The following is a 72,089-nucleotide window of genomic DNA, read 5'->3' as shown; positions in this document are numbered from 1 at the left end:
CTCTTCAGTCTATCTGTTCTCTTCTATGCATGTCACAGTGCAGTTTTCGCTCCTCATGTAGACACCTTTGCTTGCAAATACTCCGAAATTTATTTTGGTTTTTCTATATTCTGAATCTGACCTTTCGATGAACATTTAGCTTCATATTTTTCTATAATATTTACGATTGAGTCTCCTTGGGCTTGCTGTGTAGTTAAATTTTAAGGGAATAACTGAGCTGGTTAGTTAGTTGGATTCATGATCAATGGACACTTGTACTATAAATCGTAATACTGTGAAACGAGTCATTTTACATTCACATCACAGATTAATTTGTAAATAGAGCTACATGTTGATCATAACAGAAATTCTTCTACAGAGTAGGAGAAGTTGTCAAGAATGGACATTTTCAGTTTGTTTTCCAACTGTGCTTTACTGTTTTTCTCACATTATATTTTACGAGATAAGTAATCAAAACTTTTCTTACAACAAACTTCAACATAAAATACATGTAATATGAAGCAGAAGTCGGAATGCCGAACTGTTTAAAGAGATGTCTACAAGATGGTCATGAGTGAGCGTCACACATTACTGTTACAGCACTTTTCTGAGTACTTAAGATCACAGTTTAACATGATTTACTCCAGAACATTACTCCAAATGACATTATTGAGCGAAAATATACAAAGTATGTGGACTTACTGATTTGTCTCTCGTCAAGATTTTTGGTGACCGTAAGTACAAATGTGGCTGAACTAAGTTGTCTTAGGAGATCGAAAATGTGGTTTTTCCAGTTTCCACCTTATTCATCATATCTTTACCATGTGCACTTACCATTAATGTCTAGATGTGCAGAATTGAATATGATGTGGCTTTTGAAAACTGAGAATGAGACCATTCACAAAAAACCAATTAACGCTTACTTTTGTTTTCCTGATAAACCTGTTTATCTTTCTTTCGAAGCAAAATTGAGTGTCTCTTTTATTGCAAAATCAGCATAATTATAATACGAACATTTTATGTGTCAAATTTCAGTGATTACAAATTTTATGAGATTTTCGTTCCTTCTGAATTCAATTTCCTACTTTGATAATCATTGACACAGTATGTATCAAGTCAGAAAAGGGGGCAGTTGATTAGGATTCTCCATAACATTGTTAATTTTTTGTCCTTGTAAATTCAATCGTTTTGTCAATTCTCTTTAAAAGTCTGTTGTTTAGTGTTACTGACACCTCTTATTCTCTTCCTGGGTATGCTTTGAAATCCTACTTTTGATTTTCCAATCTCTACCACGCCATGGTTTAATCCATCTTCTGTCTTCAAATGCTTTCTTATATGTTTAAGTTTTGCTATGACTTCTTGTGTTTTTCCAGTAGCATTTTACTGCTGCTAGGAGAAACTTATCTCAGAATTCAAGAAGTCCCTTTTTCTTATCACACAGATTACCAAATTAGTATCGTCCTGGTAGCTCGACCTTCTGTAAATTCCCTTACTAAAGCATATCAGTCCCCCTTGGTAATAACACATCCTATCTCCTTAGATACTGTTGTCATTTATAGTGTAAGTACAGGATAATTATAGTTAAACTTTCTCTATTTGAGTAGGCCCCCATGAAAAACAAGAAACCGCAGGGTAATGAAACATTGTGGCAACATTTATCAGGACGTGAGGCACAGAAATAAAGAATAACCACTTGGAAGGAATACATTTAATATCTTACGTGACAGGGTAACATTAGTTAATTTCGTCCCATGGTTATGTTACAATGTTACTCAGTTACAAATGTTGCTCATTGTGATTATCATCTAAATTCGTGAATAATGCGAAGTTCGGATGGGTACAATCTCAGAATTGTTCAACGCTAGACCATAGAATGTTCAGTTACCGAAATATAACTTGCACACTACTTGAAGATAACACATTGGATAAAGTACTCTGAGCCATGGCAACAATAACTTCTTCAATAACTTGTGCTGCAATTTTTTGTTGGTCTCCCCCAGGAGCGATTCTTAGTACAGCATCTAATTATAACCTCTGAATCTTGCCCTTCATCCCAGTGCAGAAAGGTAACCTCTCCATCTTCTCTGATACATCGATACTCGCGAAGATCAGCAGTACCACTGCCGTTGCTTTAATGAAACAGCTTCAAGTTTGCAGCCCTGTCCACCTTGCCAAGACTCATGTTTTCTGTCTGCAGCTCGAATACAACTGATCTTGTGTTGCACCACTACATTACTGTATCATTACTGGCGTGTAACGGCCAGCCACAATACTAACTCTAGTAACAACACAACTCCTGCTCCACACAGTCTGGTGATCAGTCCTGTAAAGTTGAGTGCCCATAAGATAAATAGTTTTCCGCCTACACTGGGTCAAGGACCGAAAGTTTAAATATAAACATCCAGTAGACCTTTTTTCAAGATGAAATCAGAAAATAGGTTCCCCTGCATAAAGAATAGAATCGTTAGTTTAGTACTTCCATGGTTATACCCTATGCAGGACATGGTAAAGTAACCACAGGTCATAAAGAAAAAGAATTCAGTGGGAAAAAGAAACCTGGGACATTTTTCAGTCTTAGCATTCCTTCATTGCAACTTAAAATCAAAAAATATACATCAATGTCATTTACGCTTGGGTCTTCGAACACATCTGTAGCTTTTATCACTGAGTGCTGATAAATAGATACATAAATCAGATTAGGTTATATTAGATTAGATTAATAGTAGTTCCATGGATCATGAGTACGATATTTCGTAATGATGCGGAACAAGTCAAATTTTCCAGTGCATGACATAATTAAATTAACTTAACAACATAATTAAGTAAATATAACAACTTTTTTCTTAATTTATATCTAAAGATTCCTCTATGGAGTAGAAGGAGTTGTCATTCAGAAATTCTTTTAATATCTTCTTAAATACTTGTTGGTTATCTGTCAGACTTTTGATACTATTTGGTAAGTGACGAAAGACTTTAGTGGCAGTATAATTCACCCCTTTCTGTGCCAAAGTTAGATTTAATCTTGAATAGTGAAGATCATCCTTTCTCCTAGTATTGTGGTTATGCACACTGCTATTACTTTTGGATAGGGTTTGGCTGATAATAACCAATTTCATAAGAGGGTATATATACTGAGAAGCTACTGTGAATATCCCTAGATCCTTAAATAAATGTCTGCAGGATGATCTTGGGTGGACTCCGGCTATTATTCTGATTACACGCTTTTGTGCAATAAATACTCAGTGATGAATTACCCCAAAATATGATGCCATATGCAAGCAATGAGTGAAAATAGGTGTAGTAAACTAATTTACTAAGATGTTTATCACCAAAATTTGCAATTACCCTTATTGAATAAGTAGCTGAACTCAAACGTTTCAGCAGATCATCAATGTGTTTCTTCCTATTTCATCTCTCATCAATGGGCACACCTAAAAATTTTTAATATTCTACCTTAGCTATATGCTTCTGATTAATGTCTACATTTATTAAAGGCATTATACCATTTACTGTATGGAACTGTATGTACTGTGTCTTATCAAAATTCAGTGAGAGACCGTTTACAAAGAACCACTTAGTAATTTTCTGATAGACAGTATTGACAATTTCATCAGTTAATTCTTGTTTGTCAGGTGTGATTACTATACTTGTGTCATCAGCAAAGAGAACTAACTTTGCCTCTTCATGAATATAGAATGGCAAGTCATTAATATACATATATTAAGGACAACAAAGGATCGAAGACAGACCCTTGTGGAGGCCCATTCTTGATAGTTCCCCAGTTTGAGGAGTGTGCTGATCTCTGCATATTATGAGAACTGCTTATTTCAACTTTCTGCACTCTTCAAGTTAGGTATGAATTAAACCATTTGTGCACTGTTCTACTCATGCCACAATACTTGAGCTTGTCTAGCAGGATTTCATGATTTACGCAATCAAAAGCCTTTTAGAGATCACAAAAAATCCCAATGGGTGGTGTTCGGTTATTCAGATCATTCAAAATTTGATCGGTGAAAGCATATACGGCATTTTCTGTTGAAAAACCTTTCTGGAAACCAAACTGACATTTTGTTAGTACTTCATTTTTACAGATATGTGAAGCTACTCTTGAGTACATTACTTTTTCAAAAATTTTGGATAAAGCTGTTAAAAGGGAGAGTGGATGGTAATTATTGACATCAGATCTACCCCCCTTTTTATGCAAAGGTATAATTACAGCATATTTCAGTCTATCAGAGAAAATGCCCTGCTCCAGAGAGTTGTTACACAGGTTGCTGAGAATCTTACATATCTGTTGAGAACAAGCTTTTAGTATTTTGCTGGAAATGCCATCAATTCCATGTGAGTTTTGGCTTTTAAGCACGTTTATTATTTTACAAATCTCAGAGGGAGAAGTGGGTGAGATTTCAATTGTATCAAATTGTATAGGTATGGCCTCTTCCATTGACAGCCTAGTATCTTCTAATGAACACCTGGATCATACTATATCCACAACATTTAGAAAATGATTATTAAAAATTTTTTCAACTTCTGACTATTTGTTCGTTAAGTTTTCATTCAATTAGATGGTAATACTGTCTTCCTGTGCTCTTGGTTGACCTGTTTCTCTTTTAATAATATTCCAAATTGTTTTAATTTTATTATCATAGTTGTTGATTTCAGACATGCTACACATACATCTGGATTTTTTAATAACTTTTCTTAATATAGCACAGTAGTTTTTATAATGTTTGATAGTTTCTGGTTCACTACTCTTTCTTGCTGTCAGATACATTTCCCTTTTCCGGTTACAAGATATTTATATACCATTAGTAAGCCATGGTTGGTTACATGGTTTCTTATGACTATATTTAACTATTTTCTTGGGGAGGCAGTTTTCAAATGCATTTACAAAAGTGTCATGAAATAAATTATATTTTATATTTGCATCAGGTTCACGTTACACCTCATCCCAGTCTAACTGCTGTAGGCTTTCCCTGAAATTTGCAATTGTTAAATCACTGACTGAATGTACTACTTTGGATGACTGTTTAGTACTGCTGAATGGAGCTATGTCATATATTGTAACCAGCTGTGCACCATGATCAGAAAGACCATTCTCAACAGGCTGAGCATTTATCTGGTTAAACTTATCTTGGTCTATAAAGAAGTTATCTATCATTGAGCTCCTATCCTTTACCACCCGAGTAGGAAAATCAATAACAGGTGTCAAATTGAAACAACTGAGTAATACTTCAAGGTCATTTTTCCTGTTACCCTCTTTCAGAGAATCTACATTGAAGTCCCCACAAATAATAATATGCTTCGCCCTGTCTGACAGATAGCACAACAAGGAGTCCAATTTTTTTTAGAAATAGATGAAAATTTCCTGATGGGGACCTATACAGAGGTACAATTGTAAATGTGCCTTTATTTAATTTAAGCTCACAGGCACATGCTTCTATCTGTTTCTCTACACAAAACTTTTTTGTTTCTATACTTTTTTCACAATGATAACTTTTGATATATATGGTAACTCCTCCTTTCTCCATATGTTCTCTAATTACATGTGCAGAGAGCTTATATCCACTTACATATACCTTATACATATCAGTAACAATATGATGCTCAGACAGGCATAGTATATCTGTTTCATTCTCAGCTTCTAAATCTTCTAAACAAACCAGAAGCTCATCTATTTTATTCTTTAAATTCCAAATATTTTGATGAAATACACTTACATTATTTTAAATTATGCTTTTATGAGAAACTTTCCTTATTCTAACATTTGTAGTACTCTCCTGTCTGATTTTCTCATTGTGCTTAGGCCTAGTTCCTATACCAGTGGTCACATTGTGTTCAGAGGGGCAGATTATGTCAACTGGGTTAGGTGACTTTAATTCATCAATTCAATTACCTAGGACTGAGATACAACTTGGTGGAGATAAAATATCTGGTGATTGGTGAAAATTTATAATTGACTGCTGTGATTGGTGATCCAATGTGCTAGACTTGTGCTGTTTCATTTGTTTCCTAAACTGAAGATTTGTTTCAATCCTGACCTCTCGTAGAACTTGACATCTTTCTGTCTTACCTATCCTAAGAAAGGTGCTGCTGCAACACCTGTAACCATTGATATTTTACCATTCATGGCAGTGCCTCTCCCCCATAAATTTGCTGCTATTACCCCAGCCAGTTACACCTTCCCTTTCCTATAGAAAGGACAAACTATTACTGTAAGACGAATTCAATGACTGGGTGGTCATTCAGTTAGACAGGAAATACAGGTTAAAGCAAAGTATGATACTTGTATAGCAGGTTATGATAAAATCTTTTGAAATATCACTCGCTGAACTAAGAGAGCTTGGCGTCAATAAGAGATTAATCACTTTTTATGTGTATCAATCATTTGGTAGTATCATGAACAATTACTTCAATAATTACACTGAAGTTGTCTATAAAACCATAACTGCAAATGTTAACATAACTTTGTGTGGGGACATAAACATAATAACAAAATTCAAACTATCAATATTCTCATACATATCTTTCAATGTTTCAATATGTTGTACATTGGCTGATACTGCAACAAGATTTATTGTAACGAATGTATCATAAATTGACTACGTAATCACAGTTATCAAAGGGAGAAATGTGATGCAAGTGTTATAGATCTTGGACTCTCTGGATACTTTTCCCGAACATTGACAGTAAAGTGCGGTACAGCGTAAACAAAAAGCTGCAGAACTCCATTACACATTTTTCAGAAATGAAAAACAATATATTTCAACATAACTTACAAACCAAAATTTTGATACTAGGAATACATAAACCAAAGTAAACGCGAAATTCTTAAAGTTCTCTGCATTATTTAAGGGGAACTGTTAAAAGCCATTTGGACATGTACTCATATCATTAGCAATGTTCTGCGAAAACTAATGTACAATAATAGGTATCAGGAAGTCCTCCCTGATCTTCAACTATGTCAGCTCCAAGAAAAAGAGTCATAATGAACATGAGTACTTAAACTTCCATTATATGTTCACAAAAATGTTCAGAATAGCTCTGATAAGCACCAAACAATCATTTATTAACGAAAAAGCAGGGAACAAAAGCTAAGGAGTCTGGGGTGTCATCAAACAAGTAACAGAGACAGACAGACAAAATCTGTGAACGTGATGAAGTGAAAAATGATATACACAACCTAGCAAACAAAGCGAATGAGAATTCCCTGATGATTACGGAGATATTAGAACAACAATTTCCAAAAGAAGCACACACAAAAAATGTAAATAAGTGTACACTACATATAATGATGATATTGCCAACTACAGGGCATGAAGTCGGTTTACTGTACAGACTCCAGAAAATGTGGAATATCAAAGCTTAGATAACGTACTAATACGTTTGCGGAAAGAATACATTCAAAGTAGGCATTCACCTTGAAGAGACATAATATATGTGTCATTTACAGCATGGAAATTTATATTATATTAGATTAGATTAATACTTGTTCCATAGATCATGAATACGACACTTCGTAATGATGTGCAATGTGTCGGTTAATAAAGATGTCTGTACAAGATATTACATTACACAAAATATTGCATGACACTAATGTTTAAGTTTTTTTTGCCCCCCTTAATTTATATTTAAAATTCAGCCAATGAGTAGAAGGAGTTGTCATATAGAAATTCTTTTAACTTATTTATAAATGTTAGTTGGCTATCTGTCAGGCTTTAGATGCTGTTTGGTAGGTGACCAAAGACTTCTGTGGCAGCTTAATTTACCCCTTTCTGTGCCATAGTCAGATTCAACCCTGCATAGTGAAGATCATCCTTTCTCCTGGTGTTATAGCTATGAACACTGCTATTACTTTTGAACTGGGCTGGATTATTAACAACAAATTTCATAAGTGAATATATAAATTGTGAGGTTACTGTGAGGGTCCCTAGATCCTTAAATAGATGTCTGCAGGATGACCGTGGGTGGGCTCCAGCAATTATTCTGATTACACGTTTTTGAGCAATGAATACTTTTCTACTCAACGATGAATTACCCCAGAATATGATGCCATACGAAAGCAGTGACTGAAAGTAGGCATAGTAAGATAATTTACTGAGATTCTTATCACCAAAATTTGCAATAACCCTAATAGCATACGTAGCTGAACTCAGACGTTTCAGCGGACCATCAATGTGTTGTTTCCAGTTTAAGCTCTCATCAATGGACATACCGAAAAATTTTGAAAATTCTACCTTAGCTACAGACTTCTATATTTATTACTGGAGTTGTGACATTTACTGTACAGAACTGTATATAATGTGTTTTATCAAAATTTAAAGAGAGTCCGTTTGCTCAGAACCACTGAATAATTTTGTGTAAAATATCATTTACAATTACATCACTTAGTTCTTGGTTTTTGGATGTTATTACTATACTTGTATCATCAGCAAAAAGAACTAACTTTGCATCCTCATCAATGTGGAATGGTAAGTCATTAATGTATATCAAGAACAGTAAAGGAGCTAAGACCAAACCCTGTGGGATCCAGTACTTGATTAGCCCCCCCCCCCCAGTTTGAGGAATCATCTGTTGTTTTAACATTACATGAACCACTTACTTCAACTTTCTGCATTCTTTCAGTTAAGTATGAAGTAAACCATTTGTGCACTGCCCCCCTCAAACCATAATGATTTAGCTTATCTAAAAGAATTCCATGATTTGCACAATCAAGGGCCTTTGAGAGATCACAAAAAATTCCAATGGGTGATGTCCGGTTATTCAGAGCATTTAATATTTGATCAGTGAAAGCGTATATAGCATTTTCTGTTGAAAAGCCTTTCTGAAAACCGAACTGACATTTTGTTAGTACTTTATTTTTACAAATATGGAGGCTACTTTTGGATATATTACTTTCTCAAAAATTTTTGATAGAACTGTCAGAAGAGAGATTGGGCAGTAGTTGTTCACATCCGATGTATCCCCCTTTTTATGCAATGGTTTTAAAATGGCATATTTCAGTCTGTCGGGGAAAACACCCTGCTCCAAAGAGCTATTACATACGTGGCTGAGAATCCTACTTATCTGTGGGGAACAAGCTTTAAGTATCTTGCTGGAAATGTCATCAATTCTGTAAGAGGTTTTACTTTCCAGTGAGTTTATTATTTTACTGATTTCAGAGGGAGAGGTTGATGGAATTACAGTTGTTTCAAACTGCCCAGGAATGGCCTCTTCTATTAGTAGCCTTGCCTCTTCTAGTGAAGATCTAGATCCTATTTTCTCCATAACATTTAAAAAAGGATTATTGAAAATATTTTCAATTTCTGATTGTTTGTTAGTACACTTGTCATTCAGTTTTATGGCACTAAAGTCTTCCTGTGCTCTTGCTTGCCCTGTTTCCCTTTCAATAATATTCCAAATTGCTTTAATTTTATTACCAGAGTTACTGATCTCAGGCATGATACATATTCTTCAGGACTTTTTAATAACTTTTCTTAGTACCACACAATAGTTTTTATAATATTGAACAATTTTGGGGTCAGTACTCCCTCTTGCTGTTAGATGCAGTTCTCATTTATGGTTGCAAGATATTCTTATTCCTTTAGTTAGCCATGGTTTTTTATATGTTTTCTTGGAATAATGTTTAACTATTTTCTTGGGAAAACAATTTTCAAATACCCTTAAAAATGTATCGCGAAATAAGTTATATTTCAAGTTTGCATCAGGTTCCTTATACATTAATCCCAGTCTAGTTGCTGTAGGCTTTCACTAAAGTGTGCAATACTTATATTGTTAATTGAACGCACTGCTTTGAAAGTCTGATTTAATATACTGCATGGAGCTATGTCATGTACTCTAACTAGCTGTGCACCATGATCTAAAAGACCATTCTCAACAGGATAAGCATTTATGTCCTTAAACTTATCTTGGTCTATAAAAAAGTTATCTATTAATGTACTGCTGTTATTTGTTATCCGAGTAGGAAAATCAATCACGGAGCTCAAATTGAAAGAACTGAGTAATACTACAAGGTCATTCTTCCTATTACACTCTTTCAGGGAGTCAACATTGAAATCGCCACAAATGATAATTTGCTTAAACAGTTATAAAAGGCATCTTAATAATTACTTGAAAAATATAACATTCAAAGGGAATCTCAGTTAGCATTAAGAAGTGGTAGAACTAAAGAATCAGGAATAGCATGATTCAGAATTGTACTTGATGCTCCTGGCGAGATTGTGTGTGTCACAGTCCATTTACAAGATCTAAGACTTTTTATGTACTTAACTATAAGATACTACTAATTTGGCAAGAATAACTTGCTACAAGGTGTGTAGTTAATGAATGGTTCCAAACATACCTGACACATAGGTTACAAAGAGTAAAGGTAAAAATACACATCTAAAGAGGGAAAATGGTAGTGTAATGGTAGTGTAAATGATAGGTACAAACAAAATGTTTAGAAATAAGTATATTGATTCTCAGTTGAAGTGATATGAATGCTGAATAGAACAAACAGAATGTCATCAATGTTATGCCTTTTCACCTTCTGTCATCAGGGTTCAATAATGTCTTTAGATTCACACTGTTCTCACATACATGCAATTCTAAGGTGTGGAATTCTTTTCGGGGAGGGGGGACAAACTTACCAAATATGAATTTATAAAGTACACATTCCTCTCAATGTGAACAGATGCTAATTAAATAATTCACACTGGCAAATGTGTTGTTGCAATACACCACAATGATGGCACTTATTAGTGTGTGTACCGTAGCATTATAAAATATCATGTGTATAGCGTGCAATGTGCACAGCAGGTAATTGTTGACCATGAACAAACAGTGTAGCACTAAATTTTACATTATTAAAGGTTTTCTTTGTGAAACATGTTGTGCAACAGCGCTAAGTCGAATCAGGTATCACCGTTTAAGGGTGCTAGCCATGTGTTCAGACGGATGGAGGTAACACTCTTCATCCAGTGATCCTTATTTAGGTTCTCTGTGGTTTCCCTACATTACTTCATATTGCGCCTTTATGGTTACTACTATGGGGCTACAGCCAAAATCTGTCCCATTCTTTTCGAAATAGACTTGAAAATGTATATTTATGTGTATTAAAATTATGTTCTTATTGTTGTTCTTAAATTTTAATACAATGACATGTCCTATATTCTTGAAAATATTATCCTCACATGAGTAAAACTGTGGCTACTACTACTACTACCAACATTACACTACTGTTATTCATTCAGCTTACTTTTATACTCTGCATATGTGTCGTGACAGTAGTTTGCATTTATAAACTGTTTCTATTATGTTTCCTGTCAGAAATTAAATAAGATAGAATATATGTTTGCTGTAATGAAGAACCTTAGTCATATTCATGTGTAAACTGATGGTGAAACTATTGTAATCTTAATACCTTTGCCCCAAATCTCAGAATAAGACTGGTTGCTGCACATTTAACTAAAAATGCTACAACGGCATACAGGTGTTTGGTAACAGACTTAACAAGTGAAATGATTATAGATTTCATAATTAATAAAATATTCCAGTCTATTAAGCTGTGATGGAATTCATCTTTGCAAAATCTTTAAGTGCCTGTTCCTCGAATTACAAGTGTGACAAGCTGTAACATTTGTTAAGAAAAACCCTCAAGACCACAAACATTGTTTACACTGCCATGTCCCATATCAAAGACTCCCATAAACCAGCCATTAACATGAGATAACGTATCATTAACATCCAAAGTAAAATTCAAATTACATCCTACAAAAACAGATGGTCTATCAAGTACAACATGAATAGTCACTGATTTAACAGGTACTTTATTTTTCCTGTCACCAGATGTAGTAAGCAGCTCAATACTGTCTATTGACTTATACCCTGTATACTTGATGGTCCTTAACTTTTTGTAGGATTTAATTTGAATTTCAATTTGGATGTTAATGATACTTTTCCGCGTGGTAATGCTTGATTAACATAGCTTTTGTCAGGAGTCATAATGTAAGTAATTTTACTGCTCCTGAGAGCTTTTCTGAACGTGATGTTACAACTTATCGTAGTTAGCATGTTGTGGAACAGGCTAACAGTGGTTCTGAAAAGTCGAATTATCTCCAACGCTTTTAATTCGTATACTTGTAATGAATATAACGTAAATTCTGATCAAAGTGTTCATGTTTGGGTTACAGGTAAAGGTATCTGGGAAAATGTGAAAATTACTAGTGATAGTATTGTATATAACGATATACTGTACATTATTGGAACTGGGTTTTAAGGAGAAATCCATTCGACCACAGCTTAATAGCCTGGAACATTTTATTAACTGTGACATTCTGGCCATTAAGGCTTTAATTTTATGATCTTGTATCTAAAACATTATGATCAGACAACAAAACTTTCTCAGGGGAACTGATATACAACGAAACTTAATTCTCACATCAAACTAGAGTTATTGGTATTTTACCAGATTCCTCCTTTCTTTTATTGATTTTAGTGCTGTTCTTTTAATTCTGGTATTCAAAATCATTTTTCATTTTTGTGACCATGTAGTCTCTCTTCCTCTGGTTGAGGGATGAGAAACACCATAAACGAATTTGCACTGTCGACTGTAGCAGACTTGGAACCTAAATCTCACTATCGATTAACAGTGTACTGAGGAAACTGATTAGATTTCAGCCATTATCTTTCATTTATTATATGTATTTTCTCATAGGTATATGACTCCATCTAAATAATTTAATCAGAAAATGTATGTTTAATGAACCCTAATAGGTTGTAAATTCATATATAATTGTAGATTACAGTTTATAATCAATAAATTGCGGTTAATGTGGGATAAATACACAAAAAAGGGCCTGTGTATTTGAACAGCATAATAGAGCTATCTCAATTATTGTCACTGTCTCGTAGAAGAGGTAGACGATAACACCAATCCTAGAAATGAATAATATCATTGCTGTTATTTTTATTAATATCATTATAATTATTAGTATAATGACCTAAGTCTTATGTAAAGGTAGGTTGTATCTACTCATCGCTAATACATTTATTTATTTCAAAATTAGTAATTTGATTCGTAGCGACATTGGAGACTGAAAATAAGATGTTGCAGTTGTCACAGTGAAGATGTTACTAGTCACCTTCGTTACCTTGTGGAGTTCTTAGTTACCTTGCAGAGTCAGAATGACATCCATCAGTCCTTCATGCTGATCGAACTCTATTTACAGCTACACTTCTCACCAGATTCATTCGTGTTACTAATCTGAAACTGAAAAATTATGACGATATAGGAGATAGCAGCTGCTGCCATTGTCGAGAGAATTGAGAGATCGATGGTGAAGAGCCCACAGGCCGTGAAACGTAGCCGGCGGTGCTGCACCTGTTGGAGGAACAGTTGCAGCTGATTCCTCAACTGGTTCGCCCTGGAATCGCCGCTTACGGGAGCAAGCAGCGCCTTGAGCAGCAGGTCTGCAGAGCGGGAGGCTTCATCGACAGTGGCGGTGCATGACCACGTGGTAACCATCACGCATCCAGCACCGAAGACCATTGAGAGAGCCAGCAGCATCGCCAAGGGTGCCACTCCCACATATGGATACATCTGCTGAAGATACTAGTTTAAATCCATGTACCCTAGGGATGTCACAATTTCTTTCCAGAAAAGACTAAATTATTTTTGTTTAATAAACAGTGTTAATTATTTTTAATAACAAAGTGTTTCAAAACCTACAGTGATGGAAGAGGAACTCTGAACACTAAGAACGAATTGACATAAATGAAAGTTCGTAGGCTTATTTCTATATATGAAAGACGATGTCTAGTCAGATTTTGGGCCAGTCACGTAGGGGTCGTGATTGTAGCGCCACTAACAGGATGCTAATCGGGTTTGCTTTAGATACCAGCTGTAGCAGTTGTGGGCGTTAGTTACCTTTGAGAGTGGACATGGTGAGTTGACGATAGTCAGGAACGCCTTTAAGTGGACATAGATACCAGTGCCAACACCTCACAGAGTTCAATGGGGCTACAAGAAACTGGATCTTCCTGGTGCAGCAATACAGCCACTGTAAATGACTGTTGGCTGCAGTGGTCAGAAGAATGTACAGTCGTCAGAAGATCGGGCTCCAGACGACCATGTGCCACTACTAAGAGTGGAGACCCTTGCTTTCGGAGTATGAATCTGTCGCATGGTACTGCATTACAGCGACAACATGAGCAGCAGTTGTCACCGTGATGACACGACGAAATGTTACAAACCAGATACTTCAAGGACGGCTCCGAGGTACTGACCCCAATACCCCGCTATTTGCGACTTCAGTGATGTCAAGCGAGAACTCATTGGAGGGAAATATGATGAAATCTGGATCTGTCTCTCAGGCAGAGGTGGTCGTTTGTTTGTTAGAAGGAAGCTAGTTGCGAGCCTGCATCCAAGCCGTCTGCATAGGGACACACTGGACCTACACCTGGAGTTATGATCTGGTATGGGATTTAGTATGACAGCAGAAGCTCTCTCGTGTTTATCACTCGCACCATGACTGCAAATTTGTACATCAGTCGACCTATTGTGCTTCCATTCGTGGACAGCATTCCAGGGGAGTTTTCCAAAAGGATAACGCAAGATGCTGTACATTTAGCCGACACGTTGTCATATCCTGGTCGATTACTAGATCTGTCTGCAATAGAGCACACATGGCACACCATCAGACCACAACTCCAGTATCATCGACAAACAGCATTAACCATCACTGGAACGACCAGCCAAGTGTAACAAGCGTGGAACTACATCCCTTAAACTGACATCAGCTCCTGTACAACACGATGCACGCTCTTTTACTTCCTTAGACTCAATATAACCCTGGTTACAAGGGTAAATAATGTACCAGCATTTCATATTTTCAACGACTCATATTAACTTGTAATCTACCAATGTTAATCACCTAAATGTGTTGCCTAGAGAAATGTATATCCGAAATGCCGTTAGTCTACTTTAATAACTTTTTGGTGTTGAGATTGTTACCGTCTGTGTATTTCAGTGATTTGGTGGCAAGAATAATGCACCATCAGCAGACTGAAGACAAGGTACTCTCTTACATGCATTATAAATAAATGAGAATCTTTGCTAACTAGACTCATTGGAATAAATGGAGAACCAACCGCAAACCTTTGGATCTCTGGTTTTGCAAAGTCACGGACACATCCACTTTATGTTCACATTAGAATGTGTGATGTACACATTAACAAATAATGTAATATTGTTCACTTTATATGTTACACCAATTTTATAATATTGTTTATGCTAGTGTGGCACTTGATGTCTAGTCTGCGGGGTAGAGAACATGATGCTACAACTTGGATGTTTACTAAAATCGTTGATTCTGAGGGTCACTGCCGCTGAAGATGAAATTCCATGGCAAAGCAGCCCAAAGAGACAACTACAGATACGATCTTCGGGCACATCACTAGCCGATCTACTTGTAGCCTCTCGAGAACAGCGTGATCGCTTCTGCAGTCCCGATAACCTATCACTGACCTGTAACGTCATGGTTTTCAGTACCCCAGTTCATAGACTGTCTGCCTATGTACCACGGAATTCGGTCACGGCCCTGATAGATTTTAATTAATCAGATAGGTATACAGTTCTTTTTTCATTTTAACTGTAGGGCTGTATATACATGCGCATTTTCTGGAACAGGATTTTCCGTAAGTTCATTGACATCAGTAGCAAGTACCCAACGCTTTTTCTTTAGATAAATGACAGTAGTGTAATCTACCAACTTTTTTCAGTTTGATACATTTAAGTTTCATTTATTATTAACTGGCTAACAGCACATCGAAGTCAATTTTTATAAATATAAAAAGTGTGTTACATGACAAAATTAGTAACGAAACATGAGATTAATTTTTTTCTTAGGTTCGAACAGCCAGCGTTACTGAATTACGCGGACGTGTCGCCAACTGCCAGATGGGTAGCGTAAACATTTGAACAACGTTATTGGGTGAGGAAGGTAGCCACCTCGACACTCTTAAGCGAGACTCTGAGAAACTCAGGAGAAAATGATTAGAACAGTTAGAACACTGCCGACTGAACCGCCTTCCTTAGTCCTGTAAGATTATATAAGAAGAACTGGGTAAAATACAAAAACGTCTATCACGAGTTTCACTAAACAGAAAAGATGTAGCGGAGTTTAATACCGCTGCCGACTTAGGAAGATCAAACTCAATTCCATCATTACAAATTACGTCGTAGAGCAGAACCTCTCCTCGACAACATAAATACTCCACTCCCCAATATCTTTTGGCACTCGATTAATAGGATTGATGAGGTTCACATCATTCGCACTCCATTTTTCTGGTTACAGTATGGTAACATCTTGTTTTTGCGGTTGTTCTCATGTTGGTCTTCCAGTTGCTGTTTTACGAGGTGATCAGCGATCCTAAGTCGTGACTGACGCTGTCCAGCATCCAACACTCACCTAAACGCTGTACTCAACGCTGATTTTTAGTTCTAGTGTCTACCAACACGAATCTCATCCAGGGCAGAAGCTGCCCTAAACTCTAATGTTACATAGGTGTGAAGGACTACCGTACCGGCGGGTCAGGTTCAGCATTCAGCACGACACGCGGCATCCGACATCGCAGTTCACCTGAGGGGTCAGCGCAGGCAGTGGTCTCACAGTGACTGAGTGCTTCCGGAAACGTCGTGTGAATGAAAACACACGTGATCACCACCACCTCCAAGCAGTGCTACCGACAGCGTCGCCTACCTCACCAGCAGGTGGAAAAACCGCTACATCAGTACGTTGTCGACGTTCACTCGAGCTGATGCAGGGTACCCGACATCCACTAGTCCGATTCAGCGGATTCTTCCATGGATTGCGTACCCGGCATTAGACAGAGAAGAAGCGGCAGCGACTTGTGTGTTCAGTAATAAATAGAATAATTTTGAATACTGCCTTACTGCGTCTAACGACACCGCAGAGTTCCTGCATCTGCGTCCTCATGGCTCTGAGCACTATGGGACTTAACAGCTGTGCTCATCAGTCCCTTAGAACTTTGAACTACATAAACCTAACTAACTTAAGGACATAACACACATCCATGCCCGAGGCAGGATTCGAACCTGCGACCGTAGCGATCACGCGGATTCAGACTGAAGCGCCTAGAACCGCAAGGCCACTCCGGCCGGCTTGCATCCTCATGAATTGTTAGTGGTTTCCAGCCTGTCAGAGGGCGGCCGCTACAAATTGGTGAAGAGAAGTGCTCCAGCCTAGCAGCAGTAAGAGTTGGCTGCCTGCCAATGATCCAGCACACTGGGAAAGGGTGAGTCAAGGAGAAGACTTTACTATTTATTCACAAAAAAACATTATTTTGTGCTATGTCCAGGTTAGAACGTAAAGAAATTGGAGTGACCTTGTATAGACCGAGACAACCGGCAGATTTATCGCAGTGAAAGCGTAACAATGGGCAAGAATAGTTTTATTTTTGTAAATGGGCCAACTGAGTTATTGCTGGAGTTGGTAGTAGTTGGTTCGTATAAAACAGGAAGGTAAACTACACAAACATGGCGCACACACACACAAACACACACACACCAGCAGCTAGTGTTAATGAGGTGACAGGCGATCTTACAGACCGCTTTCCTGGACTGTGGGGGGATAATGAGCTGCAGAAAAATCTTAACAAACAGCTAATGTACCAAGTACACTCGTCATTCTCACAACAACAGCCACAATTGGATTTGTGTGACAGTAAAACCATAGTAAGTGTGGCTTCACCTCTGAGTGATCCTTTAGTCTGACGTCTAATAACTCTCTTGTCTGGGATACAATAGATGACGTTAGTGTGTTTATAAATGGTATTTTGCATGGCCACGTTAAGTAGACTTTACAGATGAGACGTGCTAGCAGATGGCCAAGTTATGTATCAAGAATGAGGAAAAAATTAATAGCACGTGTACTGCAGTTCCTAATAAAGAATCTATATTCAGTGAGTTGGCGGTAGTTTTTCCCTTGAGGTGTCGAAAAAAGAACAGTAAGCGGTTTTTAAGGAGAAACTCAGTTCTTTTAACGAAGACGGTGAACGAAAAAGTGCAATCAGTCTTTAAGACAATATGCAGAACTAATGCATAGACTTATGAGCTGATGCATAAGCCAGATAAAGACAAAGTCTTGGTCAAAGAAGAATATACAGCGACGGTTGTGAGTCTGTACCTCATGTACAAGAGGATACTGAAAAGGACTTATACAGACTGTGTGCAATTTAGGTAACAAAATTGAGTCAGTTGGGGCAAAGGTCAACAGTTGGAATCAAGTGTAAATGTTGCTAGCTGTGGGTAGGAATTCTGTTGAATACTAGGATTAGCCTTCCTGGTAAGACATCATGCTAAAACCGACATTTTCCAACGAACAATTCTCCCAAGGTAGAATTTTCTTGAGTACCTTCAACACCTGCAAATGTCTGTGTGAACACCCATTGCTAAGATAGTACTATCAAAACTGTATAAAACTACATTAGATTAGCTTTGAATAATGGATTAGCAGCAGCAGTTAATTTTAGTTAAGATAGATATCGACATTACACAAGAAGCTTCATGTTTAATAGAACCTCTGTCAGGTACAGACATGTTGAACGAACAGCACTGCTTTGGACGAAGAAGTATAGCACTTGCAGGATAACTAAATGGCCACATTATGCTGTCAGTAAGCACAGGTAATTTCTGAATTATCAAAGTAAGCTTTTAGAAATGATTGGTATTAGCTACACTACAGGTATTCCATGAAAAGTGATTAATGTGTTAGAAATACAGTACGATGTCAAGCCAAAAGCCAGCATATCTGTGTCTTGTCAGAAGGTTAGTCGGTTACATTGTAATGATCGATTCGTCATGGTATCATTATTCAGTCCAGAGATTTGTTAATTTGAGAAAGTCCTTCATCAGCTGCAGCCATAATACATAATAATACTCCAATATGTAGTATGCACCATTGAACAGCAGTACAGAATACCAAAATATGTTGAGTGGGTACTAAAATAATTCGTAGAGCAGCAGCTCAAAGAAACAATAAGAGAGCACAGTGGTAATACTTGGTAGGCTAGTAATAATGCTGAAAAAATCACCTGACAGAACAAGAAAATATAGATTCTGTTGCGATTAAAGGTTTTTAAATTAATGTACAGTAACCATTGCATATCTGACTCCAAATATAACAAAAACTTTGGATAACCTGGGGCAATGTAGAAGCCTTTTCCATGATAGATTTAAGGAGTGGATATCACAAGATTTAAATGTGTCCAGAAGACAGACCGAAAACATCTTTTATAAGATTATGGCCAGAATTACCTGTGGAAGTTAAATGAGATACTGATAATAGTTATATTGCTACACAATTTACTGAACAACGTTTTTTCAAATTATCTAGATAAACATGCAGAGCACCCAGGTAAAATATCTGATGACTCAAACAACTCATCTCATATTAAGCATCGAAAAACATTTTATCCAACTACAAGTTACTTTATTGCGTCTATTTATTATCCACCATGGAGTAAGGATGAACCCTCTTCTAACTTTGGCTATACATGATTTTTCATTTCCTCAAAGATTTAAATAATATGGTAGGCTAATCACTGCCAAAAGTTCATGAAGGCTTTGTGGAAATTGTACAACTATTCACTAGATTATCGAAAGAAGGGGTTACATTTCGGTGAACATAGGAATGTCAACATCATTTCAAAAGCTTAAAGAGACCCTCACCTCAGATCTTATATTAAATATTGCTGATTTTACTAAAGAATCTATATTATATACTGACACAAATGGTGGAGCTTTGGACATTTAAGGACAAATTGTAGATGGACAAGAAAATCTCGCACCTTAAGTATCTAACCAGCTGAATAAGACTAAGTGCAGTTACTCTACTACAGAAAACGAGAAGTTACCTTTGATGTACACTATTTAGTACTTCTGTCACTACATATATGTAAATTTAAAGTCCTTATGCATCATGCAGCCATGAAGTAGTTATTAGGATTAGAAGACCCTAGAAGTTGATTAACAAGATTGGCACTAGATTTGAATGAGTTTCAGTACGAAGAACTGCATAAGCCTGGTGTCAAGCACATGAATGCGGAATACCCAGTAGGAAAATTGCGGTGTTGTATGCTTCTGGAGCCAATCCAGCAGATTAGAAAAAGGCACCTGCAGTGAATACATAATGGTAAAGGTACAGTAAACAGCCACAGTTGCTTGTGCCAAAAGGTGTGCTCTATAATACAACTAAATACAGACTGCACATTCTCATTCCTGTAGCATAACAATCAAAAGTGATATGACTAGTGTGTGGCCATGTACTATCAGGAGAAGGGGTTAGGAAAGCTACTGACAAAGGAGTCAGGGAGAGATTTTGATGGAGAACACAGTGTGGTGATGTGGAGCAATATCTAAAACAAATTATTCTATTTGATGAAAAAACAAATTTGATGCACCAAATACAAAACTTCAGGAATTACCAGAATCGGAAAACCTTTTAAAATGGTAGGAACTGACTTGTTGAATAGGAGTTATTTGGTACTGATGATGACTGACCATTTTCGAGATACCTTCTAATAAGGACAATAGCAGATCTGAAAGTGAGCACTGTAGCTCAAGCCCTTTCCTATCCCCTAGGTGGTGTCGAAGATGACATTACAGTATACTATCATTTGTATGACGGACGTCAGCAGTGGTTACTTTAGATTGGTGTGCTAGAAACTATAGTCACAGGTCGAGGAAGTAATTTTATGCCTGATCTGATGAAACAGAATAAAGAGTATTTGAATTGCAGACTACTTTATTCCACCCTCATGCTAATGTTCATATGGAATAAGTATACCATTCCGTAGCGAAGCCGTTAAGTCACAATGTGAATAGTCAATTTAGAATGTAATGTCTGTTTAGGTTATGTGGTGAGTGCCCACACTTCGAAAATCTGCAAAGGACCTGACAAAGCTGGGGATGAGGGAAAGATGCCGTCACCTTTTGATTTAGTGCAACCAAAGGTACCAACACAGTACAAACGTGTGAAGCCAGATGCGAAAACGTTAAAAGAAGATTGGCAATGAGTGAAACATGGAAAGCCATTGAAGCGTCAAGAGTGAAGTGTGGAGGTATAAATAGATCATCTCAGTATAGTGTAATGTAAAATCAATAAATCTGGGACGAAGTTTCAGGCCCTTACCACGTAATGGAGACGGCTTCACCAATCAGTGTCAAGTTGCAATTACTGACGAAAAGATCGTTTGTGCTTATTAGTCGAGTTAAAACCTTTAACATTACTGTTAATGCATTACCACAAATATTTGCACCATTAGCACAGGAAATGAAACCACCAGTCGAATGAGAGTACCAGTAACCGTATCTTTAGAGGTCTAGGAATAAGTTATAAGAATGCAGTGGAGTCTATTTAATTTTGTGTTGGGCTACCTAGGTTGATATTATGTTTTTAGCTTGCTATAGTAGTTTTCTGTGAGACTCGCTTTTTCCCTGAAGAGGGAGAGAATTAATGGTCTTTACTTTCTCCTAAGTGGAATCAAAGATAACGTCGCAATATATTACCATGTGTATAGTGTTCTTGCACGCTATGTGAAGCAGAGCTGATTTCTCATGAAACAGGTGGTCATTGAAACCAATGTTTTACATCTGTGAGGTAAGTAATTAAGTTTGATATCTACAGAATATGATCACAACTGCATCTACAGAAATGGAGAAAGGGAAATGCTAACATATGTACAGAGAGTTTGCAGGAATTGATGTTTTCCTGTTACAAATTTTCGGCTCAGTTACAGGAGATGACAGAGCCAATTCCAGAAACGATAGTAAGAAAGAAAAGAGGTTGTTTAGATACGTGTGAGAAAGTAATAAAGCAGATATTGAGGACAGTAGATAATGATGATATCCCAAGTTTAAATAGGACCACAGGGATAGTGCAAGAAATAGCAAGGAACACAGACACAACAGTTAGTTGGCTTACGATACAATGACAAATATGGGATAGGGACTGTGGAATATAAACAGAACTATGCACAAAATAAAAACCGAGTTGCAATAGAATACGAAACGGAAGATGGAAACAATCAATAAAGGCTTAAGAGAGATACAGGATCAGTTAAGAATGTTAGGTGAGAAGCTCGTAATAGCGAGATAGCTACGCAAATTAGCGAATAGCTTGGGAGATGCGAGAATAGAAAGTGCAAGGATACAATAAGCATTACACCACGCCACTCATGGAGAGTTAAGTACGAAATGGTTGACACTGAATCAGTTTCTATGGGACTGTAGCAAGCGGAAAAAGAAAGCAGAGATATGAGACATTGTACAACTAATGAAAAGTAATACAGCAGTCTTTCGTGTTTCTATAGTTAAAGTTAATTCAGATCGAGGTGGGTGTATATTAACAGCCAGTTTCCAGTTGCAAGTTTAGATTCTCGATATCAGTGTTTCACGATCCATCCATATCGAGACAAATGGAAACTTATCGGTAGATGGGAACAAGTACAAACTAATGTAGTGTCGCTTGTGTCGTAACAAAGAGATAGGTACATTGTTATATCGAAAGGAGATCTTGCAAACTGTGGCAAGTAGCTAGTCACCATTTGTCCAGCACAGGTAGCTCGAACTGACAAACGATCGTGTGAAACTGATTTGTTCCCAGTAAATATGAAAGCACCAGCGCGTATGAAGCATTATCAAAGCCGCTGCTACGTTTATGGAGGACTCATAGTCATTGGTTATGTTCTATGTTTTTGACAGATACCGTAACAATAAGCTGCTACAATTATAAGACATTTACGAGGATGGGAAAATTAGAGTTAAAACAAAGCGGATTATAAGTAAATGGAACGAAGTGTGATATAGCTCGAGCAAAGATGCTCCTTGCTATGATTATAGGTACCACGACACGCGTGGGATGTCGACCACTGCAGTATTGGTCGGATAAACCTTTTAGCGTTTTACCAACACAAAATCGAACCTACCGAAATAATACCTTAGATTCCACTTTACTACCGATGACAGATGAATTCGTCACTTTAGAAAAAGGACTAATCTGTGTCGATAAAACCTGACTACATTTTTAAAGACGAGAAAAATCCTACAGCATTTTTGGAAATATCAAGTGAAGCTTAAACAAAATATTGTGGCAATGAGTGAATCAACCATCAATGTTAAGTTGATAGTAGCTTTTATATGTGACATCTACTTTAACACCAGAAAGAGAGTAGTTTGTGCAAAGAGAATATCCGTTCATGTTATATTTTTGGAACTGATTTGTACTCGTAAGTAAAAGAGTTTAGAATCGAATGTAAAAATAAGGAAGCTAGAAAAATACTTGCATAAGATACTAGGATAAGATGTTTTATGCCCAAAGAAACAAAAGGTGAAAAGCAAATCTAAATATGTATGATAGTTAACCAATCAGGCGGAAAATGGCAAAATTCTGGATGATTTTCTTAAAGTGAAGAAAATTAACCGAGACAAATTTAAGGACGAAACGTGAGTGTATTTTTTTTTTCAAAATTCAAACAGCCGGCGTTACTCAGTCACTCTGAAGTGTCGCCAGCCGCCAGCCGGTAGCATAAGCATTTCAAACACCGTTATTCGGTAAGGAAGACAGCCACATATACACTCTTAAGACAGATTTCAAGCAACTCAGAAGAATAGAGAACAGTGCCGACCGAACAGCCTTTGTTTTATTCCTATAACATAAGAGACACTACGTGACACACAACAATGTGTAGGAGGAATTCGACTAAGCAGTGATGACACTGTTACAGATTCGTTAAGCAAATGTAGAAGAACTGAAGACCACTCACGGCTCGGGAAGAGCAGAATCAGTTTTTTAGATCATTGCGAATGTTGTCACAGAGTGGAGCCTCTCTTCAGAGACACAAATACTCCAACCTCACTAGCTTTTGGCAATAGATCAGTACAATCGATGGCGTTCATGTCGTTCGCACTCAATTGTCTGGTTCCGGTATGGTAACATCTTGTGTGAGTGAAAGTTCTGGTGCTGGCCATGCACTTCCTGTCCTGTCAACGATTACAAGCCACGGCTGATGCCGTCCGGCTGATGGTTAATCGGAGGGTCTATCAACACGACTCCGGTCCAAGACAGGAGCTGCCCTGAACTTCAGCCTTGCACCGGTCTGAAAGCCTACCGTACTAGAGGGCCAGTTTCAGCGTAGAGAACGACTTTACGGCAACCAACATTGCGGTCCAGCTGAGGTAACAACGTGGACAGTGATCTGGACTGAGTACTCCATGAAATGGCTTGTGAATCAAAACAAAGGCGTACTTTTCACCGCCAACTCCAAGCGGAGTTACCGACAAGGAGTGCCTACGTCGTCAGCGTGTAGCAAAGCCACCGCGTCAGGGTGTCATCGACTTCCACTCGGAACTCATTCAGCGTCCTCGGCAGCGACGAGTCCGATATTTCATTCAGCGGATTCTTCTATGGATCATGTAGCCACCAGTCGATAAAGAAAGAAACAGCAACGACTTGTTTTTTCAGTAATACATTGGAATAGTTTTGGATACTGTTCTGTTACGTCAAAGGTCAGGTAGTGCTATCCAGCCCTGCAGTTGCCGGGCCACATAAATGTACATCTTTAATACAGTCCATCAATACATTAATATACGCCAATATGGGCCTAGCAAATTATCCATCACTACAAAGAGGAAAAGAAATTACTTAACTCTATTTTATCGCTATAACTAATAAGAAAGTCAAGTATGGCTGATATACCTGTGGATTGTCTGAGGATCATGTGATACATTAGGGAATAGTAAATCATCATGACGGAAGTATCGCCGGCAGGATAATATTAATAATGTAAATGGGTGCAAAAATTATTTATGTGAAATTTTCCTTTACCTATTAAGTGCGTCGTGGAGAAACTAATTTAAAAAATTATGGTGCCATTGTTGAGTTTTTGTGAATTACACTTCCCGTGAAAAAATGATATTTACTCTGGAATGGATTTTATTTATGTCTTATTTACACGCTTGAGCGTTACATTCGTTTGTGATAAATGTGAATATCTACTAATTCAGTGACGTTATTCTCAATGTGAACAGATGACTGTCATAACGTTCCACATATCAGTGAATGAGCAAGCGATTAATTGCTTCGGATATTCTTCAGATTGAGTTAATGCTGTTGTGCTACAAGAACGAACGTTAAAGTTGGAAGAAGTTTTTGAATGTTTACATCCCTATCTTCTAAATGACAACTGTATTATCTGTATCTTGGGGCAAGGTGATGACACAAGATAGGAAAAAGTCTTTTGACTATCGAGGAGACTTTCTAGCTTATCTCTTACTTCGTATCCCACCACCATGGACAAAATAAAGTTGAGGATGATGACACAGTCAACGAAGTAAACAGCCAAACAAGCCAGCATAGGCAGCCCATAAGCGACGTCCACCATGGCGGCAACATCGCACAGGTCATTTTGTAGTTCCCTCTGTTTCTGAATTTCCTCGACAGCTTCGACATACTATGAAACAAAAAAATAGTGTTACCATAAATTAACCTAATTCAGAACCATAGTATCTTAATATTGAAATGAAGACCATTTGTTTTCACATTAAATTTTCTGCATCCATCATCAGTAGCATATAGTAACAAGAATATGGTGACAGGAATTTGTCTTCTTAAGCTAATAATATAAAAATCGAATAATGTAATGAAATAGTCTGCTGTACAAGTTTATTGGTGGGTATATGAAATTCAGCTGTTTGTTTACCTTTACAATTCTGGGTAACTAAAATTTTTCTATTAAGGAGTTCACATGGGGGGAATGCCCACAATGTGTAACAAATATTATTGTGGGATTCTTATGAGGTTGGCGTAACAGTTATTATCATGACTGCAGAATGTAAAATACGATTGTTGTTTTCAACAAAATTAGTCTGTATACAGAGAAAGTAGATGTTGTAAACTCATAAGGAAATCGGTTTTTCAGAGAAAAATGTGAAAGTGTGAAACTATTATCAACATTAGGGAGATATGATTGATGTAAAATAGATATTAAGACAGACTAACGTAAAGAAGGAACACTGTTAAAAAAGCGGATGTTAACAAAGTTACTAACATGAGAGTGAAACATTTATTTATTTGTGTGATTTTCTCAATGCTGTCATTTACGTTCAGTAGGAAAACACTGTTTTCTTTGAATCAGAACGAAGCAGTATCCCACTGCAGCAACAAATGTTTCAATATTTGATGTTTTGAAATTAGGCAGCACTAAAAATTTCTCACTTCCTGAAATAACTAGCAATTAAACCTCAAGTAACCTTATTATTTTTCTGTAAAAGTAGATATGTTTCGTGCACCTGCCACGCTGAAGTTAAGTCATAAGTATTTAACGTGTAGAAAATTACTTGCAATTAATCTGCTTCAACATATTTCATACATAACCACAAGTCAACGTTAATGTCGACATATTATATATTTAAATATAGGTCTACTTTTGTTTTAATCACAATGTACACAACGGATATGAAACACTATATATTCATTAGTAATTTAATCCAGCAATTTGACGATGATATTACTAGAATTCTATGAAAGAATAATAGACATTGTGCTGAGAGATAGTAAATAAAATAAAGATATACGAAATCTATTTATCCTTTACTCACATTTCTGCCAAGAGATGAAGTATCCAAAAAATGTCCTCCACTTATCCTCACTATTTGATTGAGAGGATATGGTCGTATGAATGTTGCTTCATCATCTGATAGTTGCCACATACTCGATATTTCACTGTTAAGCATCCCAAAGCGTTTCTTAAGGAATAGCACTAAGTCGAAAAATTGGGTGTTTGAGATAATAAGCACAGTATAAAATAAATAAAGAACTAAACAATTTAGGAAGTCGTCCTCACTTAGGGTTTCACACAACATTACTTGGAGCAGGGGAAATGAAATAAATCCAAACCCTATGACTACTGCTTGTATGATCAATAGTATGTGTATTCTGTCGTATGCTTCATTTTGTCCTTTGAGCATTATATTGTCAATCTTAATGCATTTATGCAGAATTTTTTTCAAAAATCTGTGCTTGGAAATGCTCCACATAATAATAATCAATACACCACAGGAAACAATTAACACATTACGAAGAAAATTGCCCATGGCACTCGCAGTTATTAATTGGTTCGAAAATCCAAGACGATTATCTGTTAATGCGAGAATCATTGATGCAGATGCAAGTATTATGAAACTGTACAGGCGAGCATAACATGAGTCCATGAACATCCCTGTATGCCTGTTAATTGTAAATGGTGCCAATCCAAATGGTTTGCTTAAATAATAAAGTGGTTTGATTGCCCTGGAAAAGGTAGGAGCATCCATCCTTATTCGCTTTTTCTTTGCTGCCACACTGAAATATGTACCACTCTGTGTAAAGTCAAGCATCTGATTAAGAAAACGACAGAGACGTTAATGTGACCTGCGGTGCGCTAGGAAACAGTTTTATAACTAAACTGCAAGCAAACAGTCAAGTAATTTTTGTTAATGGAATCTTAACAAGAAGTCGTTGGAGACTGTGAACCACGAACTGTATTAATTTTCTTAAGTGCAGAAAACCATTTACTGAAGAGCCGCAATGTCGTTCCTCTATTGTCACAATCAGTGTTTGTGAAGTGTATGGAGAACTACATGTTTGGCATGTCTCTACAATATGGTATAAACGTATTGTTCCATGAATGACAGAAATAAATTTTGAGATATCGTATTGTCATTTTATTTGACATTGTGTCATTGCCGCTATGGAATTTGCTTTCAATTTCGCACGTGTGTAAAAGAAAATTTGTTCCAGGGAAATATAAATAAATCATCTTATCTGAATTATTGGCTTTTTGCATAGCTCCAGTAATTATGCCAACAGAAGGCTAACCTGTTTGCTCGTGAGCAGCCACTTTCGCAATCTGTCCGTTTAACGACTTACAGGTGCAACAAAAATTAGATTTTAATTTTTTGGTATGATTACTGACCTAATTTAAAAATTTAAAATACTTTCCTAATGTAATAAATAAAAGGTATAATATAATGTTATAGATTTTACGGTGTTACACAAATATTACATGTAGAAACTGCATTTAATGCTTTAAGTAATGTTATTCTTGACACACAAATTTCCCAAGATTTATTCATCCATTATGCAAGAAACAGAGTAATTACCAATTGCAAACAAACTTCGCGCTTTAACTATTATTATGTTTCTTATCGTTGACACTCACAAAAAATAATGAAATGGAAAAAGATTATCGCTTACTACATTTCTGTTGTTCAAGCAGTAAACCTGCACATCAAAGATAACGTTTTAATTTACAACACGATTCGCAACACATTTTGCATTTAGTAACCATACACATCACAGAATTTGCTTCTAATTTAAAACATAGTACGATACACAGGTAAGGAGATATGAAGTCATAAAAATTCAGACGCTTGAAAATCCCACTGTTCCTGTAAAAACAATCAAATTACCCAGACAAATTCTCATCCAGTGTTTGACAATGAGAGCGTTTAGCGACTTTCAGTAAACACTGAACATACTTAGACACCATCACCAAAGTTTTTCTCTCTTGTAAGCCTAAAGTCAAAATGCTTAACCCGTAAACTGATTTGTTAGGTAATCAGAACTTCGTTGCTTTTTTGTAGGTAGTGGTCGCTGGTTTAACGTTCTGCAGATATTTATGGGAGGGGAGGTAGCGGTTGTTTTCCTAATGTAAGAAATGAAGGCTAGCAGTCCTTTCATATAATTCAGGTCTCGTAATTGTTTTACAAATATGTGGAAATACAGCATAACTGATGAAGGATGTTCAGTAATCAACAGCTTGCTAATGAATAATTTCCTTTAACTCGAAGATTCGTTTTCTGATCGACAGATATTTGAAAAGGAGATTGCAGCTCGACTTGCTGTATGAATGCAGGTCGTTGCATTATTAAACCACTAGTATAACGAAGCTTGTAATTAACACACACATGTTTGAGGCTGTCAAAGACAAAGTGGACAACTAACCATTAGTAAAATAGAAAATTTCGGCCAAGGTTGCTTTTAAAATAAAAAAGATTAAAAAACTTTATCATTAAAGATCAGAATTGAAAAATACTGCAAAAGACTCTAAATTAAAGGATGACGGAAACATAAATGCTATGCAAAAAACAGCACAGGACACCGTCAATACATACAATGTGTTGTGGAATATAATGATAGTTCACTTAACTGGGGACAATTGAATCAACAAGTTAGAACATGTAATGAGAATAGAACCATTAGTGCATTAGAAGTGTACTACTTGCAACGAGGAAGGAACAAAGCAAAATACTGTAAGAAAGAGATGATATATCCAGTAACCTAATGGGGAAAAAAACAAACAAGTACACCATGTATTTCATTAAAAACAATAAAATGATGGTTACAACAACTGTCTAAATATCCATCATTTATGTATGTAAGTGTGTAATTAGCATTTAGATATTTTTTATTCATGCAACACTGTCTCAGGCTTCTTTCCAAATAGTTTGTATTTGCAGAATTGCAATATCCAGTGAGGTGATAACAATAATTAATGGGGTACCAACATAGCAAGGATATCTTCATAAATTCTCTTCCTCAATTAATACATATAATAAGATATGCAGAAAAATGCTATGATATAGTGTTTGCATTATACGGACAAATCTAATAATAATGTAAAATTATTTTGATAGTCATTTGATGAATTACAGGATAGAATAGAAAAAGGAGTGGTGAGTTTCTGATATACGACCTATTATTAGTTATGTTATGCATCTCATAAATTCTTGCTTCATTTGATATATTACATACAAGAGCAATAAATTACCAACATATTAAGACATTCATCTATTGGTTAATATTTTTTGTTTAGATGCTTATTCAACACTTGTATCAGCTGAAACATACAAAAATTTATCGAAGTATGTACTTGTGTAGCACAGTGTGAGGAGTTGTGATTTGTGCATGCTGGTCTGGCACCTGATAATTTTACAGGTGTGTCGGGTTACAGCCAATGCAACAGTGTGAGATCACCATCATGTTCCTCTTACCACTGTCACAGGTTTGCGGCGTTTTGGTACAGAGAGTTATGCTACTGGAAGATGCTATTGTGAACTTGGACGACATCAGACTGAAAAACATGGGATTGCAGAAATAGGGATGTCTAGAACGATAAAAGGGCATTCCATCTAATGTCTGTACAGCTCCGTGGGTTATTTTGGAGACTTACTTGGGAGGTTTGAGGTCACAGTAGCGTGCTTAAACCACGTTGTGTGTCTGTGGTTCCACTGGTGGAATGTGTGGGGACTATTCAGTTGCTGCCATTAATATTACCAGACTTCCACAATTTCTAAAATTGTAGCATAGTGATAGAGCTTACCTGCTGCTCAGTTTGAAATAAGTCATTATTGCAAATTATACTATTCAACACATACTGCATAGAGAGAACTTTCACCTCACAAGTATACCTATTCATATAAATATTGATTTATTTAGGAAGTGTTGTTGTTGTTGTTGTGGTCTTCAGTCCTGAGACTGGTTTGATGCAGCTCTCCATGCTACTCAATCCTGTGCAAACTTCTTCATCAGACAGTACCTACTGCAACATACTTCCTTCTGTATCTGTTTAGTGTATTCATCTCTTGGTCTCCATCTACGATTTTTACCCTCCACACTGCCCTCCAATATTCAATTGGTGATCCCTTGATGCCTCAGAACATGTCCTACCAACCGATCCCTTCTTCTAGTCAAGTTGTGCCACAAACTTCCCTTCTCCCCAATCCTATTCAATACCTCCTCATTAATTATATGATGTACCCATCTAATCTTCAGCATTCTTCTGTAGCACCACATTTCGAAATCTTCTATTCTCATCTTGTCCAAACTAGTTACCGCCCATGTTCACTTCCATAAATGCCTACACTCCATACAAATACTTTCTGAAACGACTTCCTGACACTTAAATCTATACTTGATGTCAATAAATTTCTCTTCTTCAGAAACGCTTTCCTTGCCATTGCCAGTCTACATTTTATATCCTCTCTACTTCGACCATCATCAGTTATTTTGCTCGCCAAATAGCAAAACTCCTTTACTACTGTAAATGTCTCATTTCCTAATCTAATTCCCTCAGCATCAGCTGACTTAATTCCACTACATTCCACTATCCTCGTTGGCTTTTGTTGTTGTTCATCCCATATCCTCTTTTCAAGACACTGTACATTCCGCTCAACTGCTCTTCCAAGTCTTTTGCTGTCTCTGACAGAATTTCAATGTCATCGGCGAACCTCAAAGTTTTTGTTTATTCTCCATGGATTTTAATACCTACTCCGAATTTTTCTTTTGTTTCCTTCACTGCTTGCTCAGTATACAGATTGAATAACATTGGGGAGAGGCTACAACCCTGTCTCACTCCCTTCCCAAACACTGCTTCCCTTTCATGTCCCTCGTCTCTTATAACTGCCATCTGGTTTCTGTACAAATTGTAAATAGCCTTTTGATCCCCGTATTTTACCCCTACCACCTTCAGAATTAGAAAGAGAATATTCTAGTCAACAATGTCAAAAGCTTTCTCTAAGTCTACAAATGCTAGAAATGTAGGTTTGCCTTTCCATAATCTAGATATTAAGATAAGTCGTAGCGTCAGTATTGCCTCACGTGTTCCAATATCTCTACGGAATCCAAACTGATTTCCCTGAGATCGGCTTCTACCAGTTTTTCCATTCGTCTGTAAAGAATTCGCGTTAGTATTTTGGATCTGTGATATATTAAACTGAATGCTTGGTAGTTTTCACATCTGTCAGCACCTGCTTCCTCTGGGATTGGCATTATTACATTCTTTTTCAGGTCTGAAGGGATTTTGCCTGTCTCATACATCCTGCTCACCAGATGGTAGAGTTTTGTCAGGACTGCCTCTCCCAACGCCGTCAGGACATCTGATGGAATGTTGTCTACTCCCAGGGTCTTGTTTCGACTCTGGTCTGTCAGTGCTCTGTCAAACTCTTCACGCAGTATCGTATCTCTCATTTCATCTTTATCTACATTCTGTTCCATTTCCGTAATATTGTCCTCAAGTACATCGCACTTGTATAGACCCTCCATATACTCCTTCCACCTTTCTGCTTTCCCTTCTTTACTTGGAACTGGGTTTCCATCTGAGCTCTTGATATTCATACAAGTGGCTCTCTTTTCTCCAAATGCCTCTTTAATTTTCGTATAGGCAGTATCTATCTTACCCCTAGTGAGATTCGCCTCTAGATCCTTACATTTGTCCTCTAGCCATCCCTGCTTAGCCATTTTGCGCTTCCTGTCAGTTAGACGTTTGTATTACTTTTTGCCTGCTTCATTTACTTCATTTTTATATTTTCTCCTTTCATCAATGAAATTCAATATTTCTTCTGTTACCCAAGGATTTCTACTAGCCCTCGTCTGTTTACCTACTTGATCCTCTGCTCCTCCACTACTTCATCTCTCAAAGCTACCCATTCTTCTTCTACTGTATTTCTTTCCCCCATTCCTGTCAATTGTTCCCTTATGCTCTCCCTGAAACTCTTTAACTCTGTACAACCTCTGGTTTAGTCAGTTTATCCAGGTCCCATCTCCTTAAATTCTCACCTATTTGCAGTTTCTCCAGTTTTAATCTACAGTTCATAACCAATATATTGTGGTCAGAGTCCACATCTGCCCCTGGAAATTTCTTACAATTTAAAACCTGGTTCCCAAATCTCTCTCTTACCATTATATAATCTATCTGAAACCTGTCAATATCTCCAGGCTTCTTCCATGTATACAACCTACTTTTATGATTCTTGAACCAAGTTTTGGCTATGATTAAGTTGAGCTCTGTGCAAAATTTTACCAGGCGGCTTCCTCTTTCATTTCTTAGCCCCAATCCATATTCACCTACTACGTTTCCTTCTCCCCCTTTTCCTACTACGGAATTCCAGTCACCCATGAGTATTAAATTTTCGTCTCCCTTCACTATCTGAATAATTTCTTTTATGTCATCAGTCATCATATATTTCTTCAATTTCTTCGTCATCTGCAGAGATACTTGGCATATAAACTTGTACTACTGCTGTAGGCATGGGCTTCGTGTCTATCTGTCCACAATAATGCGTTCACTGTGCAGTTTTTAGTAGCTTAACCGCACTCCTATTTTTTATTCATTATTAAACCTGCTCCTGCACCACCCCTATTTGGTTTTTTATTTATAACTCTGTATTCACCTGACCAAATGTCTTGTTGCTCCTGCCACCGAACTTCACTAATTCCTACTATATCTAACTTTAACCAACCCATTTCCCTTTTTAAATTTTCTAACTTAACTGCCTGATTAAGGGATCTGACATTCCACACTCCGATCTGTAGAACGCCAGTTTTCTTTCTCTTTATAATGATGTCCTCTTGAGTAGTCCCTGCCCGGAGATCCAAATGGGGGACTATTTTACCTTTGGAATATTTCACCCAAGAGGACACCATCATCATCAAACCATATAGTAAAGCTGCATGCCCTCGGAAAAATTATGGCTGAAGTTCCCCTTGCTTTCAGCCATTCGCAGTACCAGCACAGCAAGGCCGTTTTGGTTAGTGTTACAAGGCCAGATGAGTCAATCATCCAGACAGTGGCCCCTGCAACTACTGACAAGGCTGCTGCCCCTCATCAGGAACCACACTTTGGTCTGGCCACTCAAAAGATACCCCTCCATTGTGGTTGCACCTATGGTATGGTCATCTTATCGCTGAGGCACACAAGCCTCCTCACCAACGGCAAGGTCCATCGTTCATGGGGGGGGGGGGGGATTTTCGACAATGAATGCCACATTAAATTTTTTTTTCATGTGGAATTAAATCAGTTAACGCAGGTTGCAAAGTACCACAGAAGATGAGTTTCAATGGAGATCTCTTGAAGTTAGCACAGGACTGAATAATGTGACTTATCGAACACTAAGCTTAATTGTTTTGCGTAAATAGGTTTAAAATTAAAACAGGAATTATTGTTGAGGTAAGTATGTCAAATCTATAGACACTCGTATAAAAAAAATTGTTGCGTCCCCTATAAGTGAAAAAGTAGTTTCTATTCACGGTGTGTGTCGTGTGACGAATTTAATAATAAGTTCATTGCAAATTATCTTCCCGAGATCTGAATTTTCATGGGCAGTTGTTATTTGAATGAATAGGTCTCGCACGTAGATACATTCTTTACGGGAGTGGCGCAGTCACGAAACAATGGATGATGGTCGGATGATATTAAGGGCATATTACACATATGTCAAAACTGATGTTTGATAATCATTTAATTGTGACAATGTATAAATGAACTGCGGCTCTATCAGTCTTCTCTAAAATAAGGCATCTTACATCTGATGACTTTATTGTCTCGATTACCAATAGGGACCGTGCCTTGCGGAGGATTACGATTATACCCGCTTCAGCCATAATGAGGGATTGTCATCTGTTGCATTAACATGACCTCTACATCGCCTAAACAGCACTTTACCACCAACACGTCTACAGCAACTGCAATTAAGTTCATTTCCGTTAATGTTTAATTTTTACAGTTAGCTCATACTCTATGAACATTTCAATAGTATGACGTAATGTTTCGAATCATTTGCTTTCTGTGTTTAACATGTGAAGCACTGGTTCTACCTAACATGGTGCGTTTCTTATCAAAACACCTCCGAAAGTCGATAGGTGGTGGCCATCGAGGCTTTACAATCATAGAAATATGGGTAAACTATCCTTACCGTAGGAATGGGTCACTGAAAAAAATTTATGTTAGAGTTTTCTGCCTAGACAAGTATCATGTCGCAGTAACATAATTAAACAATTAGGCACATAAACAGAAAATAACGGAATGACGTAAATCAAAGAATATTTTACTTAGACGTGAAATGTTTCTGTGGTATTGTACACACTCAGGTAATAAGCAGGTAGAGTCGCTTTAAAATTCAGTGATGTATTAGCCAGAGCATTGAATGAAACCTGCTCCGAAGCTAGCATCTGGTAGCCCAGAAGTCGACCAAGTTTTGGTTAGGTGCACTAGAAGAAGTTTTGAGAGCCATAATACTGCAGGGAGAGCTGAGATTCGCAAAAGTAAGTGTATTATTTTGGAAAATCTTTGAGTGTCGCCTTACATTCGGGACTGAAGCTGAATTCCCCCACTGAATGTTCTTGCGAATTTGGTGGAAAATTCTTACGTAACAAATGACAATTAGAAAATATAATTTTTCGACTGCAAGGAAATCATTTTTGTAGTGAATTATAGTAATGTCACGCATCTTTCGTTGATCTGCTGTCCTTTTGTCTTAGCTGCTACTTCACCAGCAAGAGGGTCTTCTCCGTTTCGGCCCCTCAGTAGCTGATATCGCACCGTTTGCTATTGCGAAATCGCCTTACTGTCGACACAGGGTAGAATATCGTATCAAAAGTGGTATACGTAACGGAAGTTGTACCCTCACATTCTGAAAAGCAACAGAAAGGCACCAATATGAAATTACGTGATGTCATATTAAGAAAATTCATGATTTCGTACTGGAGTTTTTGTGTAGAATGAATGGGAAACTTTTGACAATCGTCAGCAGATTTATGGACTTGGTTTAACTTAATTTATTATTAGGATAAAACTGTTAGTGCAATTGAGGTTAATTGATTCTTAGAAACTTTCATGGCGCTTTTTCGCTTTTTTTTAATGGTGTGTTGTAAAGATGGAAGCACTGGATGTTAACCACATGTAATATTCTCTGTTTCAGAGTAAGAAACCACCCAGAGTTGGAAACATGGAATATTGTCAAAGTTTCGATGCCTATGCCGAGAGCCAGGGGCAGTAGGTTATCCAAAAGGTAAGAGGATTGCACATGTATCGGAATGTGGCGTCACACAGGAGCAGTGGCCTGGTTGCACACAACAGGCGAGAGAGAATTGCTTAGCACGCGGGTTTGTGTTAGACGGAGACTTTCGTAGAGTGTAAGACAGAGGTATAGCGTCAGCTGTACTGCATTTCACAACTTCGATTAAAGTCTGCCGTAGCAACAAGTAACTCTGTCTCAAGAATACCGGGGCGAGTATGACAGATAAATCAGCAGTATAAGTGGAACGAATGCGTTCATTACAAACAAGCATGACGTCACGACGTCGCTCGTCCTTCCTTCAAATGCGCCAGCTTTGATAGCGGCAAGACACTAGCAGTTAAACTTGCAGTTAGATGTGTACTGGGTCGCTGCGTAGCGCTCAGCTCGGTGATCGAGATGTTAATCGTTATTAAGTAGATGTCGCAGTAAGGGCGGCCCATCCTGCAGCAGACGTGAGGGGCAGTACCAGCTCTGGTCCTCTCTGCTGCCGCTGTCAATCATCAACCCAGGATTAGCAGACATCGCGGCAGACTCGCTCGCCGCCAATGCTGACTACATCAGTGAGCCGTCGTCGAGATCGTGCGGGGTCTAGGCCCTCTGCATCCGCCGTCACAACCGGGTGAGCCGACGACGCTGGGGGATTGCACCCCGTTCCACCTGTCCACCGTGGACGAGCCAGCAGGAGGAGCAGGGAAGAAGACGGGGTAGGAGAGAGTACACCCCGCACTACGAGAACGCCTGACAGCGCCGGGACTCCAACCTGGAGCCTGCTGTCCGCCGCCGAGCCGGCCAGCCAACCGTGCGCCGCCAGTCTCGCGCGGCTGAAGTAAGGGCGTTCCACCGCTACGTCACAACACGCGGCGCTGCACTGGCAAGACTGGTGCGGCCCAAAGCTGGTGTCATCGCTCCGAGTCAGCGAGGAGTCGGGGAAGGCCGTTGATATCACCAAGCTCAGCCAGCCTGTGTTACGCGGGCCTCATTGTACTTGGCAGGAATAAAGGTGTCATGAGTTAATAATGTTTCTTTGGCGTTTCTGACGCGTCCACAGACATTTCCTAGCATCCTGACAACTGGAGAGGTCACCGCTCGGCTTCCAGTCCACCGTAGGCGACCAGGACCACCGGGGCGCCTACAACTGTAATGGTCTTCTGTTGTTTCATTTGTTGGCTCCATTGCATTGACTGAAAACGACAGAACTCTTTTTTGAGAATGTTTGAGAATGAGACACTAAAGCATTTGTAACGAAGGACGAGAAGGTTGAAACAATGAGTACATTTGCTTTCGGTCCCTAATCCCAGAGTTAAGAGCTATAGTTACTCCTGTGTTGTGTGATACTGAAAACCTGGTAACTATGGTTCCATTTCATGTGTTAGTTGCCATAGGCCAAGTTGACTGTTTGGTGAGTATGAACCTACTTAGCAAAATTTGATCTACAAGCCTATAGGAACGAACTGGTTCAGGAGGAATTAATCTCGGTCAGTTTACTGTTTACAGTTGAAAAACGTATTCGCTTACCTACGGGGCAAGCTGCGACAGCTTTAGTGAATTAACAAACTGGGAGTTGAAGGTACGCAAGATGGATGTATTCATTCGTATACAGCCATTAATGATCAGATGTTGCTTTGGTCGCTTGACCTCTAGATGGTGGAAACGTTTCCCATACCGTTACCTAATTTTCAAGGGGATGAAGTTACTTGACCTCTCTAGAGTAGCTCTTTGGAGGCAAAACCCATGGGTGATGCAAGATGCCAATAAAACTGTATCTGCAGCTCTGACTGGCGAAAATGCGTAGTTAATAAACACATTGAGTGTCCGGTTTGAAGTTGCCGAATCCAGGAGTTGGTGGCTATACTTTGTCGAGGGTGGAAGAGAGGCCCCAGAGGCCAGAGGAGCTCAGGACATGTTAATTAACTTCGATAGTATACAAGTTTCATAAGAAAAATACTTGAATCCAGAGGGAAATGCCAACCTAATTTAGAGTGCGCAAATACAAGAGTTGAAATTATGTTTCTCTGTATGGAATAAAAACTTATGGGAAACTCACTATAGAGGTTGGGCGTGGACGGGGCTGTTGGGGTGTATGTGGTGTATGATGATGTGTTACTCTTGTTGGTCGGTTCCAAAATGCTGTCTGCGACGAGGAAATCAAATTGCCTACAGAGAGGTGTGAGCGTAGGGCGTACTGTCGTGATTAACCAGAATACGATAGGGTTGAGTAGAGTTTGGGATAAAAAGTCTTTGATGTTCTTCTCACACTACTGAGCAGCATTCGGATAATCTCCACACATTCCAACAGCATCTGCTCTTCTATACAATCGCACCTGTAACCTTAGATGTTGCTGTGGGTCGCTGTGAGTATGAGTCATTACATTCTACTTTTTTTAATTTCTTTTTATTTAAGAACTTGCCGTCACTGATCCCTCCATCATAACGGGCAATAAGTCATTACCTGATTTACATATACTGTAGGAGTGTATTACAAGAATTTCTCTTTGATAATTCTCATATAAATAACCCGAGAAATATGCATAATGAAACAGAAATGAAATAAAGATACTATGAGGAGGAGGGCCGTCTAACTAATGGCACCTGCCCCTTGTTTATGGTGTTTCGGTTGGCCAGTACACATTTGCTTTCACTTGTTGTATTTTAAGTACCGTATTTCAGGTATCCGTCTATTTGGCGGTTGTTTCAAGCTGCGTTTGGATTGCTAGACTGCTCCACTAACGCAACAAACGCTCGAGATATCTTCCTTGCCTTCAACCCTCTATTAACTCCAAAGAGAATAACACGCCATAAACGTTAGACTTTTTCCATACAACGGCCCTTTTTCTATCCTGTTAACAAGACAACTCTTAATCTTCAAATATGCAACGTTCAAGATTTCATTACAAGGACGTAACTTGCGTATCATCACGCCAAACAAAATCGTCACGAACCTAGGCACCAACTTACTTTTTCCGGTAAATTTTTTCCGCAATCGTATATTTCATATTCAGTACTCCTACGTTAGAAGCTGCATGTTGTTATTACTGAATGGTTTACATTCTGTTAATCGAAAATATTTCACGCTGAAAACAAAATTTCAAGATTAAATAACTTTACGTCTACAAAAGTGAGTGCGGATACGTCCAATATAGACAGTAGGCTCAAGGCGAAAAGCGCAAAGATCATCTGGACTGATTCTTGCTAGTGTTAGACGGCGGGGAATGGAGCAGACATTGTTCTAATAAGGATACGCAGTCACCAGCTGCTTGCAGAAATGTTTTTCCAAGTTATAGGCTAACTGGCGGGTTGGAAGATGAAGTAAATATATCTCCTGGCAGCAGAGTAAAACTCTTAGGAGAAAGACGTTTCGTTTACTAACTAACAGAAGAATGAGGTTTAGTAATACAGCTTTTCCCTTACACTGCAAGACGATTGCCACAAACAGAAAGTGAAACAGAGAGGTTCAGGACAGTACCTCCACATCCTAGTCTTGTAATTTGTATAGAGAGCCGTTTGTGGTTTTATTTCAGTGATTACAAATTCAAGTCGATTGTGAGCATTGGCTGGTTGACGTAGATGGTTAATGGCGATTCGATCAGGCATGGAAATTACTTCTGTGTCGACAAAATAACGATCCAGTCACAAATAAACCTCGTTGGACAGTAGAATTAATGATAGGTTTGTACGGTTAAGAAACATGTTCGATTCCCACTTCTGGTGACGGTTTTTAACTGACGCTGACTCATTCTATTCACGTCTTCCTAAGTCTAATGAAGGATGTAGAGCTACACTGTGCTTCCAAATACAAATTAAACATGATATTCCATCGCTACCGAATACAGGGGTGGTTGGGTCACTACAGAGGTGGAAGGGACAGCATTTAGGAGCTCTGCCACCATAAGAATATTGGTTCTGGGCTGGCAATAGCACTCCAGCCTTCTCATTAGCGGAATTTGATCCCTTCGTGACAACACAGTTTCATCTATTCGTCGTTTGTTCAAGAGACCCAATTCCTCAACATTCCCGCGAATGGTGAGTGTCTGGAGCTGAATCTTGCTCCGGCACGTGTAGTTTCATGATTATTTTCAGGTTCTATACAAATTGCTTCCAGTAAGAGACAGAACTTTTCGCGCACCATTTCAAGCTCCAACACACTGCTCATAACAACTGGTGATAAATAATTAGATGGTTAATGCCTTATTATGTGTAGCGACTATGTGTTTGGGGTTCGATTCCGAGTCAGCATCGATCTTTTCGTCCCGTTATTTGTAGGTCAACCCTTCGCACGTCTCACTACTGGTGAAACATACATATTTTTAACGTCAATTTTAGTCTAGAAACTAACGGCAATATGTGCCGCGTGTAATCCCGGGAAGGCAAAAATTATTCATTCGTCTGGTCATTTCAGGTTCAAAAATCTTGCTACTGCTAAGATAATTCAGTGTCTAACGTACGATTACGCCTAGTTAACAATTCTATTAGGTATTTTTATCTAATTGCTGCCCAACACAAAAACTGAAGTCACTACATTTCAAGTTTGTCACTTCTTTTTGGAACCGTGTCTATCTTTTTTTCGTTGTTAGTTAACAGGGACAATGGCTGCAGATTAGGACTACCACTCAACTGATAGAAAGTTCGTCTTGCATATACGTGCCGGGTTTGAATCCGTATCCAGAACAAGACAGTTTTCGTATAATTTAAATTTCAGCACATACCCATTCTGCTGGTAATGAATAACTTTCATTTTAAATGTCACTCTATGTTAAATGATAAGGCTGACAGGTGGCTTTCGTGCTGCACATAGGTCCGTGTGCCATCATGAAAATAGTGAAATTACTTGTGGTACGTTGTTGATAGTGAGGCTTCCAAGGAGTACTTAACGTTGTTAATCGCGATTTTTCTAACTTGTTAATACATTGACCAGTTTATCCAAAACCACTTGCCGAACAAACAACAGTTGACAGGTACTTGGAAAACGTTTTCGAGAGCAAGAAATCCTCAAAGTATCATAACATTTTTTTCAGATATTACTGAAAATCTCTTAGTTCGCAAAAAAATTTGTCCTGAGTAACGTTTATAAAATGATATCTATGGTGGAGCTCCGGGGTTTAGTTGCCTCAGATACTAATGAGAGGAGTAACGTTTTAGAATTGTCATTTATTTTAATAAATTTGAGTTTACAAGCGTTAAGCACTGTCTTATCTGATATAAAGTTTTCCCCGATACTTTTATTATAATGGTATTGCCTTACATCTCGAGTTATCGCCTTGCAAGCATTGTTCTCTGACGCTCATTTGTGGCAACCATTTCGTATAGTCAAACGATTGTACCGAAAAGTGATTAGAGGGCCTACAAAACTGTTACGTTAAGTGGGTTGCATAGAAGTCAGGCGGAACACAAATAGGTTCTTTGGGTACTTTTGAACCTGACAGTACAACAGTATCAATTGACGAATATGTTCGGATGTAACAAAAAGCGCGGGCACGAAGATGAAGAACGCAAGAGCAGAGAAGGCTGTGAGACGACGTCAGCCAATAGTTCGCTGACTAGGACCGCACCAGGACATGAGCGGCCTGTAGCCGAAGAGACTGTAAGCTTAGCTCCTGCCAGCCTCAGTAGTAGCATAGTATTGGCCGATGAGTCTTCTGGGCTGTATGGCCGTGGTCGAACAAACTTTTAGTTCCTGACGTTTTGTCTATAACTGCCCTGGATATTTTTGGAGGTGCTCCTGACGATGCAGGGTCTTGTCGACAAGAGTCGGGCCTCGCACAGCGACAGAAATATTGTTTAAAGTGGATGCGGTCCAGTTCGCAAGTTATCAGCACCGACAATTCTCCTCAGAGATAACACTTTACTATCGACTGCTGTCGTCGGGCGTAAAAATTAACTATCGGTTCTGCAGAGCCAGCGCCTTTTTTTTCTTTTTTTAAATCACTCTCAGGCGAAAATCGAAAGTTACGTTTCACCTCAGGCAAAGTTTATCTCTGTTGATCACGTGTAAACTCGACCACGATCACTTTGCACAGTATTTATGTGGCTCTGCAATGTTCTACTCATCATGTATCAAGAAAAACGTTGCTCTGACGGTTCTTTGACCACGGCCGTACAACTAGGAAGACCATCAGCAGCTATAATATCCGGTCGTGAGTGCCTTTGTTGTATGAACAATGGCACAAGCTTAACAAAATTCGGAACTGTTAAGTGGTTGTGGGATTAAAGGGACCAGACTGTTACGGTCATCGGTCGGGACGGTTAAGTATTGTGTAATAACTTGCTCAAAATTGTTAACTTCCTCTAAAGCGAACAGGACAGCTAAAGCTTCACGCTCGTATAGAGAGGACTTATAGTTTAGTGGTGAAAGACTACAAGATGCGTACGCCACTGGCTTTCTTCCACCAGTATGTTTTTGGAGCAAATCGGCAACAACACAGGATGTGAACGCGTACGTCTCAACATTAAATTCTTATTGGAAATCCGGTATTGCCAATAGTAGCGTAATTGTCAGCGCAGTTTTGAGACTTCGGAAAGCGGCCTGTTGAAAGGGTCCTCACTCAATCCTTTTCCTCTTTCTCTGAAACTCGCTGCGAAGGGCAGCCAGTTACACAGAATCATGGACATATTCTCTAAAAATTTGGCCATGCCTACAAAATGGGTTCCTCGTTTAATATTAGTAGGTGTAGTATACGTGTGGATAGACTCCGTTTGCGTTTGATCAGTGCTAACGCCCGCCGGCGACACAATGTGCTCCAAGAAAGAAATTTAGGGCTGGGCAAATTTCACCTTAGAGGCACTAACAGTAAATCCTGCTTTATGTAATGGCTTTGGTACTTCCCTAATATGCCTTGTATGTTCTTGAAAATTCCAACTAAAATGACTATATGATCCGAATAATGATAGGTACAATTGCACTTAAAAACTGAAAGAACGTTGTCCAGAACAGGCGATAATACTGCCACCCCCATGTACAAGTAAAATGTTATACTGTTGTACTCATACAAATTACAGTCGATACAAAAGCAGCATCTGACTTATATTCCTCGGTTACAAGCAACTAGAAATACGCGTGGTTGAAATAATAAGCCGTAAACACTATGGCCTTCTGAAAGAACGCAGAAGAAGACTGCAGATATGGGAAAGGAACAGATTCTAAAATAACTTTTTATCAAGTTCTCAGAAGTGAACCACTGGTCTAACTATGCTTAGTTGCTTCGGAACTAAGAAAATAGGGGAAGCATAGGGTGACTAAGGGGAACTACTTACACCATCCTTCCACATTTGATCGACCACCACCGTCAACTGTTTCAAGCACATTGTTAGAGGCAGTACAGGGACTGTCTCACTGTGGACCTACCATTCAGTTTTGTCTTTTATCCGCCGCACTTTACCAGCCTTAACTAATCAGCCACAACACAACGGAAATCTTGGATTACCCGTTCTATAAATGCTCCCCTTATTGCTGATTTAAATGACACAGTTCAATTCCAGGTTCGATACCATCATCAACGTAATATACCTTCATGTGTGTACTCACCTCCACCTCATGTTTGCAAAATTCAAAGACCGAACGTGGCTCAAAATGTATATCAAAGCTTTTTATAACGTTGATTCTGTAATAGCCCCATGTGACTACCGGAAACCTCTCTCAGAATTATGCTAACAGATAAGCATCCAATTACCTTAACCTGAAAGGGCCCCTAAACCTTATAATTTGCAACCTTTAATGCAGATCCCCTTATTATAACATTCCACTGAAATTAGATAGCTTGCTCACTTGCTAGTAAGCCAAATTTACACATATCCTCGTATGTGTCATAAAATTCCTTATTGATGAATGACGAAGAACTGACATTAAAAAAAGAGCACAGACAACTTCGCCATTAATTAACGCAGACGAAGGACTAGCTATAGCGCCTCTTTCCTCAGGCGTCGTTTATTAACTTCCCTCTGCTAGACTACATTTATGGCATTTGTAGTCTTACAGAAAGCGTTTGAAAAATGTGACTGGAATACTCTCTTTGAAATTTTGGAGGTAGCAGGGGTGAAATACAGGGAGCGAAAGGGTATTTAGGAGTTGTACAGAAACCAGTCTGCAGTTATAAAATTGGAGGTCCATGAAGGGGAGGCTGGAGTTAAAAAGGGTTGTAGCTTATCCCCTACATTATTCAATATGTGCACTGAACAAGGAGTAAACGAAACGAAAGAAAAAATTTGCAGTAGGAATTAAAGTTCAGAGAGAAGAAATAAAATCTTTGAGGTTTGCCAATCACACTGTATTTCTGTCAGAGACGGCGAAGGACTGGGAAGAGAAATTGAACGGAATGGTGAGTGACTGGAAAGGAGGATATAAGATGAACATCAACAAAACAAAACAAGGATAATTGATTGTAATCGAATTAAATCAGGTGATACTGAGGGAATGAGATTGGGAAATGAGACACTTCAAGTAACAGATGAGTTTTGTTATTTCGGCAACGAAGTAACTACGGATAGCCGAACAAGAGAGGATATAAAATATTTACATGCAATGACCAACAAATAATATCTGAATCAGAGAAATTTGTTAACATTGAATATAGTTTTATGTTTTGGGAAGTCTTTTTTGAAGGAATTTCTCTGGGGTGTAGCCATGTATCAAAGTGAAACATGGCTGATAAACAGTTTAGATAAAAAGGGAAAGGAAGCTTTTGAAATAGGATGCTACATTAGGGTACTGAAGATTAGATAGGTCAACCACCTATGTAATGGTGAAGTACTGAACAGAATTGCGGAGACAAGAAGTTTGTGGCACAACTTGAACATAAGAAGGAATCGGTTAATATAAAACTTTCTGAGACATCAAGGGATCACCAATTAAGTACTGTAGAGAAGTGGAGGAGCGGGATAAAAATTGTATAGGGAGACGAAGAGATAAATTCAGTAAGCAGATTCAGAAAGCTGTAGGTTGCTGTAGTTATTCGGAGATGGAAGGGCTCACGCTGGATTGAGTATCATGGAGTGCTGCATTAAACGAGTCTTGGAACTGAAAAAGGCAACGACAACATTGGAGAGGAACCGGCTGCAGGTTACTTGACGAAATCCGTCGAACGATAAATTAGTTTCCCTAGGTTCCCGAAGTACATGATCTAAACGACCCAAATACATCAGTACCAAGAAGTGATAATACTTATCGTCGTCCAAATACAGCATCGTTCCTCCTGGGAGGAACTGTAAAGCAGTTTCAATGTCATTACTACCTTTAACAGACAGAAAGCCGTCCGTGTCCAATAATCCAATCAAATGCTTCGGAATTCTTGAGAATAGTTGACATATGCGTTCAACATTTCGCCAGCCAGCCCTATCGCTTTTACCTACCTCACTAGCAGAATGCCTTTGATTATCGCAACCTATAAGAATATTACCCAACAACACTTGAATTCCATACATTAAAATACGCACCTGAGACTATAGTTGTCCAATGGTCTTAACAACTAACCCAACACCCTTGACGCAATGCAGATTCTTGATCCTGTGTATCTAGTGCAACACTCTACTAATTTGTGAACAAGAGAGTTTACTATCTTATAATACACATATAGCCGAAGGCAGTTCAGCTACAGAAGACAGAATCATGGCCTAACTCACCCCTGCCAGCTGCATGTGAGGTAGGGCCACAGGTCGGTCGAGCACCTCTTGTAGACTCTGCACCATAACAGCTACGCTTTCAGCAGCCCCTGGGTCTGGAATTTGCTATTTATACTATAGTTCAGCGTTGCAAAAACCCTTAACTCTGGTCACATCTCTTGTGGCCATTCTGAAACAGATCGGTAAACCAGTAATATTTCCCACTGCAAGGAACCCATACAAAATCAGTGTGAGACTAGCTGATTGTTTCTTTTTACCACCCCATAACCACGCTCTGCTATCAAATATGCCGCTAGAGGAAGTCGTAAGACTAGGTTGAACTGTGATTGATCTTTTCCCCTTGCTAAAATAATTTTTATCTTATTTAAGCAAGCCTTAAACATTTATTTGCACATACATAAGGTAAACGTAAGTAAATTTTACAGCAGTTACACCTGCCAGAGACAAAACTGATTCACCATTAAGGGGGGTAGGACGTCAAATGGGCTGACTTGGAGCAGGAGAGGCACCAGAGGACATTTTAATTTCCACTGTCTATACTTTTACAAGTAAATTCATAAAACCTTGTCAGCATGACCAGGAAGGATTCAGGATTCACACTTGTAGCAACTGAAGTTCAAAAACATAACAAGACAATTTTGTTTACAAGTGAAATTTCATAATTTTTTCACTTACTATTGGCTGCATTTGTTGTTATAGGTACACTATTCCTCATAAGTAAGAGAGACTGTTCGATGAATTTTGCACAGCACACAAACCATACCTACAGGTGTCTGAAACTATAGAATCTATTTAATTTATGAAAAAATGAATGAGCTGTTACGTTTTAAACTTTGTGTTTAGAAAAATCAAATTTTGTAGCTATTTATCTCTATTTTTACCACAGTTTTTAATAGATTTGGAACATTCTAGAGTTTCATACACCTGTAAGTATGATTTGTATGCTGTGCAAAATTTATCAAAGAATCTCTCTTACTTGTGAAGAAAAATGTACCTATAGCAACAAATGCAGCCAACAGAAAGTGAAAAAAAGTGTGAAATTTCATATCTAAAAAAATTATTGTGTTATGTTTTTGCGCTTCCACTGTTATGAGTGCGAATCCTGAATCCTTTCAGGTCATGCTGACAAAGTTTTATGAATTTATTTGTAAAGGTATAGATAGTAGAAAATAAAATGTCCTGTAGTGCCTCTCCTGCTCCAAGTCGGCCCGTTTGACGTCCTACCTCCCTTAAATAAAAAGTCAGCTTTGCAAAAGATTAATAGAACAATCTACCAAAACAGCCAGGTACCAAAGAATTATTTTAAAATCTTTACATGAGATAATACGCGAAGTGATTAAGTACCCATCAACAGCGTAAATACTATAAATTTCTTCAAGTCATCGACACTGATGTCACTCCATAAAGTCAGTTTGGATGATGGTGACAATGATTCTGCCGCTGTTCCACTAACAACCTTTTACTCAGCATGACGGTTTGTTTCATTCACTATGAAATTGCACATTTCTTCATCAAGAAATGATGTTTCATCATTAACACCAATTAAAATGAATTCAATTGTATACAGTTTCTTAGTAATTAATTTCAAGGTTGACAAACAAATTTCCTAAAAACGATACATGAGTAGCAGTTGAATCTGTAGGCACAAGAAATTTACAAAATAATCCAATACAGTAGCACAAACTTAACCAAAAACAGAACAGTTAAGTTTTCCGTGATAAATTGCTCACCAATGTCAGTAATTTTCATCAAGTGCAAAAACAATTATGCAACAGGCGAATTCTACTAAAATCTTAAAATGATATGCCCAGTAATTTTAAAAGGAAACACACTGTGATTTAACACTTTCACCGTCATGTGCATTATATCCGATGCACATCGGTTTCTTCGTTTCCGCCATGGGCATCATATTCGATCACGTGAGAGTTCGTGAGTATTTGCCTGTGATGCGTATACGATCACACAATCGTTGAAATAAAATGTGCGTGGCCAGTATCAAAAGTATTGTGATGTTGGTTTTGTAGCGGCAGCAGTGGATGATAGGCAATTGTTACCTTTTTTCGATGTGTTCGTTGCTGGGACTGACATTTTGTTTGCATATGTGGCGTTGTGTAGTGACTGTTTGCAGTAAGATTTTGTTGTTGTTCGGTGAAAAATGGATTCACAAGAGCAGAGACTATCAAAATGCCTGGAGGACTCGATTTATCTGATGAACCACTGTCTGGAAGTGGTACTGATTCCGACACAGATTATAGTGCTTATTCCTTGAGCGAGATGAGTAATAGAAATGAAATTATTCCTTTGAAAAAACAAAAGGTACAGGTACAGGTTATGAATAATACGTCTACAACAAAGTTCCCTCTTCCACTGACGAAAACAGTGAAAGTGAGGTCTCACCAAAATAGATCTCTTCTGCTGATAGGTTCCTTACTCTATGATTCAAGTGGTCTGAGGTACGGGGAAAACTAAACAGTTTTGAGTTTTCTGGTAGCTGTGGAGTACGCAATGCATTTTTGCGCAATCTACACGCAAATATTCGTACCATTAAAGTTTAAAATTTTTTCTTGATGTAGAAATGTGCAATTTCATAGTGAATGAAACAAACCGTTATGCTGAGAAATAGGTTGTTAGTGGAATAGCAGCAGGAACACTACCACCATTATCCAGACTGAATTTATGGAGTGACATCAGTGTCGATGACTTGAAGAAATTTATAGTACTTATGCAGTGGATGGGACTTGATCATAAACCAAGAATGGAGGATTATTGGTAACGGACTCAGCTTTACAAAAACCAAATGTCTTCTATTATGTACCGAAATTTGTTTGATTTGTTCCTCAGTTGCATACATTTTTGTGCCAGCGAAAGCATAGATGAATATGACAAGGTGTTCAAAATTAAGAAACTTGTGTTTCGTCTGAACACAAAATTCCAGGAAGCTTATATGCCAGGTGTTTGTATTGATGAAGAAATGGTTCCTTTTGTGGAACGTGACGATTTCGTCAGTACATTCCTGGATATCGTTTTAAATACGAAGTTATACAAAGTGAGTGCTGCAGGAGGATATATTTGGAATTTTAAAGTGTATTGTGGAAAACAAGTTAATGCTGTTTTAGACTTAATGGATTCACATTTGAATTGTGGAAGGACACTCTTTGTAGATAACTTTTACACTTCTATGAACTTTGCGCAAATTAAAAAATGTGTTAAAATGTGTGTGAAATCCTATGGGACTTAACTGCTAAGGTCATCAGCCCCTAAGCTTACACACTACTTAACCTAAATTATCCTAAGTACAAACACACACACCCATGCCCGAGGGAGGACTTGAACCTCCGCCAGGACCAGCTGCACAGTCCGTGACTGCAGCGCCCTAGACCGCTCGGCTAATCCTGCGCGGCTGGCGCATACTCCTCTAGAAAAACAGACTCATCTGGTGGGAACACTCGGCGCAAAAAGAAGGGGAAATTCGAAAACTATCATCACAAAAAAGTAGAAGAAGGGAGAAATGGTGGTTGCGGAAACCTCCACAAAGGTTTTTGTTGGAAAGTGGTGTGACAAGAGGGACATAATTTTTGTACCCAGCAAAAACGAACCTGAGATTGTGGCAATGAAAATAAGGGGAGGTGAAGTGATAAAATAAAACGCAATTGTGGATTACAATGCAGCCAAACCCTTCATTAATCTTTCAGACTAAATAAAACCTGTGGCTCACGCCTGAGGAAGTCAGTGAAGCTATACCACAAAGCGGCTTTTTAATTACCATTCAATACTATTCTTGTAAATGCTCATACTTTGTATGTTCAAATTACAAAAAAAAAATTAGTACCACAGCTTTCAGTGAGGCTATAAGGAAAGCTTTACTCAGGATTGATGATGCCTGGGAGACATCAATGAATGGCAATCACACAGTGGTGAAACTTCAGTGAGAGGACGTTGTAACACCTACTACCACAAACACTCCAAAGCATTTTCATACAAGATCAGATACGTTATCTTCAATGTTTTAAAATAATATGTTGAAAAACAGTCGTGGCCGAAATGAAATATGTACCAAAATTGGTGCCTGCATTCAAAGTACAATAACTGCCCACGCAGGAACTCTTCAAATGGAACTGCAGAAGAAATTGTGCAAGCTGCTAAAACGTTTACTAATACAGCCACTGTGCTAAAAAAACCTAGCCAAAGGCTCCAGTGTAGCCTGGCAGTTAAATAAATAGCGTATTGTTTGCCAAAAACAAGGGTAAGCCTCAACGTACATGAGACAAAAAGAGCACAAATAAACCTCTACTGGTTGTATAATGAGTGCTGATGATAAGGCTGAATTACTCTCAATACGCGTAGGCACGGTTCACTGACTTGGAGGCATACAACTGGTAGAGGACTACTCTGTCTAACAACATACGCACACAGGCCAATTCGCTGCCTCCAGGTTCTATTTGTGGACTAGACCAGCCAGCTGGCCCTGAAGCAAACTACGCCCAGGCTTTTCTGTAGTAAGTATTTGGCCAGTTTGCTCATCCTTGTTGCAGCTGTCCCACCACAGCAGCCACAGCGTGCAGTGAAATACAACGGCCATTTCCTCTATACGTGTGTGCCCACTGCTTGTCATTTGTTGGCTCTCCAACAACAGATTGCACGTCCATCTTAACTTCTCTCTTCCCATGCTCACATATCAAGGAGACCATGCTCTAGCTCCACCAACGAGTTGCTCATCCATCACTGCCATGCTCATGGAATGTGAGATCTATAAAAGACACACTTTTGAACACTGTAGCTATGATTTAAATATTTTTATCTATATGCTTTTCATGACTTTTGTAGACATGGATAGTTGTATCTCGAGAATTATACTCAAAACGCTTCTGTAGGAACCATGATGTGGAATACAATATGATCTTCTGTTAAAACAGAGATTCAGCTGTTACTGTTCAGGCAACATTTACATCTGAGTGGGAATTTTTCTTTGGTTTCAAAATATGAACTGATTCCTCACTGATTTTGTTAAACCGAATATGTCCTTTTTTCCTTTCAGTACCAATGTAGGCAGATGTTTCACGACTTCTTGTTACCCGGACAAGTCCTGAAGCAGTTTCGTATTACGAAACAATTTTAAAAACCTACAGCGAATAAAATGGTTTTACTATTAAAGCATATGTTAAGTAATCTGCTTACAATATAAAATGACTGTCTGTTGTTAAGTTTAGTAATTATTAAGCATGGTCCATTCCATCTGATAGTGTCTGGCTTCTGAGGTATACATTTAATAGACGACTTATCCAGTTTCATAAAAAGATGGTCTATTATACCTATGTGTACACAATTTCACTCCATGAAAAAACATACTCCACTAACATTATTCATTGGGAAAATTCATATTCACTGTAAACTCTTATAAGTTTAGGTTGTAATATAGGGAACGTTATAATACATAAGATAATGTAAAAATTTAACATAGAAGTAGCTCAGCATTACTGTGATTCAATGAAAGCAAATTATTAGTTGTGAAAGAAATAGTTGGAAGCTGTAATTCGATATACAAATTATTATAAACCAAGATACTATAAATTTTTTTGGAATTTAAAATACTGCTTACAGTCATTGTATTACCACAAATTTCTTAAAACATACGGTTAGTGTGAATTTACAGTCTGAAGGTTGTTACCTATTGATGGTTAATGAGTCATTTGTCTGTGGCTTTAGAATATTATTTGGTTACTGTTTTTTATTTGCCTGAATTGACTGGTTTTTGATTTGTCTATTTTTACTTTTTTGTCATAATGTTAGCGTCTGGGTTTGGTAAAACAGAGGAGAAGGGAATGCAAGAGATAAAATTTAACAATGTGCCTGTTGCTATGAGTACACATTTTATGATTTAAACAGTGTAGATAGACAGAGAGCTATATCTTCAGTAACTCAAAATAAAGCAAATTATCCTAACTACTATGAACATTTCTCTAAGTTAATGAAGCAATTCTTAATTGTTTACACAATATATAAAATTCTTCTGTTACTATTAGTTACCTCAAATTATAAATACTGAATGCTTAGATCTGTTTACATGATTATTGTGTGGAACTGTATTTGGATTTGTTGACAAAGCCTTTGTGACCTAATAGAGAGGCTAGTATTTCACAAAAAAATTCAGGAATTCTCCTAGCTGTTATTACATGATGTAGAGATTTCTCTTTCGAAAATATTTCCTTTTGGTTTCCACTATCTTCACAGGCTGTTTGTAAGCATCTGTTACAGACTCTGCTTTCAAAGAGATGCCTAATATGTACCTTTTTGACTCAGATATCTGTCTATCAGATAGTAAGTAATAATCACATTGTTCATACATCATTTTCAGAAAAAAAGTTGTTTACAAATGGAAATGAAATGGCGAATAATGTAATGTGGCATTAAAAACAGCTGCAGAGATGTACATGTTACACATTCAATTTGTCAGTTACTGTTATTAATACATCTCAACTAATGTTGATTTATTAATTAGTATCTCGTACCCATAATGTGTTTCATCTAACAGAATGATATATATATAGTACGAACACACTTCTATATTTTTGTAGCTGGTGCCTACCTGCAACAACTAGTAGTAATTTAACAGCTTTAAGTCCTATTGTACAAACACACACACACACACACACACACACACACACACACACACAACCACACACACGTGTGTGTGTGTGTGTTTGTACAATAGGACTTTAAAGCTGTTAAATTACTACTAGTTGTTGCAGGTAAGCACCAGCTACAAAAATATAGAAGTGCGTTCAGTCAAAATATTATATTAATTGCTTTAAAAAAAAAGTGTTAGATATTGTGAACAATCAGGAAATCTGTTGGAAATCTTTGTGTATCAACAGTTAACAGACTTAAAAGTGTAGTGGCATAATTTATTAAGTGTTACAAAATATCCAAACGGAAGTCAGCAGTTATAAGAAACGAACCATATGATGTACTGGGTCTTAGTCAGTACTGGCATGCTTAAAATTTGCTTATCGCTACATTTACGACTATTACAAGATAATCTCAAAAATGGCTCTGAGCACTATGGGACCTAACATCTATGATCATGTCCCTTAGAACTTACAACTACTTAAACCTAACTAACCTAATGACATCACACAACACCCAGTCATCACAAGGCCGAGAAAATCCCTGACCCCGCCGGGAATCGAACCCGGGAACCCGGGCGAGGGAAGCGAGAACGCTACCTCACGACCGCGAGCTGCGGACTACAAGATAATCTGATTGGCTGATATGACAATGGAATAAATTTATTGATTAGCAGGACAAAGTACATAAATGCTGTCAATCTAGTATGGTTAACTGTCCAATATAGATAACAAAACTTCATAGCAGTGCTCTAGGCCATTCTGAGCTGTGCAGAAAGTCAGTTACACTATTATTACTCACTTGTTATAATGTTATTGGAAAAAATGGTGTCAATTCAGATAAATGTGTTTCTCCTTCATGTGGTAAATAATACCATAAAAGAGTTTGAGGAACTTTTGTTGATTTATGGTGACTTACGTTGACTTATGTTTTGATCTCTTGCGCCACTGAATAAATTATGCCACTGGCATTGAAGTCTGTTAACTATTGACAGGCACTGATTTTCAGTAGATTTCCTGATTATTCACAACATGAATGACTGATTTTAATGAAACAATAAATGTAATTTTATGAAGGAAGTTAATTCTCAAATATTGCAGGGATATTTTCTATGAAACTGCATCAAAAACTGTTATAACAGTTTTCCACAACAGCAGTTTTAGTTTTGAGGGATTTACACACTAATTCTTTAAAACATGCTTTTATCATAGTTTGAATATGAGGGGTACCAGTCGTTCTCTTGTGTCTGATATGGGTTTAGCACATACATTTTCAAATTTAATCTACAGAAATAAAGGTAATAATTACAGTATGAGAAATAGTAATAGTACACAACTGACAGAAATGAGAAGATGTTCCCATATATGATTTTTTATGTCCATTCATAACATCATTACGTCTTAAACACTAGTTACAATAACAGCAGTACAACTAATTGTGATAACAGTAATAGTGATAGTAAAAATAACAAAGGTGATTGTATAATATAGGAGATGCATTTTTGGATGTATGTAGTAAGATACTATGATGTAACAGGTTGCATGAGACAGAGTTATAAATGATATAAGATCCTAGAAATAAATAGTTAGAAAAAGTGTACATGGCTAGTGGTAAGATCATCAAAAAGAATCCAAGGCCTCCTTTGTAATCATGGTATCTTGTTTGGTCCCAAATTTGAACAACAAATTGATACTGTTTCACATTATAACAGTAGATAGCCACAAACCGTCAATCTTGTTCGGAAATACAAAAATAATAAATGTCTTATACTATTTCTTAACATCATGTTCGAATATTCTAATTCTTACACCCTTCTACTATCAAAAATATTTACGAACATTTCCCTATGTCTGAAAACCACGAGATTTAGGTTGCAACAAAAAAAGGGGGTCCTGTAACAGTACACATTGCCCATGTAGTACAAACGCGTAGCTCTCATTGCTGTGTAGCTGTCTCAAATTTCGTGTGGGGCTTTATCTCAACGCCACTGTACCACACCATGTATGCATTAGTGCTACTGTGCCAACTAAAGATGGTACACGTCACACTGCCGCAAGTCTAGGAGGAAGCTGTTTGGTTTCCACTTTCCCCAAAAGAATTTTGTGTGACACTGAGCTGAACAATTACCACTAGATAGGAAACAACAGCAGCCATCATTGATGAAATATTACTAAGATCGATGACGAAAAGCCCACAGGCGGTGATGCGCGGACTACGATGCAGCAGCTGCTGCGAGAACAGCTGCAGCTGGCGCCGCAGTTCAGAGTCCTTTGGAGTTTTACGTGATGCCGGCAGAAGAGCCTTGTGTACCAAGTCAGCAGAACGGCGAGATGCACTGGTGAGGGCGCTGCATGACCACGTCACCGCAAGAATTGCTGCGGAATGTAGGGCGGTATAGAAAATAGCCATCGTCGCTAGTCCTTCCATATTCTTGAGAACAGACCCCTGCCGGAATAAGTCTGAAGTCAATTGCTAGTCGTTATTAATTATTGCTGGGTACATAACATTTAGTGTCACATAACTTGGTTCATAGCGAAAGCCTCCTCTCTCACAAACGCAAATTTTAATGGAGGTGAAATAAACTGATTTTCAGTTACGAGTGTTTCGTTCTATTTGACCTAATCTGTATACTTGATTTTCATGTCTAGTTGTAGCATTTTATGGGTGAAATTACTAGGGTATTGTTCAATATCTTAAAGATGAAGAGAAGAGTACGTACTTAGTAATGCTAAATGTATGCTTTGGCTGCTGAAAACTGCTGCAAGTTTTTAGAACACGTACAGAAAACTTACCAATTTAAGCGTGGTTTTCTCACTTAACATGGCTGCCTTCGCGAGTATGTGATTTTATTTCTTCGTCACTAGAGCGCAGCATGTTGTCTCACTAGCAGTTGGCATAAGAGTTTTTCTATCAAATAATGGGATAAAAATATTTTTTATGATTTTTATGATATGAGATTTTAATTCTAGGATGACATTAAGTGGTTTACTTGCTTAAATAAGGTACCACTAAATAAACATAAGAGTGAAACATAAAATAATGTATGTAAATGTTCTGAAACATCTACATCTACATATACATGGATTCTCTGCACATCACATTTAAGTGCCTGGCAGAGGGTTCATCGAACCACCTTCTGAATTCTCTATTATTCCAATCTCGTATTGCGCGGAAAGAACAGACACCTATATATTTCCGGACGAGCAACTATTTCCCTTATTTTATGGTCGTGTTCGCTTCTCCCTATGTATGTCGGTAACAACAAAATATTTTCGCATTCGGTGGAGAAAGTTGGTGGTTGGAATTTCGTGAGAAGATTCCATAGCAATGAGAAACGCCTTTCTTTTAATGATGTCCAGCCCTAATCCTCTATCATTTCACTGACATTCTCTCACATATTTCGCTATAATACAAAACGTTCTGCCCTTCTTTCGACTTTTTCGATGTACTCCGTCAGTCCTACCTGGTAAGGATTCCACACTGCGCAGCAATATTTAAAAGAGGACGGACAAGCGTAGTTTAGGCAGTTTCCTTAGTAGATCTGTTATATTTTCTAAGTGTCCTGCCAATAAAAAGCAGTCTTTGGGTAGCCTTCCCAACAGCATTTTCTGTGTGTTACTTCCAATTTAAGTTGTTCGTAATTGTAATTCCTAGGCAATTAGTTGAATTTAAGGCCTTTTTATTTAACTGATTTATCATGTAACCGAAATTCTACGTATTCCTTTTAGCAGTCTAGTGAATGATCCCACACTTTTCGTTATTTATGGTCAACTGCCCACTCTGGCACCATATATATATCTTTTCTACAACGTTTTGCAATTTGTTTTGATCTTCTGAAGACTTTATTAGTCGATAAACGACAGCGTGATCTGCAAGAAACCTAAGACGGCTATTCAGATTGACTCCCAAATGGTTTATACATATAAGGAACGGCAATGGGCCAATAATATTACCTTGGGAAATCCAGAAACCACTTCTGTTTTACTCGATGACTTTCCGTCAATTTCTACTACCTGTGACCTCTCTGACAGGAAGTTACAAATGCAGTCGCATAACTGTGACGACATTCCATAAGCACGCTATTTCACTATAAGCCGCATGTGTGGTATAGTGTCAAAAGCCTTTTGGAGATCAAGAAATACGGAATCGATCTGAAATGCCTTGTCAATAGCACTCAGCACTTCATGCGAATAAAGCGACAGTTGTGTTTCAAAAGAACGAGGTTTTCTAAACCCATGAATTGTGTGTCAATAGACCGTTTCCTTCGAGGTAATTCATAATGTTCGAACATAATATATATTCCAGAATCCTGCTGCATATAGACGTTAATGATATGGGCCTATAATTCTGTGGATTACTCCTACTACCTTTCTTGAATATTGGTCTGACCAGTGCAACTTTCCAGTCCTTGGGTACGGATCTTTCGCTGAGCGAACAATTGTATATGATTGACAAGGATGGAGCTACTGTACCAGCATTCTCTAAAAGGAACCTAATCTAGCAAAAATGAGGTAACTGTTTGAAACATTCTCAGTGGATGTGGCAAGTAGCTCAGTCTTACCTTTCCAGTCGCGTTAGGAAAGTTAGTGTACAAGGCTGTAATCCTAGGTTCCTCACTTAACACTTATTCATGAATTCTGTAACTAGGTTCGAATGGGGGTAGTCGGCGTCCCTTTAAGCGTCAGCCATTTCGAGCATCTCTGTATTTCTGTGATTCCAATGGGACAGAGAAACTGTAAAGAATCGTGCTGCCGCTCTCTCCATATGTACGATGTCCCTTGGTAGATCTCTGTAGTATGGACCACAGAGGCAAATGTTATATTTTGAGATGAAATATGTGAAAGTTCTGTAAGCCACCTCATTTGCATATAGGCAGATTATTTCCAGTATCCTGCCAACGAATGGCAGTAACACTAGATGCTTCAACTGTATGTAAGCTTATGTCGTCATTCCATTTCACATCCCACATTCTGCAAAATCCTGGTCTTTGTATTAATTCCATCTTTGACCAACTGATGCTGTCGTCTTAGGTACAGCACTTTGGAGTGTGAAAAGTGTATAATTTTACAATTCTGAAACCGTAAAGTGCTGTCACTCTTATCAGCACTGACTGACTGACCAAAGATTTGTGCAGGTATTATCAGGGAAAACTTCAAATTATCGAACTGCATCACCTGCATGGATATTAGTCACCATTAACAATGTCCGTCAGGTCATTAATATACGACAGGAATGGATAGCGTTCGAACAAACATTGCTAGGGTAGGCAAGAAGGTACTTCTGCACTAGTCAACTCTTCGTTCAATATAACGTGCAGTGCAGTCTCTGCCAATACATCCTCAGTTTAGTAACAAACTTTTCTTGATATCCCATATCATTATACTTTCATTACCAAGCTTTGGTGTGATACCAAGTCAAATTCTTTTCGGATGTTAAGAAGGAAAGGTGTATATTGCAGTGAACAAAATAATGAAGCAATAACTGGAAGAAGCTAAGAGTTATACACAGTAGAAATAATGACTGATGATGAATGTGAAACAACACTTGAGCATTATCAGTATACTTTGGAAATTTCTAGAGGAAAGAGATAAAAGATGAAAAACATCACTGAAAATTGTAATATGAATTCCATAATAAACGAGACATCAAAGTTAATTATTATTGGTAACGTTTTTGTAATCATGTAGAATATCTCAAGGACTTTCTGTGCTCGTTGTGGCTTATTAGGATCAAGAAATATACGAGAAGAAATACTGTAAATTGTATGTTCTCATGTGTCAAAGAATCTACCTCAATTAATTTAAGGTCAAAACTATTAACTTGCTAGTATAGTTGACAGTACACATAGAAGTGAAAATGCAAGAGTGGTATATGGCTTATTGGTTCATGGTGACATAAAAAGAAGTTGTTTCTCTGCTAAACAAAATACAGGCAAGCTTATTGGCAAAGCAGGATAAGTACAGCCACATAATGAATGGTGGATAGCTAAAATCACTTTAGTTCGAATCCATTCTGAATTTCTCGCTGCAGGAAACACAATAAATGAGAATGTAACATATAAATATCCTAATGATTGCATTGAGTGCTTAGCCAAAACTGATAGCCATTTTTGGTGAATGTTGATGGGTTTCTATGAGCGTTTAAAGAGTATATTGCATTTTAAGTGTCTGGTTTAAAGGGTACATGGGCCAATGAAGATCCTTCTAAATAAGAAAAAGTAGAATGATTTTTTTCATTTTGAAAATAACATATGAAACAATTTTAACAGGGATGCCTAGGGACAGGATATACACCATTTTGTATTAGAAGTGGGTTTGGTTGGATAAGTAGAAGCAATAATTGACGGTAAACAATAATCAGTGTCCTGGTAGTCTGGTAGTCCACAATTTTGTATTAGGAATTGGTTTGATGTAATAAATACAAGCAATAAGTGACAGTAAACAATAATCATTATCCTTAAGTTGTTATACAGATTCTTCCATAGAGTAAGTAGCTATTTATTCTCTTTAAAATGAAATTAATTCCAAACATCTGTATATCACGATTTTCATTAAATACGATCGTTTTCGAAACTCTGATGTCTTCATCGTTAGGGAAGTTCTGCGACAATGAATTTAGACCTAGGAGCATGTCATATGTTGCCAAGAATGGTGTATTTGCAGCTGTCGTAGCACCTTTGGTGCAAGCTCAGGCCGTCCTCAATACTACTTGTGACTGATTAAGTGATGAAATCTTACTGAATCAAGTATCTAAGAGATTGTTTCTGACATTAACTATTGCATGTCACATTTCATATTAACATATATGATATGATTCTTTACTATTACCAGTTTTGTACGAAGAGATTCACATAACGCATGCCGTTCTTTGATCCTTGTACAACCGTTTGTATCACACACAACACATTGCAAGATAGCGTCGCCAGTACAGAATTTTTTTCCTCACTTAAAATTTTCATATTAATTTTTTCATGCTGACATATTTAAATTTGTGATACCTTTAGTAAACGAGGAACGGTCTTCCCTGTGGCTTTTTCGTTGTCCCAAAGGACCATCACATTATAGTGAGATAGAAGAAGGTACATACAGATCGACAACTGAAATCCATAGCTACACACCTCTCAGTTGTCATCTGTCAGTCGACTATTACTTTGGAATAGTTAATTTACCTGTAATAATAGCACTTATTACGGAACATTATAGTCTAACATTACTGCCATTCTTAGTCTCGTATTATTTGACAAGATTTAGCCCAGTTCCTTTTTTTCCATTAGACGCGTTGGGAATTTTAAAACGCTTCCAAAGCCGTAAACTTAGTAAGTTCGACTAGTTTACTTGTGTAACTGACAGGTACCAAAAAAGGTCAACAGTGAAAAGGAGTTTGATCTTGACACGTAATCAGTAATCTAGGTGTTACATACAATTGGGTGTCTGCCTTACCTGGAATTTTAGTATCATCGACACTGAGAAATTGAGGCTGGTGATACAATGAACGAGGTTTGTAGCCAGACAGGTCAGTATTGGAAGTCCATAAGTGGAGTTTATCAGCGCCACGATGTCACAAAGGTTGTCATATACTTCTTGCAGTATTCGGACTTCTTCCGCTTCACATGCACACTATTGAAAAGAAAATGACTGTTACTCTATATTTTCTAATTATTCAACTAGCTGCCAACATACTTATTACTATGGGTTAGCAGCGGTTTCTTGTATTACTTTAGTCTGGACTTAAATTGTTCCTTATGAATTTTACGAGGGTTGCCCAGTAAATAATGCCCCATATTTTTTTTCTCCGAAATAAAAAATATTAGAAATGTGAAACTTTAGGTGCGAGTTATTTGAAGTTTCCCGCGTGTGTACGCAAAGTTTCAATTTCCTCCGACAGAGAGCGGTGGTGTAGGAATGTTCTAAAATGGCGTCTGCAAGTGACATCCGTCAGAAACAACGTGCAGTGATTGAATTTCTCGTAGCAGAGGAAGAAACCGTGGGCAATATCCATAAACGCTTGTGCAACGTCTACGGAACATCTGCAGTCGATGGGAGTACTGTTGGTCGCTGGGCACAGAGGGTGAAAGCATCAGAGGGCGGTGCTGCGGAGCTCCGAGATTTGCCGCGGTCGGGAAGGCCTCCCACGGCTGTCACGCCTGACATGTTGCAGCGGGCTGATGTTCTCATTCGACGGGATCGACGCATTACGACTCGACAATTGGCACTGGAGTTGTCAGTAAGCAAAGGAAGTGTGGATGTGATTATCAATCAGCTTGGATACTCAAAAGTGTGTGCAAGATGGGTTCCTCGGTGTCTTACTGTCGATCACAAATCCCAAAGAAAAGACATTTCTTTCGATTTGTTGCGACGCTTTCACGTTGACGGGGAGGCCTTTTTGTCACGGATTGTGACAGGTGATGAAACTTGGGTGCATCATTTTGAGCCCGAAACAAAAAGACAATCGATGGAATGGCGTCATGCTTATTCTCCACAGAAGAAAAAATTCAAAACAGGTCCTTCAGCCGGAAAAGTCATGATGACTGTGTTTTGGGATTGCGAGGGCGTAATTCTCATTGATGTGATGCCAAAAGGCAGTACCATTAATTCAGAGGCTTATGTCAAAACATTAGACAAACTTAAGCAGCGCTTCCGGCGCCTTGGGCGTCATGTTAACCCACAGGATGTTTTGATTCAGCATGATAACGCTCGTCCTCACACAAGTTTGAGGACTTGTGAACACATCGCGAAACTGGGTTGGATAGTGTTACCCCATCCACCCTACAGCCCCGATTTGGCTCCTTCAGACTTTCACTTGTTTGGGCCAATGAAGAATTTCATTCGTGGAAGACGTTTTGCGGATGACGAAGAAGTGATTCACGAAGTGACAACCTGGCTCCGTAGGCAGAGTAAAGATTTTTACCGGCAGGGAATACATGCTCTTGTGTCTCGCTGGAAAAAGGCCGTCGAACTTGAAGGAGATTATGTGGAAAAATAAAGCAAGTAGACAAAACATCAGTCTTTCACATATGTAAATTTGATTGTTGTGGAATAAATACTTCTGGAGAAAAAAAATATGGGGCATTATTTACTGGGCAACCCTCGTAATTCAGACACACTGTTATTTACAACTAGCTACTTATATACGGATGTCATGGTTAGCACTGAAATATTAAATATCTAAAATAGTTTAGATATATTTATAGTTAGTACTTAAAGACCTTCGTTATGCTTGATTCTCTGAGCAAATTTTTGCTCACACTTTCACTGATAGATGGTAAATACCAGGTGGTATAAAGGTGATTTTCTAAATGGTATATTAATATTTTTATTGGGTGTAGGGAAACTGCTACTGGAAAGATAGTAGAAAATGTATCAGGAAACCAAACTTTCAGGAACATTGTGTTACATACATGCTGAGAGAGGCCCATACTGTAATATATTACATTAAATACACAGATAGTAGTTAATTTTTCGACACACACACACACACACACACACACACACACACACATATATATATATATATATATATATATATATATATATATATATATATATATATATATATACTGTGGGAGTATTTATGAACTGAGGGAAAGTTTCTGGCACACAAATATACATCCAGAAATGGCATAAGACTCATCGAACTATTCCAGCAGAATAACCTAAAGATTATTAGGAAATCTCCATGAAAACAGAAAACATTGAAGTCACCTATACAACAGATGTAAGAATTCCAAAAAGACCATGTAGCGATTTCTTATGCTGTCCAGAACAATATCCATGACGTTCAAGCACACAGAGATACCAATATTGTTTCAGGCGAGTACCTGACTCGAATAAAGATAAAATATGCACCGAAGAAAATCCATCAGAAAACAACGCACATAGAAACGTTTGACACAAGAAAGATCATGGAGTCCAACTTAAAACAGTACTGATAAAAACTACAAGCAAATACATGGGAAGAATTCCATAGAGAGATCATATAAAAAGCAAAAGAACTAATACCAAGGAAAAAGAACACTAAACACCATTGATGGGGCTCAGAGTGTGAAAAGGCACTAGAAATACGCAAACAAGCGCTTCAGAACTACAATATTAAAAAATCCTCAGAAAGCCTATGTTCTTTCCAAGAATCAAGATACTGGCTGCAAAGCTTACTAGACAAAAGAAACGAAACATGAAGGAGCAACTGGATGCTATAGAAGTAAACTTCCGCAACCACAACAAGAGAGAATTCTACAGGACCTTCTCAAGGAAGATCTGCGGACACACACCTCAAAATTAGTTCTTCAGAAAACCAGATGGAAAACTAGCGCTAACTAACCAAGAGAATTGTCAAGAAGTGGCACGTTATTTCTCCGATTTCTTTAACTGCCCTGAACCTGTAACAAGATTTCCAATACAGAACTGTACCTCCACCCAACCGGAATTACTCCCACCAACAAATGAAGATATCAACAAACACATACTTAAACTAAAAAACAATGGGACATCTGGTGAAGACGGAAATTATTACATATTTACTAAAGAACCTTGGACCGAACTCACTACAGCAGCTTACACAAGTAATCTCTGCCATCTGGAAAACAGGAAAAGTTCCTAAAGACCGGAAATGTGCACTTACACTTATCCATCAACTGCACAAGAAAGGAGACAGGATGAATGTGAAGACCTGCAGAGGGATCTCCCTGCTGTAAGTCACCTATTACACTTTCTCAGCATGATTAGTACAGAGAACACGAGTACATTTAGAACACAAAATTGGTGAATACAAGGCAAGCTTTCGCCCCCATCGTTCATGCACAGAACAGATCAATATGAAAACAAATCTAAAATAAAGGCCATCATGAATGCGCCAATCAGTTGCACCTTTATAGATTTTAAGAAAGCGTGTGATTCTGCTGACCGACAATCCTTGGTCATCGTCTTAGAAGAACGGGTACTCGGCCTATATATATAAAGAAGGCTGGGGCAATTTCTTTGTGAGTATTTTTAACCACAAGTATTCCAAGAAATTGCTGCAGTTACAAAAAGTACGACCCAGACTTACAGAAAACTGGAGTATTCGTGCAACCCTACAACAAAAGGAAGCACACGTACGTAGATATGCCGTCCGGAATATCTCATCTTATATTATTTTCCATACTTCTCCCAGTTAATATCTTATATATTAATTCTAAGAGGTAGTTAGTTGCTTAGGAATAGGTACTGATTGCAAAAATGGGAGGCAACTTTCGTTGCTGACCTACCGTCTTCTGGTAGGCAATTGTTCTTGTAAGCATATACAGCTGCAAAAGTATTACATCATTGGTTTGATAACATAAATGAGTGATAGATAGGAAATTTAATTTTAAATCTAATCTGAAAAGTTTCCTTTGGATAACTTCTTTATATATATGAATGGAAACTTTATTAAGGACTGGTAGCATGTCTGGTGTATTAGATAAGTGAGTTTCATTTAATTCACACTTCTTGAGTGGTAAATTACGATCTCTAATAATTATTGGGGAAACGTGAACCTCTTAGGCAATACCGCTTTTAAATCACCTTTATTGTCGATGATTCTGGTAAACATGATTCATATTTGAGAGTTATGAATACATGCATACAATGTGAAATGATACAGAGATAAAATTAAGTGTAACAGCAGGTGCATTGCAATAGCAACCGTACTACAACATACCTCGATAAAAGATTATTACATTTCTCATGTACTAGTTGTAGAAATACTCATCCTAGAACATGGACAGTAATGTGAGGGACGATTAGAACGGCGCATTGGCAATCGAGGTTAAAAGCACAACATGAAGAGTAACTTGCCGAATGCTTGTGTCACATACGACACTCTAGTGTTCACTAGCACATTTACGTACTTCTTACTTCAAATTATTACTCGTTTTCATTACTGCACAATTCCTGTGACGCTTTATTTTATATTATTGTAAAATAGTATGTAAAACAGAAGCTAAAAATTATTCCTATTACGTTCTCTTGCACAAGAGCGCTTTCATAGCAGTTTAAACTTGGTGCATTTTCTAAAAACTGAAATACAAGAAATTGCTGTGTGACAACATTTTGTAATTTGTAAAAGGCTGCAGACATTATTGTAAAATTATTAAGATTATAAAAACGTGAAGAAGTAGAGTTACAAGATGGGCTTCTGCTGCGTCATTTGGATAACAATCGACGCTGCGGGTGACAACCTAAGTAATTACCACATATACGAACTATGAAACACTTACAGTGATAATGGATAACACTCATAACTTCTCTAGAGCTCAAGAAAAAAAATTGACACTTTTTATCGTCCACTTAGTTCTAAAAATTTAATTAGATACTCCAAGAACTGTATACTGTTTTTTTATTAAAATCGTGTGGAACGGTTCTCTTCACAGGCTGTGCATTACTAGTTAATTTATGGAGGTGTAGCATTACTTCACGCAGTTGTTGAAAATAAACAAATGCAATTCTGGCTAATAGGACCATAATTGCGAAATTGTTGCCCATGAAACATTTTTTGCACAACCTTACCTCTCGATTAAGTCCCATAAATGTACGACGTGCGTTCCGATCATTCGCTTAAACGGTCCAGAACGTTATTCGAACCAATCGCGGGCAACTATGGTCCGGTAACACGACGCACAGTCGTCCATAAAAATTCCATCGTTGTTTGGGAACATGAAGTTCACGAATGGCTCCAAATGGCCTCAAAGAAGCCTAACATTCAGAAGACTCGTGCATTCCAAGTCAATTCAGCCCACATCATTGCGAAACCTCCACAAGCTTGCATAGTGCCTTGTTGACAGCTTGGTTTCATGTTTTCGTCAGCTCTGTGCCACACTCGAAACCTACCATCAGTTCTGACCAACTGTAGTCGGGAATCATTCGGTTACGCAACAGTTTTCCAGTCGTCTAGGCACCAGCCGATAGTCCAAGAGAGGCGCTGCGGGCCATGTCGTGCGGTTGGCAAAGGGACTCGCGTCGGTCCTCTGGTGCCATAGCCCCGTCACGGAAAATTTCGCCACACTAACATAACAGATAGGTTCGTCGTACGTCGCACATTGATTTCTGCGGTTATTTCAGGCAATGTTGCTTGTCTGTTATCGCTGATAACTCTAGGTAATCGCCGCGGTTCTCTGTCGTTAAGTGAAGGCGGTCGACCGCTGTGTTATCCGCGATCACACTGTGGATCTCCGAATATTGAATTTCTTGACAATATCCGTTATATAAGAATATAATAATCCCATTCCCAAAGAAAGCAGGTGTTGACAGATGTGAAAATTACCGAACTATCAGTTTAATAAGTCACATCTGCAAAACACTAACGCGAATTATTTACAACACGAATGGAAAAACTGATTGAAGCCGACCTCGGGGAAGATCAGTTTGGATTCCGTAGAAATGTTGGAGCACGTGAGGCAATACTGACCCTACGACTTATCTTAGAAGATAGATTAAGCAAAGGCAAACCTACGTTTCTAGCATTTGTAGACTTAGAGAAAGCTTTTGACAATGTTGATTGGAATACTCTCTTTCAAATTCTGAAGGTGGCAGAGGTAAAATACAGAGAGCGAAAGGCTATTTTCAATTTGTACAGAAAGCAGATGGCAGTTATAAGACTCGAGGGGTATCAAAGGGTAGCAGTAGTTGGGAAGGGAGTGAGATAGGGTTGTAGCCTATCCCCGATGTTATTCAATCTGTATATTGAACAAGCAATAAAGGAAACAAAAGAAAAGTTCGGAGTAGGTATTAAAATCCATGGAGAAAAAAAAAAAAACTTTGAGGTCCGCAGATGACATTATAATTCAGTCAGAGACAGCAAAGGACTTGGAAGAGCAGTTGAACGGAAAGGACAGTGTCTTGAAAGGAGGGTATAAGATGAACACCAACAAAAGCAAAACGAGGATAATGGAATGTAGTCGAATTAAGTCGGGTGATGCTGAGGGAATTGGATTCGGAAATGAGACACTTAAAGTAGTAAAGGAGTTTTGCTATTTGGGGAGCAAAATAAGTGATAATGGTCGAAGTAAAATAGTCGAAGTAAAATAGTCGAAGTAAAATGTAGACTGGCAATGGCAAGGAAAGCGTTTCTTAAGAAGAGAAATTTGTTAATATCGAGCATTGATTTAAGTGTCAGGAAGTCGTTTCTCAAAGAATTTGTATGGAGTGTAGCCATACATGGAAGTGAAACGTGGACGATAAATAGCTTAGACAAGAAGAGAATAGAAGCTTTCGAAAGGTGGTGCTACCGAAGAATGCTGAAAATTAGATGGTTGATCACATAACTAATGAGGAGGAATTGAATAGAATTGGGGAGAAGAGGAGCTTGTGGCACAACTTCACTAGAAGAAGGGATCGGTTGGTAGGGCATATTCTGAGACATCAAGGGGTCACCAATTTAGTATTGGATGGCAGCATGGAGGGTAAAAATCGTAGAGAGAGACCAAGAGATGAATACAGTAAACAGATTCAGAAGGATGTAGGTTGCAGTAGGTACTGGGAGGTGAAGAAGCTTGTGCAGGATGGAGTAGCATGGAGAGCTGCATGAAACCAGTCTCAGGACTGAAGACCACAGCAGGAGCAACGATATCCGGAACCGATGTCTCGTATATCTAGTTTCAACCACCATTCCGGGTTCCTAGTCTCTTAATTCCCGTCGTGGGGCCATAAATACGTCGGAAACATTTTCACATGAATCGCCTATCTACAGAAGACAGCTCCGCCAATGTTCAAAAAATGTTCAAATGTTTGTGATATCTTATGGGACTGCTAAGGTCATCAGCTCCGCCAATGCAGTGCCCTTTTATATCTTGTGCACGAGGTACTGCAGCCATCGGAATATTTGAATATCGGTTTCCCATGAGCTTTTGTCACCTCAGTGTGCAGTAGCTTTAATTCTAAATTTTCATTTACATTTACTCTAGCAATAACTTTGTTGTAAGGTCAGTAGCCCTGAGTATCTCTACATGATACAGCTTTCGGATGGAAAGCGATTTCTTTTTAGATATATGTGTGCATGTGTTGAAAGACTCACGTTTTTGCTGTCGATATGATTGTCCCGATGCCGTCCTCCGATGATAATAACTCCTTGTGGACAGGCGAAGGACCGATTGGACGCAGTTTTCGCAATCCTCCGCTGCCACACTTTCAGAAGTCTCCTATTCACTATATGGAAGCGTCTCTTCAGCAACAGAACCAGGTTGGAAAACTGGGCAACAGTTATGGCAGTTACGATGTAGAACGGGAACACCGTGACGTTTTGTAAGATAAATTGTTTTGCGGTACTTCCCCATAAGACTCCCTCAGCTACGAACCCGGCGAAGAGCCCGGAAACCACTCCCAGTTCTTGTATCATTAGCAGCCTAAATATTTTATTGTACTCTTCTTTCTTATTTGTCAGCACCACTCTGTCCATCTCGATACATTTGTTTAGAATGCGGGTCACATGTGTATGGGTGCAGAAACATATCTGGATGAGAGTAACGATAGCAGAAGTAGTCACTAGTAGTAGCTCAATAATATCAGCCATTTTGAATGTGGCTATCAGGTGCTGAGAATTCAGTCGTAGTAGCATAACAAAAGACGTTAAGATTACTTCTAACGTAAGAACAAAGAAAGAATACATCCTCTCATAACGACTAGTTGAGAACTTGTTTGTCTGGTGATCTACAGTGAAAGGTGCTAGACCAAACAGCTTGCTTACGTAGTAAAGCGGTTTCATCGCCCTGAAGAAATCGAGGCTTAATGTCTCAGTATCCATCTTCGTTTAGTCGGTTGCAATACTCAGACTAGAATAAATATTTCCATGAGTGACAAACAGTGGACAATGATGTGTAATTAGCTTCACGTGGTACAAATCTCCACAGAATAAACAGAAAAAGACCTGTGCAGCAACGGAATGCTTGAGGCTCACTGACCGCTGGAACAAAATTACGTCTCCTTTATCGGAGGTCATCTAAATGAAAACTGAAACTTCGGCGTTTTAATCTGCCTAAGTGCAGAGTAAAACTCATTTCAGGAAAGTGCAAAGTCAATGATTAATTCATTGCGTACAAAGCAAAGGTGTCGGCAGCAATCGGTTCACACACCGCCCTCGTAGCAACCTGGTGTGCAACCTGGCCGCCATACACAGCGTAAAATTTGCAGGACGCACAACGCCACCACGCACAAGGAAATTCAGTCAACTATAGCTGTCACGTTCTATTCCCAATAGCTATCGGTGCTTCACAAAGTTTCACTTCTGTAATGTTGCTATATCAAACCTTCCATCTGTACTGCTGTATAATGACAAGTGGTCTTTTACCTTCGTTAACAAAAATCCCTGAAATTTCTTGAGCATTATACTTCAGATTTTTACGTAATACTCCAATAAATGTTAAAATGGTTAAAAAGTTCGGATAAATACACACACACACACACACACACACACACACACACACACACACACATATATATATATATATATATATATATATATATATATATATATATATATATATATATATATATGAAGGTGTACTACGCAAGAGTAGTCGTTCGTCTAAACAGCAAACAAACAGCAATTAAGAAGGTAAAAACACGGCTGTAACACTAGTAAACTGAATGGGCTACAGTATTGTTATAATTATTATTTAAATGCTGACGATGGCAACAGTTGCGGCCAACAGCCTTGCCGTAGTGGTAACACCGGTTCCCGCCAGATCACCGAAATTAAGAGCTGTCATGCTGGCTAGCACTTGGATGGGCTCCCGTTAGCCTAGCGCTGTTGGCAAGCAGGGTGCCCTCAGCTCTTGTGAGGCAAAATGAGGAGCTACTTGATTGAGAAGTAGCGGCTGAGGTCTCGTAAACTGACATACGGCCCAGAGAGCGGTGTGCTGACCACATGCGCCTCCATATCCTCATCTACTGATACCTGTGGGCTGAGGGTGTAATGGCGACCGATCGATACCGTTGGCCCTTCCAAGGCATGTTTCGGACAGAGTTCCAACAGTGCCGATTCTCCTGTAGAAGACATTCCGGTACCTGATGATACATCGAAGTATCAACCATCATATTATTCTGAGAGTGTGGATAGTGAAACAATAGATTCACGTAGGAAAGCAAAAGTACTTAAGCTTATTTCATGGTACTACTCTAATATATTTAGCAGTATTTCATACCTACTATTCTAAAGCACCGCAGTTGCTATCCCGTCAGAAAATATCATTAGATTTTTAGGAATTCCACTTGCTTGTTAAAAAAAAAGCAGTATCCTGTAGCTAAGAATTCAGATGGGATAGAGAATGGTGTTCATGGATAGTCAACAGACAACCCTGATGAAACAGCCGAAAAGACTATAAATAAAAGCACCTGCATGTGATATTATCGAAGTGTATTAGGCCTGGATTCTTTAAATAGACTTCGTGGAAGGGTATTTTTTTTTTTTTTGCAGGAAAAAACTCACAAACGCAAATGTGAAGAGTGGAAATGGAGGGGAAACAATGGCAAAGAAGCCTATCAGAAGAGAAAAGCATACATCAGTTCAAGCTGAAAAGAAGTCCTAGAAAATAGGATGCCTTCAGGTTGTGGAATAATTACAATGTGCAAGTGTAAAGATAAAATATCATTAGATCAAAAACAGAAACTGATTGAGGAATTTTATGGCTTAGAAAGTGCATGTAGGAAACGTGATTATCTGATCAATTAGATCACGAAATTGAATTTGTTACATACTGGAAGATAGTGTTATGTCGAAGTTTGGTTGCGCCTTACAGCATACATTTATTATTGAAAATCAAGTAATAAAGGTATGCGACACTATGTTATTGCATACATTTGCTATTACGATCAGTGGGTAAAAACAGTTTTAGGGAAAACTAGTCCAGGAGATGTATGAATGGGAACAAACATCGCAAGCACAATAATCATCAACGAACATTAGATGACATTTTCGACGGTATAATAAATCAATACATTCATTTGATAAATAGAACTACATTACAGTAGGAAGGGTAGTTTACTCCGGTACTTAGATAGCACCTTCAGGAGTATAGACAGTTACATTCGTAAGTGCCAAGGAGAGGTAAAGGAAGAGGCATCAGCTTGGATGCATGAAAAGGTATTCAATAAAGAATATAATCCTGGATTTTTCAAACCTAAAAAGGATACATGTGATGACAGTGAGGCCAACAAGAACACTGAACCACAAAATAAATTTGGTTTAGAGAAAAAATACAAAGACACCTCAAAATAATAGTATAGCTCGAGAAGAAATAGAAACCGACAAGTTGAGGGCGTAAACCGACAGCACATTTCTGTGTGCTTGTTCCGATTTAGAGTAGGTACTCAATAATCCGCTTGCTCACTTACAAAAGAAAGCTGCGTATCTACAGTCCGACTACGTACAACTTGGGGATACTAAAGGAAAAGTGCTTCACGTGGCACGAGGAAATTGGACCCAGAGGGAACATAGTTACCTGCTTCCATAAATTCCTAAAGCGGCAGTACGCCCAAATCAGCGCCTGAAGTGGTGTGCTTTGCTTGATTACTTAAAGTTCATATAGTTGAAAAGTGGCTCTGACATTTAGGCATTTTTAATTGCATTTTCCCTTAGGAGGGTTTGGCATAGAGCACCAGCACTCGTAAAGGAAAAGGCTGACCTGTACCTGTAAATAATTGTATGTATATGCGTATGTAACCGGATCCCGCTCCAGCTACTGGCGGGTCTTGGGGCTGACGACTCATCTCAATTTGGCTCGGTCCTCCCACCGCTTTTCTGCCTCCACTTGCTGCCAGGTCACACTTCTCCTTTCCACAGACATTCTCACTCCCTTTCTTCACCCTGTTCTAGGGAGCCCTCTTGGTCGTTTTCCAACTATCTTTAGTTTTTCCACGATTTTGGGAAGTCTCTGCCCACTATCCTCATAACATGCCCGTACCATCTCAATCCCTTTTCTTTCGATTTCTTGTCTCATAATTTCTTGTTTTGGTTGCAATTTATCTTTCGAACCTAGTGAACCCTGTACTCAGATGCGTTTTGTAATTAATATTCGCCGGCCGGAGTGCCAAGCGGTTCTAGGCGCTACAGTCCGGAACCGCGCGACCGCTACGGTCGCGGGTTCGAATCCTGTCTCGGGCATGGATGTGTGTGATGTCCTTAGGTTAGTTAGGTTTAAGTAGTTCTAAGTTCTAGGGGACTTCTGGCCTCAGCAGTTGAGTCCCATAGTGCTCAGAGCCATTTGACCCATTTGAATTAATATTCAGTTAGCTGTCACTGACCCCACTGTGCCACACAAGGTGTTTTATGTCCATCCATTTGTACATAGTGATGTCGCAGCGGAGTGTAGTGAGATTTATAGGATGAGAAACTGAATCTAAACACTTACGTGACGTTGTTGTCGTAGTACAGACTATAATTTCGAATTACACAGACTACGTTGTTGAGTATAGGCAAGGTTTTGTCAGTACAACTTATTGTAGTATTATGAGAGTAAAGTCCATTGTCCCACGTTGCTTTTCAGCTATGTGTTGCAATGTTGTTAGAGCCTGTTCGTACAGCGTACATCAAACGATTTTGTGGTGTCGAAGGGGTGGCGCAGTATAAATGTTAAAAACTATTTTTATTTCAATATTAATTTCAGCATACAATCCTTTTTTCCTGGTAACTATGTTTTGTTGTTGCGTTGCGCTTACATATTACCGTATTCGTATAATAGAAACCTTTGGAATTTAGAAATTTAATAGAGGCATTGTTACTGCCGACAGAATTCAAGAAATTAAGATTTTCACGTTTGTGACCATATGGTGATATAGTACAATTTAGGGTGAAATATGACCGTGACATTACTGTCAGACATCAATATCTTTATCAGTAATCCCACGTCTAAAGTAACTTCTGCAACCTGTTTTACTATAAAGTAGCTGATAACAATGTAACATAAGAGTATTACAACGAAGCAGCATTGGCAAGTGCACGTGCTCGTGCTAATTTCTGGGAAATTCCGGAACTT

General features: G+C 38.3%; 1 protein-coding gene across 1 annotated transcript; it reads right to left on the bottom strand.

The window, feature by feature from the left end:
• Positions 1 to 13,180: 13,180 nt before the first annotated feature.
• LOC126260334 (uncharacterized) lies at positions 13,181 to 54,517 on the bottom strand. Its single transcript, XM_049957659.1, has 3 exons — positions 54,236 to 54,517; positions 29,332 to 29,434; positions 13,181 to 13,431 (listed from the first exon to the last, which is right to left on the bottom strand). The coding sequence occupies exons 1-3, from the start codon at positions 54,515 to 54,517 to the stop codon at positions 13,181 to 13,183; spliced, it is 636 nt and encodes a 211-aa protein (XP_049813616.1).
• Positions 54,518 to 72,089: the final 17,572 nt, after the last annotated feature.

Source organism: Schistocerca nitens, chromosome 5 (assembly GCF_023898315.1).
Source record: "Schistocerca nitens isolate TAMUIC-IGC-003100 chromosome 5, iqSchNite1.1, whole genome shotgun sequence".
Classification (NCBI taxonomy): Eukaryota; Metazoa; Arthropoda; class Insecta; order Orthoptera; family Acrididae; genus Schistocerca; species Schistocerca nitens.
This window is presented reverse-complemented; position numbering and strand designations above follow the sequence as displayed.

Excerpts from the sequence above, each read along its gene's own strand:
- LOC126260334 (XM_049957659.1), bottom strand. The coding sequence starts at position 54,517 with ATGGCTATTTTCTATACCGCCCTACATTCCGCAGCAATTCTTGCGGTG. Across the intron at positions 29,435-54,235 it reads CTGTTGTTTCCTATCTAGTG|ACAGTTGTTGTAACCATCAT; the intron begins GTAATTGTTCAG and ends ATGGATATTTAG. Across the intron at positions 13,432-29,331 it reads TATATCATCTCTTTCTTACA|ACCTGCTGCTCAAGGCGCTG; the intron begins GTATTTTGCTTT and ends CCCGCTCTGCAG.